This window comes from Pan paniscus, chromosome 14 (genome assembly GCF_029289425.2).
Source record: "Pan paniscus chromosome 14, NHGRI_mPanPan1-v2.0_pri, whole genome shotgun sequence".
Lineage (NCBI taxonomy): Eukaryota > Metazoa > Chordata > Mammalia > Primates > Hominidae > Pan > Pan paniscus.
In genome coordinates, this window is record NC_073263.2 from 2,937,014 (window position 1) to 3,009,102 (window position 72,089).

General features: G+C 40.6%; 1 long non-coding RNA gene across 4 annotated transcripts; it reads right to left on the reverse strand.

Annotated features, from left to right (window-relative positions):
* Positions 1-4,529: 4,529 nt before the first annotated feature.
* Positions 4,530-56,621, reverse strand: LOC130540814 (uncharacterized). Of its 4 annotated transcripts, none has more exons than XR_010109585.1 (5): positions 56,350-56,621; positions 53,984-54,113; positions 19,255-19,419; positions 14,007-17,101; positions 4,530-13,011 (listed from the first exon to the last, which is right to left on the reverse strand). It is a non-coding gene; the product is annotated as an uncharacterized LOC130540814 (long non-coding RNA). The 4 variants fall into 4 exon arrangements; XR_010109584.1 differs by lacking the exon at positions 4,530-13,011 and adding an exon at positions 13,228-13,495; XR_010109582.1 differs by lacking the exon at positions 4,530-13,011 and having other exon boundaries at positions 13,228-17,101; positions 56,350-56,563.
* Between the last annotated feature and the right edge of the window lie 15,468 nt (positions 56,622-72,089).

A 72,089-nucleotide genomic window follows, 5' to 3' on the forward strand; every position in this document is an offset into this window, starting at 1 on the left:
TCGCTCCCACAAAGCTGGAACACTATCTGTTCCTGAGGGATCAGGTCCCATTTGTGTTTCTGAGACACTGGCAAGTCAGGCGTGACTTGAGATGAAACCGATGATTTCAAGTGTAAAATGCCTAAATAATCAGCAGCTTCAGGTTGCATTTTGGAGCTTGTCCGCTTAAATGGGTTGATGAAAACGGCTCACAAGACTCACTCCTCGGAAATGGGGTTTTCTCCTTTGCTCTTAGCAGATTTTGTGCCACCCAATAATTAACCTTCCTGATGCCTTGATTTTCACATTCGTGAAAAAGGCGCCATTGAGACTGACATTTCCAGGAAGGCACAGACCTTGTCACCCCCTGCAGAGTTCTGAAGCTGTTCATAAGCAGGCCACGTGGAAGATTTCTCTCAAAAGCTGTTGAGCATGAGCTCTGGCTAGAGAAAAAAGAGGGCTGCGGCACAGTGGACAGTGTCTCAGACATCACGACAGTTTCCACAGAAGTTTAGGAAAGAATGCGGCTCCCTGGGCTGCAGAAGGCGCAATGCTCTGGAAAGAACCCTGGGTATAGCTGAAAGAGGAACCTGAGAAGGATAGGGCCAATCGGTTGAGGACAACCCGCCCGATTTGGGCAAAGGTAAGGTGCCTACGTAGGGTAATACCCTCCTCAATGCTCAGCGCAGACCTGTCCTCCAGGTCCACCTCTGTACTCATTCTCCTTGGAAAAGAGTCGGCATAGCATGAGAACTCAGCAGTGCTTTGGACACCGGGAAGTCCACACCGCTCTGCCCCTCCCTCCAGGGCTACGTACCCCTGTTCCTGGTACATGCTGGGATTATATTTCTGAAGTCTACCGACAAACAGGCTGAGAGCAGTTAACAGACTACAGCTCCCAGCATATTAGGTGGGGCGTGTACCACTCTGCCCCTTCTTCCAGAACTGTGCCTTGCCCCTGAGACTGGCGCATGCTGGGATTGTAGTCCTGTAGCCCTTTGACCAAAGGGTTGGGAGTGTTTATGAGAATACATCTCCCAGCAAGCCGAAGGAGACGCACACCGCTCCGCCTCTTTCTCCACTGACGGGCCGTGTCCCTGACCCCAGTGCATACTGGGATGGTAGTCCTGCAGTCCTGTGATGAAAGTGCTGGAAGTCTTTATGAAACTACATCTCCCAGCAAGCAGAAGGAGGTGTCCATAGCCTAGCTTTTTCCTCCAGTAATGTGCACTGTCCCTGAGCCGGGTGCATGCTGGGATTGTAGTCCTGCAGGCCAGTGATGAAAATTCTGGGAGTGTTTATGAGACTGAATCTCCCACCAAGCCCAGAGAGGCGCGCACAACACTGCCTCTTCCTCCAGTGACGCGCACTTTCCCTGAGCCCCGTCCATGCTAAGATAGTAGCGCTGCAGTCCTGTGACCAAAGGGCTGGGAGTGTTTATGAGACTGCATCTCCCAGCAAGACCAGCGAGGTGTGCAGAGCCTCGCCCCTTCCTCCACTGATTAGCGCACGCTCCCTGAGCCCGATGCATGCTGGGATTGTAGTGCTGCAGCCCAGTGACCAAAGGGCTGGGAGTGTTTATGAGAATACATCTCCCAAAAAGCATAGTGAGAACAGCACATGTCCACCTGTTCTTACAGTGACGCGCGCTGTCCCTGAGCAGGGTGCATGCTGGGATTGTAGTCCTGAAGCCCTGTGACCAAAGGGCTGGCAGAAATAATGAGACAACATCTCCCAGAAAGCCCAGCAAGGCGCTCACACCCCTTTCTCTTCCTCCAGTGACGCGGACTGACCCGGCGCCCCGTGCATGCCGGAATTGTAGTCCTACAGCGATGTGATGAAAGGGCTGGGAGAGTTTATGAGACTACCTGTCCCAGCAAGCCCAGCGCGGGGCGCACAGACCTGCTTCTTCCTCCAGTGACTAGTGCACTCTCCCTGAGTCAGAGGTATTCTGAAATTGAAGTGCTGCAGCCCTGTGACTAAAGGACTGAGGTTGTTGTGAGACTACATCTCTCAGCAAGCCCAGCGAGGCACGCACAACTCCAAGTCTTCCTCCAGTGAAACACACTGTCCCTGAACCCTCTGCATGCTGGGATTGTAGTCCTGCAGCCCTGTGACGAAAAGGCCAAGAGTGTTTATGAGACTACATTTCCCAGAAGACCCAGGGAGAGGCACAAAGCCCCGCATCTTTCCCCGTGACGCGCACAGTTTTTGATCCTGATGCATCCTGGGATTGTAGTCCTGCAGCCCTGTGACAGAAGGTCTGAGAATCTTTACGAAACAACATCTCTCAGCAAACGCAGCGAGGTGCGCACAACCTTCCCCTTGTTTTCCAGTGACGCGGGCTGTTCGTGAGCCCCATGCATGCTGGGATTGTAGTCTTATAGCACTGTGACCAAAGGGCAGGGAAAGGCCATGAGACTACATCTCCCAGGAAGCCCAGCAAGGCGCGCACTGCCCTGCCTCTTTCTCCTTACGCTAGCGCACTGTCACTGAGCTGGGTGCATGCTAGCATTGTAGTCCTGCAGCCCTATGACCAAATGGATGGGAGTGTTTATGAGAATACATCTCCCAGTACGCCCAGGAGTTGCACACAGATCTGCCTCTTCCTACCGTAACTAGCGCACTGTCCCTGAGCTGGGTGCATGTTGGGATTGCAGTCCTGGATCTCTGTGAGCAAAGGGCTGGGAGCGTTAATGAGACTACATCTCCCAAAAAAGCACAGCGAGAAGCTCAAAGCCCTCCCTCTTCCTCCAGTGATGCGCACTGTCCCTGAGCCCAGTGCATGCTAGGGCTGGAAGTGTAGTCCTTCAGCCCTGTGTTTAAAGGGCTGGGAGGGTTTATGAGAATACAACTCCTAGCAAGCCTGGCGAGTAGCACACAACGCCGCCTCTTCCTTCAGCGACGCACAATTTCCCTGAGCCCGCTGCTGGCTGGGATTGTAGTCTTCTGCCTCTTCCTCCAGTGACAGGCACTGTCTCTTAGCCAGGTGCATGCTGGGATTGTAGTCCTGCAGCCCTGTAACCAAAGGGTTGGGCATGCTTATGAGAATACATATCCCACCGAGCCCAGCGAGGCGTGCACAGTCCCGCCTCATCCTCCAGTTACGCGCACTATCCTTGATCTTGGTGCATACTGGGATTGTAGTCCTACTGCCCTGTAATGAAAAGTCTGGGTGTCTTTATGAAACTACATCTCCCAGGAAGCCAAAAGAGGCACGCAAAGCTTTGTCTCTTCGCTCAGGCACATGCACTGTCCCTGATCCCGGTGCATGATGGGCATGTAGTCCTGTAGCCCTGTGACTAAAGGGCAGGGAGTGTTTATGAGACTGCATCTCTCAGCAAGCAAAGCAAGGCCTGCACAGCCCCGCCTTTTCCTCCAGTGAGGCGCACTGTTCATTAAGGAGTGTTTATGAGATTACATTTTCCATCAAGCCCAGCGAGTCACGCACAGCTCTACCTCTTCCTCTGCCAGCGCGCACAGTCCCTGATTCCGGTGTATGCTGGAATTGTGGTGCTGCGGCCCTGTGTCCAAAGGGCTGGGAGTCTTTATAAGACTACATCTCCCAGAAAGCACAAGAGGTGCTCACAGCCGCGCACCACTCTCCCTGCCCCACTTTTCTTTCAGTGACCGCGCACTGTCCCATGAACCTGGTGCATGCTGGAATTCTCCTGTTGTGGAATTCAGGAGGATGAGAGAGACCTCGGGTTGAAACAGGAGAATTCTTATTGAGTGCACTCAGTGTCAGTCCTCTGAGCCTAAGCTAAGCCATCATATCTTCTGTGACCTGCACGTACACATCCAGATGGCCGGTTCTTGCTTTAACTAATGACATTCCACCACAAAAGAAGTGAAAATGGCCTGTTCCTGCCTTAACCGATGACACTGTCTTGTGAAATTCCTTCTCCTGGCTCATCCTGGCTCAAAAGCTCCCCTACTGAGTATCTTGTGAGCCCCACTCCTGCCCGCCAGAGAACAACCCCCTTTTTCCTTTACTTACCCAAATCCTAGAAAACGGCCCCATCCCTATCTACCTTTGCTGACTGTCTTTTCAGACTCAGCCCGCCTGCACCCAGGTGATTAAAAGCTTTTATTGTTCACACAAAGCCTGTTTGGTGGTCTCTTCACACGGACGCGCATGAAACTCAGGACCAGCTAACTCACGTCAAAAAGACTAGGCCCGGAACAAAGAAAGAACCTGACTTTTATACACACTTCACAAAAGGGGGTGGGCTAGCTTGAAGCAAGCTTACAGTGGCGTGAAGGTAGGAATACAGAGGCAGGACAAAAATAGGATTGCACATGACCGTTGCCAAGCAACCCACATGTCCATTTTCTAGGTTTCCCTGGACAAGGGCTTCTCCTATAACCCTCACTATGGTGCCCAAGCAGCTGCAGTTCAGCCTATTCAGGCTTCTCATGAGTTTCATTGTACTTCTTCGATAAAACAGAATACTTGAAGTCACTAGTTACAGAGAACAAGAATCTATAAACTCATTCCGTAAAAAAAGGAAATTTGTTTTTATTTTCCCTATGTTGGGGGAGTGTTGGGAGAGCCTCCAGAGCACATTAGATAATATTATCAAGACTATTCCTGGGTCTGGGCTGTGTCTGTTGATGGCTCTGGGACAAGTCAGCCCAATACAAGAAAATTTATTTCTCTTTCTTTTTAATTTTATTTTTCTTTAGTCCCACAGCCCTGTGACCAAAAGACTGGGAGTGTATGTCAGGCCTCTGAGCCCAAGCCAAGCCATTGCATCCCCTGTGACTTGCATGTATATGCCCAGATGGCCTGAAGTAAGTGAAGAATCACAAAAGAAGTGAATATGCCCTGCCCCACCTTAACTGATGACATTCCACCACAAAAGAAGTGTAAATGGCCGGTCCTTGCCTTAACTGATGACATTACTTTGTGAAAGTACTTTTCCTGGCTCATCCTGGCTCAAAAAGCACCCCCACTGAGCACCTTGTGACCCCCCACTCCTGCCCGCCAAAGAACAAACCCCCTTTGACTGTAATTTTCCTTTACATACCCAAATCCTATAAAACGGCCCCACCCTTATCTCCCTTCGCTGACTCTCTTTTCGGACTCAGCCCGCCTGCACTCAGGTGAAATAAACAGCCATGTTGCTCACACAAAGCCTGTTTGGTGGTCTCTTCACACGGACGCGCATGAAAGTGTACAGTTACACTTCTGTTCACTTGTCATGAGACTGTTTTCCTTTACCCCCATGAAAGTACTTACAATAGCTTCTTTCAAATCTTATCTACTGATTACAGCATCTTGCACATCTTGAGAATAGGTCCTATTGTCTGCTTTTTATCTTGTGAATCGATTACATTTTCATGCGTCTTCACGCATCTCATGAATTTTTAAATTGTGTGATAGGAACTACAGGGACTCTGGATTCTGTTGTATTTCTTTGAAAATTATTATTTTAAGAGGGAGTTAATTTGAATAGATTCAAACCCCAATCCTTATCTCTTCCACAGTGGCATAGATAAAATCTTCATTCAGTCTTCTAAACAGTGTGCCTCTCTATATAGCAAAATATAGTATTTTTTTAAGCTTTATTATTGTTATCTGTGAAATAGTTATTCAACGAACTAATCTACTTCATTATTACTGGAAGCCAGAACCTCAGTTGTGTTCACTTTCTGGATTTTATATAAGTGAAATTATATAATATGTATACTTTTACATCTACTTTCTTCTAGGCAACTTTATATTTATGATATTAATTCTTGCTATTGCAGATAGCTATAGTTTGTTTATTTAAAAAATATTTTTTACATTTTGGCAAAGTATACATAAAATTAACCATTTTAACTATTTTAAGTGTTCAGCTCAGAGAAATTAACTACACTCACATTGTTTTGCAACTATTATTCCCATTCATAAGGATCTTTTTTCAACTTCCAAACCAAAATTCAATACACATTAAATAACAGCTCCCTGTTACTCCCCCTCCAGCTCCTAGGAACCACTCTTCTACGTGGGTTTCCAGAATTTAACTACTTTAAGTATCTCATAAGTGGAATGATACAGTATTTGTCCTTTTATGACTGGCTCATGTCACTTTGCACAATGTCCTTAAGGTTCATGCATGACGTACCATGTGTCAGAATTTCCTTATTTTTCATAACTGAATAATATCCCACTGTATGTATAAATCACATTTTATCTATTTATTCATTAATGATAATTCGAACAACACAGGTAATTCAAAAACCTTTTGAGTGATGTGAGTAATGCTGCTATGAGCTTAGGTGTACGTGTATTATTTTGTGTCTTCGCTTTCACATCTTTTGTAATATACCAAGATGTGAAATTGCTGGATCATATGGTGATTTTGAGTGTAAATTATTTCGTTACTATGGTGTTGTTTTACAGCAGCTGCAGCATTTTACATTTCCACCAACAGTGTACAAGGGTTCTAACTGCTCCACTTCCTCACCAACACTTGTGATTTTCTGTTTTTTTTCTTTTGGTACTAGTTATGCTGATGTGTATTAAGTGATATGTCATTTGGGGTTAGATTTTCATTTTACTAATGAAAATGAAAAGGTTTTGTTGAGTACCTTTTCATGGGCTTATAAGCCACTTCACATAATTTTTAGAGAAATATCTATTTAGGTATTTTGCCCATATTTTAAACAAGTAGTTTGTTTTATTATTGCTGAACTGTTCTTTGTATATTCTGGATAGAGTCCTCTTTATCTATTTTTCTTTTGTTTCTTGCGTTTTTGGTGTCCTGTTAAAAAAATTCACTGCCAAATCCAGCCTTATGTCATGTTTTACCTACATTTTATACTAAGAATTTTGTAGTTTTAGCTCTTACATTTAGGTCTTTGATCCAGTTAGTTAATTTTTTCTTATAGTAGAAGTTAAGGGCCCAGCTTCACTCTTTTACATGTGGGCACCCAATTTCCCCAGCACTAATTGTTGTAAAGGCAGTTCATTTCCCATAAAAATCATTTGACCTTATATATGAGGGTTTATTTATATGGGCTTTCTATATTACTCCATTAGTCTCTTTGTAGCATGCTATTTTGGAATTTTGTAGTAAATCTTGAAATCATTAAGTGTGACTTCTCTAACTTTGGTATTTTTTTTCAAAATTATTTTTGCAATTTAAAGATCTTTGAGATTCCCCATAAACTTAAAAATTGATTTTTTAATATCTACACAAAAGTAATTGGCATTTTACTTCTTGGTTACTTCTTAACTACTTTATTCTTTTGATACTATTGTAAATTGAATTGTTTTCAGAGTTTTCTTCTCAGATTATTCATGTTACTACATAAAATGCAGTTTGTTTTTGTGTGTTGATTATGTATGCTACTACTCAGCTGAATTTATTAGTTGTAATATTTTTTGTGTGGAATCTTAAAGATTTTCCAAATATAAGAATATATTTTCTGTACACACTTTGATGCAGTTTATTTCATTGTCTTTTTTAATTTCTCTGAATGAAACTTCTAATACAGTGTTGAATAAAAGTGGCTGGCAAGAGCAGATATTCACTCTGTCTTCTGAGCTTAGAGGAAATACTTTTGATCTATTCCTCTGGAATATGTTGTTTGCTGTGGGTTTTTATATGTGAATTTTACAATGCTGGTTTCCTTTTATTCCTAATTTATTGTTTTTATTATAAAATATTTTGAATTTTGTAAATACGTTATCTGTATTAATGAGAGAATACTTTTTAAAAATTTTGACAATGTGGAATATGCATTGATTAATTTTCATATGCTTAAACTTTTGTTAAGAAAGGCTAGCTAAGTGAACCAGTGAGACTGGAAAAAGAATAAAGAAATCTATACTGGTTGTGATCAATTATTTGTAAACACCACTGCACTGAAACCACCCATATGCTGAAACTTCCTTTCATTCCAATAATAAACTCCCCTTGGTCATGGGTTGTAATCTTGCTAGTATGCTGCTGAATGTAGTTAGCTAGGATGTTGCTGACTAGTTTTGCATCCGTGTTCATAAGGGATATTAGTCTATGGGTTTTTGTAGTATCTTTGTCTGGCTTCAGTATGAGCTAATGGTGGCTTCATGGAATAAGTTTGGAACTGCTCTCTTCAGGCTTTTGGTAGACTTTGGAAAGGATTTTTGTTCTATAAATGCTTGATCTAAATCACTAGTGAAGCCAACAAAATAAGGGCTTTTCTTTATGAAGAGGCTTTTAATTACTGATTCCATTTCCTTAGTAGTTTTGTATCTATTCAGATTTTGTATTTCTTTGTAATCAAGTCTTGTATACCTAGGAATCTGCCCACTTTATCTACGTTTTCCAATTTATCATCCTATCATAGTTCACAGTACACTTTTTTAAATATTTTAATTCTTTGAATTAGTAGTAATGTCCCACTTTCATTTCTCATTTTGGTATGTGAATATGCTGTTAATTTTTTTTGTGTGTAGCTGAAAGTTTGCCAATTGTTAATTTTTTGAAGAAGTGAGAATGAACTTTTGGTTTTTTGGAATTCTGTGGTTTGTATAATCTCCATTGCATTTATCTCTGCTAAAAGCTTTAATATTTTCTTCTTTGTCTTTGCTTTGCATCTAATTTGGTGTTATTTTTCTAATTTACTAGGTGATAAAGTTATTATTTATTTGAAATCTTTGTTCTTTTTAAACGTATTTTAGCTGCAAACTTTACATCTTAGCACTCTTTTTGCTGTTTCCCTTAACTTTTGATGTGTTTTGTTTTCATTTTTCTTCCTCTGTAAGTATGTTCCAACTTCCTCTGTGATTTCTTCCTTTACTTATTTGTTGTTTAAGGGTATGTTGTTTAATTTATACAGTTTTGTAAACTTTCTAACGTTTCTTCTGTTATTGATTTAATTTGAGATCTACTATACAGGCCATCGTGGGGAATTCCCCATGTGCATTTGAGAAAAGTGTGTAGTCTCTTTTGTTGGATGGAGTATATTGTATATATCTGTTAGATCAATTTGGTTCATTGAGTTAGTCAAGAACTCTATTTCCTAATTTATCATCTATCTCATTTTTCTATTCATTACTCAGAGTGGAGTATTAACATCTTCAACTATTATTTTAGAACCGCCTTTTTGCCCCTTTAATTCTGTCAACTTATGCTTTCTATATCTAAATGTTTTATTATTAGGTATGGGTTTAAACTATTTCTATCTTCCTGCCAAATGGACAATCTATGACTATATAAGGTCTTATTGTCTCTTTTGAGTTTTTAAGTCTATTTTCTCTGCTATTAATATAGTCATTCCCAGTCTCTTTTTCATACTATTGGTATAAAATAATTATTTTCTTCCTTTTTTTTATAACACTCAAGTCCTGTGGAAGGCTAAGAGCAGCATTACTTAATTAGAAAACAGATCAATCTTAAATCAATAGTTTAATATTTGTAAAAGCATTTAAATGGAAATGAGCTACGCAGTCTACCAGGAACAAAGGATATCAGTTGGGTCTAAGAATAATCATGTCAAAAAGCTCTAGGAGGAAAAGCTGCTGGGAATTAGGACTGTGATAACGATCTTTGGGATCAAGAAGGAAATGGGGAATTGGGGATGCTCAGGGTCAGGTACATGCTTAGCAAAAGACCCAGAAAACCCTAAGCTCTCACCTCTGCATTTTAAACTCTGCACAAGTAGAAAGTAGAGGCACAAGGAGAGTTGTAACTTTATGCTGATTGGTAAAGGCATGCTCCAACACACATACATAGATCTCAGGTGAAAAAATCAGATATTTATGTTTAGTGAGAGTTAAAAAATCTGGAGTCTTACTTTCCAGTTAAGGTTTAGTGAAAGTATTTGGGGAGATTTGCATTGATCAATTCATCCTGAGGTCAAGAAAATCTTGATTTTGGCATTTGGAGCCTCCAGTAAAGGACTAGCCTCCTCCCAGAGGTGTTCTTTGGGCTTTTGGACTCAGTGACACACTACTGGTTACACTGATTTGAAAGTCAGCTAAGAGCTTGCTGCAGAACTCCCGCCAAACTCAGTTTCACCCTTAGAGGGCTAGAGCATCCCCAGCTGCTAGAAATTTTATGCCTCCTTCTATCCTCTGAAGCAAAGCTGCTGTCTCTGTGGGGCCCACAATTTTCTGAGCATTTCCTATATGACTGGTCCTGGTTCATAGATGAGTCAGGGAAGGTGAAACCTCACGATGTCCACTGGGCTGCTGTGGCTGTTTAATCTGTGCCAGCCATACAGAACCTGAAATGAGTGGTTGCTCCTCTCAAAGGTCAGAACTCAGGGTTTGTGGTAATTGCACATATTCTATCTGTTTGGTTATCTACAATGGAAAGTGTAGACTGTCTGAATGTCTTTTGGGCTGCAAACTGGAGACAATGTCAGATGCTGATCTAACTGGATCACTCATCTAGAAGTCCATGGTAAGGGTTTGTTTTCTAGAGAGTGACAACAATCAAGCTGCAGATTGAACCTAAATCTGTGTCTAACGCAGAGTCTAATACTGCAAGCCAGACTTGGGGTTGCTGGTGAAAGTTGACCTATTTGTCTCATGGTTGAAGAATTCCTAGACCATACCTAGCAGAATAACCAGAAGTGGACTTTTGGCCCACTTCTTGAGATATCAGTCACCACTCTTGACATCTTCAGCATAACAGTATGCCGACTCCATCCATACCATGTATCCCTTGAAGCTAATCTGTGCCATCTTTTAGGCTTTTGAGACCAATTGAGCTCTGACTTCGTGGCATTTTTCACCACACGTACTAAAAGGAGCCAACTCTATGATGTTCCCTCCTTTTCCACACATGTTGGTTAGATAATTTGTTGATTAGGTATGGTTTATTTTCTCTTCCTGATTGCCTCCAAGATAAGGATGAAATGTTTGGGGGATCTAGGAATCTACTTCACAAATTGGAATTTCGTGCTAATAATTCCTGGGTGAAATGTGGCTTTCTTTCCCATAACTGCAATTCTAGGCAAGCCTGGCTTTTGTATCCTCTGAGTTGCATCTAAGCCTAGTAGCTGTTATGGGACTCCAACTTAGTTCCAGCTAAGTTTTATGTAAATATTCTTGTCTCTATTTTACCTGGCTCTGCTAGATAAAGTGTCTAGAAAAAAGTAGAGGGCGACTAGAATAAAGATGAGATTATAGGTATCGGAATGAGACACACTGATTCTGTGGAAGTACTGGGAGAACAACCTGGAACCTGGGGTATGAACAACACAGACCTCGGAAGCTACGGGAAACGGTGGGACATTAACAACTTTTTTTCTTTCTGAACAACCCCTGGTGCAGCCCACAGAAAGGTCTGGAAATACTATTAGTTAGATCAGACGGTAAGGCAGAGGCTGTGGATACATCTCCTTTTGGTCCCCACATTACTCTTAAGAATCCTTTGAGACTATTCTATCTCTCCGTGATGTAGGCATGGATCTCTAGTGGGCAGTGTGCACTCTCGGTGCCCATGGTTCCAGGCCACAGTTTTTCAGATGATGGACAACAATTGCTTTTTCCTGAAGAGACTTAGTACCCTGTGGCTGAGCTTAAGCGGGATTCTTGACAGCATTGATTGCATTTTCTTCTTCCTCTATGAAGTGGGATTTCTCCTTCTGTTTTTCTACTGCCTAGAGGTGAATCTGTATTTGTCAATATTTAGGTAAATCAGAGACATAAATCAGGTAAGGAACCCTAGACACTGCTTCTAGGCTAGCTGGACTCTTGCCTATTTCCCTTCTCACTTTATGAGATGAATTATATTGGCACAGGTTGATACCCTTAGATAGTGTCTCTCAGGAGCAATTAGAGAAGCATACTTCTAGAGAAGCTGGTAGGACAGGGCAGGACGGCCAATGAGGATCAAAGTTTCTGTCCAAATTTTTGAGCCTAGCTGTGTGTGGCCGACGAATCCAGGAAAGATCCCAGATCCCTGGAAGGGATTGTAAAGAGAGGATCCATTAGATTAGAATGCTAGGGTGGGTGTCCATCCGTCGCCTTCTGAGTGGGATTTTCAGGGTTAAGACTGTGGTAGGGCTGCAGAGAAATTCTATCCTGGGAAAGCCTCTGATCGAGTGCAACATAGGTGGCTCCAGCACAAGGAGAAGTCCTCTATTTGAGGAACATTATACGTGTGTGGATGTGTCTGTGTTCTTCCTCAGCAGAGCCCCACTGACTGAATGATTGTTTGAGAATTATGAGTAAAGAGCCCTATATTATTTTGAATTTAGTAAATATTGGAAGAGAAACAAACAATATTATCTACTTTCAAATTGAATAACATCATGAGCAACTTCCAGGAAAATGTCACAGGAGGAAACCCCAGGGCCTTGCTCATCCCTGGAAACCTTGAAAATCCTGATGCAACCTGTAGGGTTAAACTTATCAACACTTAATTTTTTGCCATATAGATTTATCTTTATAAAAAATATTTTCATTGGACCTTTATTTTGATATATGCCATGAAGAATAAATCATTTATTTCCTTTGTGATAAGAACATCACATTTTTACACCTCATGTATAAATGATGCCATCACCCATGTAGTTTTTATTGCTATGGCCTGAATGTTTCTGTCCCCTTTCAAATTCATATGTGTATAATTTTAGGCATGAGGCCTTGGGGAAAGTGGTGAAGCCAAGAGTTCTTCATCTTCATGAATGGAATCAGTGCTCTTTCAAAGGAAGTTGAAGGGAATGCCCTTGTCCCGTGTGCGAGATTGTACCATTTATGGGGAATAGGGCTCTCACCATATACTAAATTTGCTGCTGCCTTGATCTTGCACTTTCCAGACTCCATAAATGTGAAAAATACGTTTCTCTTATTTATCCTTTACCCAGTCTAAGGTATTTTGTTATATCAGCCAAGATGCACTATGACACTTTCTTAGGCACTTTGATTTATTTCTGAATTTTTAATTTTAGTGATCCATGAGTTTTTTAACCAATCAAGATTTTACACAGGGCTTGCCAGTGTTTTTTTTTTTTTTTCCAGAGTTTTCTTGTCTATTCTTGTTTGCGTTTTCATCTATATAATATTTTATAGTAACATGTACTTGCAATATTTAATGGTACCTGTATAGGAACAAAATTGAATTTATAAATAACTTTAAGGACAATTGATGTTGATAATATTGAGTTTTTCTGCCTAAGAATATGATACAAATTGTCTATTTGCTTATGTCTACATTCATATATTTCATAAACTTTCTATGTTTTTTCCATATTCCGTAGACATTTTTGTAATATTTATTCCTAGTTTATCCTGCTAAAAAGTAATTTGAGACACAATGAAATTGCAAAGTGTTTATTTGAGTAAGAGCAGATGATAAATTATAAAATATCAGACGGAAAGATATTGAGTGCTTCATTGACAGTGTAAGAAGCAAGTATTTATTTGAAAAATGTAGAAACAAAGAAATCATTTGATTGGTGGTAGCACAACTTTTTTTTATTGTTTTTTGTTTGTCTGTTTACCTTGTTGGACAGTTTCTATTTATATAAGGTTGTTGGCTACTTCTGACTGGTTGAGCTTCATTTCTCTTTTTTAAATATGCAGCTACAAGAAATAATTTAAGTTTTGTTTGTATTTGCAAATCAAGCAAGGTTGAGATCACTTATGAGACCTAACTAATTTTGTCTGCTCAGAGATTATTGAGACATGATCTCCATTTTAATTTACTTTAACAAATTTTCTGTACTTTTACTTTCCATCCAAACTGTAACTTATAAATTATTATTGTTGTACATATGTAGGCCCATGTTGTGTATGCTTTGAAGACCTGTCCTGCATTCAAACTCATTTGTATTATGTTATTATTGAATTTGCCCCATTTATTGGAATTATAAACTGCAATCCCCCAACTACAAGAGGTACGAGCTCTGATGAGATAAGAGTAAAGATGAATCAGAAGTGAAAACAGTCCTCCAACCCACACATGCAGTAAAAACAAATTTCACATGAATACAATGAGTAATTATCTAAAATTTAAAGTACCCTGAAAACATTAATATTTATCTCATTATTATGTAATATGGAAATTACAAGACAAAAAAATCCAAAGACTTACTGTTTAAATATAATTGAAGCTTTTTATATGATGAAGTGGTCCATAATCTAAATGTAAAAAGCCAATAGGAAATATATGAAATAAAATAAAATTATATGTAAAAGTGACAATGCCTGTATTAGATTTAACAGTATCTTACAATAAAATAAGTTGAAACCTACAAAATAGAAGAAAGTTTAAAATTAGGCAGATATTATCAGCCCGGTGAAGAATAAATACATATGTCAATAAGCATTTAATGTATTTTGTCTTAGATTTTTATGAAATAATAAAAAGTAAGCAAACCAATAACATGGTAGTTTCACCCTGATTGATTCAAACTGAAAAAATATTAACATTTCTCCATGAGAAGTTGGATTCATGGATTGGCCTCATGCTGCATTCAAGGCACTTTAGCCAGGATCCAACACTCATTGCCAAGAGTCAGCAGGCTAGAAGTTTGCTTTTAAGATGTTCCTCGGCCTGTGACCAAGACACTTTTTCCTGACTACTTCTTCAACTCTGACATAGGTTTTGCTGATATAAATGCAAACCCGGCTCTATACCTACCAAGTATCTACTTGGCTAGAGCTGCAAATGGAGCATTTAGGCACTAGGCAAGAGCTCTTCCCAAGTTTCCAAGCAGACTTTCTAGAATTTCCCAAAAATACTGACATTGTCTTTCAGACCCCATCTCCCAAAGAGAATCAGAGAGGCGGTCTGGAAGCCATTTAGAATCTCCAGCCTCCAACCTAGTAACAACGGACTTGGATACAAAGACGCAACCTACTGACCTCAAGGACACCAGCCCAGATTCTGGGCATTGAATTCCTGCCTCCCCATGAAAGATCTCAACTGAGTCACATCAAAGCCCACACTCTTCTTCAACGTTCACCTTCCAGACACGCTCCAAAACAGCCCCTCAGAATTGTCTTGAGATGAAACAAAAGGTGATGAAGGTCCAGGTTTGGAATGCCTGCCTCATTCCTCACTCCTGAAAAGTCTACACCTGCTGGTTAGAACTCTCATACCTTAGGGAGCCCGGGCTCTGAGTGTATCCTCTAACAGGACCTCCTGGCCTTTTCCTCCTTGGAGGAGAGTGCCCAAGAATAATAGGGAACACAAGGCCTCCACTCTCACATGACTTGATTGAATGATGAACTGATGTCGGAGGAGGAAACATATGTAGGGAAGAGCCTGGGTCTTGTGAATCCCTGTTTCCCCAAGTGTGATGCCTGAGCAAATGGAGGGAGAATCCTCAAGTATTATTGGGTGGTAGACAGACACTGCCTAATAAAATTAAGTAAATGTAAGGTGACTTGAAGGGGAATTTATCATATGTCATATACAAAATTTTAGTTGGTCAACTTTATTTAAAAACAGTCACAATTTGTAAGGGCATTCAAATATAATTTTAATAGGGAGCTATGAAAATTATCTGCACTTGCTATGTAAGTGATTGAGGTAGGGGTAACTATCTGAAGGTCATGAGCTTGATATCTGCTACTTAATTTCATAAGACATTTACTTGCAAATGGTTGCCATTTTTGCTCTCACTATATGAAAATTTTTTCTTGCAAAGAGCATTCCTATGAAAGAAAAACTAGAAATTTTGCCAATTTCAGCTATTAAAACGATAAAACTGGTTTGTTTGTTATTCTTAACCAAATGCTCTTACAGATGACACATAGTACCCATGCTTTGATTGTTTTTTGTTTTTTTTTTTTTCACCTTAGGTCAATTGCCTTTCATTTTATTCATCAAACTGTATTTACTGTAGATGGACATTGCAGTTGTCATGTGCCCTATGGATTTGTACTTTGTTAGAAATATGAATTCTCAGGCCGAGTATCTTGGCTTACGCCTGTAATCCCAGCAATTTGGGAAGCCGAAGCAGGTGGATCACCTGAGGACAGGAGTTCAAGACTAGCCTGGTCAACATGGTGAAACCCCATCTCTCTACTATTTGCAGTTCACATTGTACCTTGCAATGAATATACATTTTATCCAAAAAGCCTAAAAAATAATGAAATTGGGGTGGGAATGGCTGGAAGTATAGGTGAAACAAAAATGACACATGACTAGTAGCTGTTAAAGCTGGGTGACTGGTCTGTTATCCTTTTTTTGTATTGTGTATACGTTTTTAATGTTCTGTAATAAAACACTTGTAGAAAATGACAAAGTTTATCTACACTTAGCTCTTAAGGTCTTGGTTACCTTTGGGAAGGAGAAAGTGTCAAGGGCATGAGCAAATCTGATTCTTACATACACAAGTGTATTTATTTAGTAATAATTCATCAAGCATTCCATAAATATTTTGTTCCTATATTGCTGTATGCATGTTATTCATCAATAAATATTTAAATAGTACATATTTGCATAACAATCCTAAATTAATATTTTAGAATAATAGTAATCTTTTGTTTTGTTTTAAAGTGGGGCGTGTTCACTCATGACATCATCAGGTGTATATTAATGTTCCAAGATATTTATTTACGTTTTAACTTTTGGAAGAGTCCCCTAGGTCTTTTAATTTTTACCTCAGTACAGTAAGTAGCATGGTTTTAACTTTTTGGAATGCAGCTTTGTTTTCAGAAAGGTCCTCCCCGAAGAATGATGCTCACCCAGGCCAGCGCACACAGCACAGTGACCCGTGCACAGGATGCACTGAGCACACACGGCACTGGGTGAACCAGGAACAGAAGGAGAAGCCAGCCTGGGTCTGCAAAATATACTTTGCAGGAAAAGCAGGTAAAATTGAAAGGTCACAATTCAGCAGCAAACGTTTTTACATTCATTTGAGAAATCATTTCCAGCAAAGACTGCTCGTTAAAGCCATGGTTTTCTGGCTTGCCTACACATTGTAATCACCTGCACAACTTTCAACCGTATTTTTTTCAGATCCAGCTCCAAGGATTCCTATTTAGTTGTGCGGTTACAACTTGGGTTTAAGGGATTTTGAAAGTTTTCCTCCCCGCAGGTGATTCTCTTGCGCCAGGGGTAAGAAGCGCTGGATAAGGGTGAGGGATGCTTTAGCTGTGAGAGATATCCATGTACTCTTCAGGATTTGCCCCATCACATATGTGGAGTTCGGGGTCTTAGAAAATATTCTTGCCCTGTTAAAAATTAAAGGATGGCTTCAATACAAACTTAGCTAGTTGGCTACGTTGCAGAAAAAGAAAATGCCTTTCCAGAGATCAGTTTTTTGAGTCAGAGTTTTGTTCTGTCAGTGAGGCTGGAGTGCAGTGGTGTGATCATGGCTCACTGCAGCCTTGACCTCCCAGGCTCAGGTGATCCTCCAGCTCCAGCCTTCTGAGTAGCTGGGACTGAAGGCATACACCAGGCAAGCCTAATTTTTCAATTTTTTTTTTTTTTTTTTTTGTGGAGATGGCTTTCTCTATGCTGCCTGGGCTAGTCTCAAACTCCTGGCCTCAAATGATCCTCCTACATCAGTCTCCCAAAGAGTTCAACCTACAGGCACAGGCAAGCATGCCTGGTGTATTTATTAAAATGTAGCTACTAGAATATTTAAAATTCACATGTGCCTCACATATTATTTCTTAGAGAATTGCCTCATTTTTGAAATCTCAGGCTGCCTGCTCTAAAACCTGGTTGTGCCAGGAAAGTAAAAAATCTGAAATTTTAAAATAATTGTCATTATATTGCTTCCATGTATGAATAACACATATATATTTTTCATAAATACAAATAATCTTACACACAAATGAAAATGCAAGTATTTTACAGGCAGGGCCAGTGTCCAGTGCATGAAGGAAGCCCTGCCAGAAAAGGATCCAGGAAAAACCTATAATTCTTGCTTTATTCAATCCAGTGTCAAATCACATATGTCACTCATGGCCTGAGGTGGCGTGGTGGGGAATTGAACTATATCCAATCATGGGTGCTGGAGTGCAAATTATCTAATCAGGTGCACAGCTGGAGAAGAATGGGCAGCTTTTTGGATCTAGGGATGCCTTTGCCTGTCTCTCTACTCAGAGCTCAGGACACTAGAGCCACCTCAACCCAATAGCCTGTTTTTTAGTTGTTTTAACACTCCAAAAGAGAATTAGTTTTCTCATGCATTTTCCAAATGTGTGGCAAGAAGAGCCTCAAATCTACCACCCTGTTACCACAGCCTAACTCTGGCTTGCAGTCAGAGTTTAAATTTCCAGTTCTTTCCTGACACTTACCAACACTAACTAACCTTGTGTAACTCACAACATTATCAACTGTTCTTTATTGTACATTTTAGACACAGTATTTTAATTCTGCATTTTTTCAAAAAGCAGTGGATGACACTTAAAAAAATATTTTTCATTTGTAAACATTTTACAGGACATGAAAGCAGATAATAATCCCCTGACAATCCACAGTAAAAAAAAAAGAAAAGAAAAGAAAAGAAAATATTTGTGCCCATTTCTTTAATCTTCCCTTGGCACAGACACCCCATCAGAATGTCTTTGGGTTGAGGTTTTATTTCAGAAACCTCACAGGGCAATACATCCTTAGCCATCCTGTGTTATTTTCTTTGTTTTGGGTTTCAAAACTGCTTGAGAATCCCCAAGATACCAACACTGGCCATGACTCTTGAAGTGTCTAGTAAATAGCATCCCTTGTGTCATCTCCTCTCAGGGAACAGCCCAAGGTATGGGAATGTAGCCTCTTTTTGGAGTGGTTGGATGCACTATACCTGGAAGGAATTTCCAGGTATACCTTTGTGTTAAAACCAAACCCCTTAGGACATTAAGTATTTCTTACCCCAACGCTTAGTTTCCATTCCTTAGAGACACATTGCAGGCCAGGCAACTGGATGCTGATATTGAGGAAAAAATGTCCTCAGATTGGTGAAGGGAGAGAAAATATTTCAAAGGACAAAGAAACCCAACCTAGTGAGGCAGTGCAAAAACCTGCAAAGTAAAATGCACCTCACAGACACAGTGGAGCAGAGCGTAGCAGCTCCTGGTAGGACGCTCATGACCCACTTCACTGAACCAGATGGGAGCAGGGAAAATATCCCAAGTAATAGAATGGCTTGACTTGACCCTTGGGTCAGATATGTCTGCGTTTCAATCAGCATTGTCACCTTCTAATTTTGTCACCTTGAAAATATGATTGTATTTATTTTAACTTCACTTTTTCATTAACTGTAAATTATGTTTTATCAGTAGAGCTTCAAAGGTATGAGAATATTTATAAAGCACATTAAGTTGGTGAATTTTGAATAAAATTAAGTAGTAATATATTTCATTTGTTAAAAATTGTTACTTACCTATTTCTTCAGCAGAATGAGTGTAGCATGTCTCCCAGGTCTGTTTTTTATTTGTTTGAGAGGTGATTTCAAGCAGAATCTCACAGCTTACTGTTGGAAATGCTATCAGTTGTAAAGATAGGGATAGTCTCTCTTCCACTACGGTGGTAGGAAATGAATACATATCTGCAAGCACATGAGGTAGATTAATTGTCAAATTACATAAATTTATCACATAAGTTATTCTTTTTTTCAAAACAGAGAACTTGTGAAAGTGAATAACTCTATTCCATGCGCTGCCATCTGGGTGTTTGAGGGTAATGTTAAGTTTTAGGAGCTGGGACTTTGCACCTCCTGAAGTGTTCACATATGATTAATTGTTTACTAAATGATTTGTTATGAACATAATTAAATTACATGTTTATTTTCTGAAAGGGATAGATACTTTGGCTTTTCTTGATGAATTATAAGATATAAGCCACTTATAATGTTTTTATTTTATTTTATTCTGTTATTTTTTATATGTAGTTTCACTCTTGTTGCCCAGGCTGGAGTGCAATGGCAAGACATCCGCTCACTGTAAACTCCACCTGCTGGGTTCAAGCGATTCTCCTGCCTCGGCCTCCTGAGTAGCTGGGATTACAGGCATACACCACCACACCTGGCTAATTTTGTATTTTTAGTAGAGACGGGGTTTCTTCATGTTGGTCAGGCTGTTCTCAAACTCCTGATCTCAGGTCATCTGCCCACCTAGGCCTCCCAAAATGCAGGGATTACAGGCATGAGTCACCATGCCTGGCTGTAATTTCCTCTCTTTTATACCTTAGATTTGAATAATTTTTGCTGGATTCTTCAAACATGAAGTATTTTTTGAATTGAAAACTAACTGAATGACTAACTGGTAAGTGGAAGGAGCCTTTGTCACTGCCAGAAGATATAGAGCCTTGGTAAGCTGGAAGCTCACAAGCAGATGCAGTTGAGGTTGAGATAGAAGAAATGTTGGGAGATTCTTTCTAGAATGGAATTGTTATTGTCCTCAGACTGTTTCTAGACTTGGTCTAAGAGGTTACCTAAGAAGTATTGGAACAAAGAAAAAGTACAAATGATTAGATCTTTGAGGATCTCAAAGGTTAGGTGGAAAATGGCCTTATTTCATAGGGAGGAGAAAACAAGTTTACAAAGAAGGTTGGAAAGGAAGCACAGGATGGAGGGTAGCAAAATCAGATCCCAGATAAGATAATGTTTCACCTTGAAGTCAGCCTGTTCTTAGGAGGGGTATGTATAAATAAGGGTTGTAGGTTTGCTGAAGCTGTGGGTGAGTCAAAGTTCAGGGGCTGGTTGGAAGAAGAGAAACAAGCAAAGTTTCTGTAAAGAGTATGTTATTTTGACCACTGAAGACTAAATTACTGAATGGTTGTTCATTTTTAAAAATGGGAATTTGCAATCTGTGTCCATTTTTGTGATAGGTTAAAAAAACAGCGGGGAGCATCCTCAAAGTCATCAGGGGAAGCACGTTTCTCTTCACTAAGCTGTTCTTTGAGAATGCAAAGAATGGGGGAATTTCTTTAAATATAGCTATTTCCAGGATTACCTTCACCTACAACTGTTCCTTGCCCTAGACATCTCTTCCATTTGGCTGTTTCTGAGTTACATTTTTATAATAAAGTAGTGAATATAATTACAGTTATTTGTTGAGGTTTTCTTTTTAGTAATTCTATCAAATTATTTAACTTGAAAAGGGGTTTATGCTAGTCTCAGATTTATAGGAGGTAGCTCAGAAGTGTAGATGGGCTGCAGGGATGTGTAACTCTCCTCTACAGTGAGAGAGGTGATGTGGGACTGAGCCCTGAATTTCTGGGCTCTATGCGAACTCTAAGTTGTGTCAGAATTAAATTTTGGGGCAACAAATGGGTGTTGGAGAATCAGTGGGTTTTCAGGGAACTTTCCACATTTAGGATCAAAAGCATTGTAAAAAGAAAGACAATGTGGGGGCCTCTGCTGGAGAGAGACTCCAGGTGTCTCGGGGAAGGTAGGCTCTGCTCTGCACACAGGCTGCTACACCATGCACTGCCCTGTGGTTCCACACATCCTCCCATGGTAAAAAGGACCGACGACTCTGAGGGAAGAAGTTCTGAGAACAGATGCCTTCTACCCTCCTGCCAACCTGAGGCCACCACAGGTTTTTCACCCACTGAACATATGCACCGCATGTTGATGTGGTCAAGCCCCTCCCAGCACAGGGCTTCAGCATCAAGATTGTTGCCCATGCTACCTATCCTCATAGACTTTCCCACCAAAAACCCACACATGTGCCTAAAAGACCCCTGGCATATGCTCTACCTCAGACACGGAATCTGCAGGGGCAACCTGGTTTTTTCACCATCCCAGATTTCTGTGCCACCTGATCATAATCTCGTCTTCCTGCATGGACATAGAAATAAGTCAGAGCAAAGTTTCACCTGGGTCAGTATCTGCAGCATGAACCAGTCCTTCCACCAACCCTGTACTGCCTCCCAATTGTGGGTTCTTAATAACACCTTCCCCTCTTTTACCTTTTAGTTCACCTCAAACCTTTTTTTTACGTGCACTCAGTGTGTCCAAGCCACCCCTCAGTTGCCTGAATCCAGCACCTACTAAAATCCAGATGTCCAGTAGTTCAAGACCATGGGCCTAGACCATGTTTTTGCAGAAGGAAATACAAATTAGAAATGAGAGGCTCTATTCTCCCATTTGAAAATTTAAAAAGATATTTTTTCTTTTCCCTTTTCTTAAACAATGTAATTTAGAAAACTTTTTTAATTAATTTTTTGAGACGGAATCTTACTCTTTTGCTTAGTCTGAAGTGAAATGGCATAATCATAGCTCACTATAACCTTAACTTCTTGGGTTTGAGCAGTCCTCCTACGTCAACCTCTTAATTACCTAGGACTATAGGCATGCACCTCCAGGCCTGGCTAACTTTATTTATTTATTTATTTTTTCAAGACAGTGTCTTGCTCTGTGGGCCAAGCTAGAGTGTAGTGGCATGATCTTAGCTCAATGCAACCTCCGCCTCCCAGGTTCAAGCAATTCTCTTGCTTCAACCTTTTGAGTAGCTGGCATTACAGGCGCACAGCACCATGCCTGGCTAATTTTTTATTGTTATTATTTTTAGGAGAGAAAGGTTTCACCATTTTGGCCAGGCTGGTCTCGAACCCCTGACCTCATTATCCACCTGCCTCCGACTCCCAAAGTGCTGGTATTACAAGCTTGAACCACCATGCCCAGCCATATTTATTTTATTTGTTTTTTTATGGTGACAGAATTTCACCATGTTGCATGTACTGGACTCAAACATTTGGCTTCAAGAGATCCTCCTGCCTTGGCCTCCCCAAATGTTGGGATTACAGGCATGAACCACCGTGCCTGGCCTGGAAAACTTTTATATGTATCTTTTTTTCTCTGCTTCTTTGAAATATAAGCAAATCATTTTAACAGCTAAATAAGCCTTTCGCCACTCTTCATGATACAGAATTGTCTTTGTCTAAGACCTGGAAACTATTGTTTTGTTTTTTAATTTGGCAAAGATTTATTGATTTTTTATTTTCAGTCTTTTGAAGTAGGCACAGCTCAGTACAGTGGCTCATGTTTTTAATCCCAGTGCTTTGGGAGGCTGAGATGAGAGAATTGCTTGGGCCCAGGAGTTTGAGACCAGCCTGGGCAGCATAATGAGTCTCCTTCTTTATAAAAAATTAAAATCAACTAGCAGGGAGGGCATGGTGGCACAGGAGGCTGAGGTGAGAGAATCATTTGAGCCCAAGAGTTTGAAGCTGCAATGAGCCATGATCACAGCACTCTACCACTGTAATCCAGCTTGGGTAACAGACGGAGACCCTGTCTCTAAATAAATAAGTAAATAAAAAAAGTGTTTTTTCATACATAAAAATAAGTAAATAAACAGATAAATAAAATAGACATGGATTTGCTGAGAATAAAGCTAATTACAAGATAACAGAAAAGTGAGCACCAAGGATGGGGTTCACCCTAGCAAATGATTCCAGCCTATTAGGACACTCACAGAATTTTCCCTGCAGCATGACCGACTTGAAAGTAGAATGTCATCATGTCAGGCTGTACCAGCGTTGGAAGACTAAACACTGTGGGGAAGAACCTCCCTTATGGAATATTATCAACAGGTGAGAGCCCAGCTCCTGCCCTGATGGGCTACAGAAATGAGTTCTTGAGATAACACATTGCAGAAACATGCATAGAGTAGTTTAACCTTTTTTGTGTGTAACCCTTTCACCATTTTCCTGTGAAATCCTCCCTAGTAATAGTGTTAGCTTTTAACTTTTGAGGGTCCGATAGGACTGAAGCTGCATGCTGCAGGAGATACCTGGGGCAGGAAACTAACAGAAACTGCAGCCACAGGCATAAATACTCATGGTCTAATGTAGAGTGAAAACAATACAAAAGTCTTTACTGTTATTCGCACAAGTGTGTAAAGAGAGACTTTCCACATAACCAACTTGCCACTGAGACTAATGAAGGCCAGATTCCACTGGAACAAGACTATGAGTTACTCATGGGAAGGCCGTAGGACAAAGCCCAGAGATTTTTCATCTTTGAGTCTGCGTCCTGGGTCTGTCCCGGTCTTCTCGGCTTTCTGTCTGTAGAGACCCCTATGTGGCTGCTCTCAGCACAGCCCAGTGCTGGCTGTGTTTGCTGGTTTAGTGCACCTGCTTTTTTTCCAAAAAGAGGGAGGAGTTGGCCACATCAAACTGAATGATGAAGCTCCTCATCAATCTGAATGCAGCTTTGTAAATGTGCCTAGAAACCACACAAAGAAAAGTCTGTGATCTGCCTTGCTTTGACCGTATGTGACACCTCCATTAGAAATTCTGCTTTTCTCTGCACTCCAGCCTGGGTAACAGAGTGAGACTTCATGATAAATAAAAAAGAAAGAGAGAGAGAAGGAAAGAAAGAGAGAGACAGAAAGAAAAAAAGAGAAAGAAAAAAAGAAAGAAAGAAAAAAGAAAGAAAGAAAGAAAGAGAAAGAAAGAAAAGAAAAGAGAAGAGAAGAAAGGAAAAAAGAAAAGAAAAAAGGAAAAAAGAAAAGAAAAGAAATTCTGCTCTTCAGATTAGGCACATAAGGAGAATCTGTACAAATCTCCATGAAAGAAGGAAACCAGAGAACAAGTTAAAGTCTTGGAATTCACATCTGAGTACACAGACTCGTTCTCCAACCCTCTTCTTTTTATTCTGCCAGCTATGGCCTAGGTATGAACATGACAGGTACACAAGAGTTCCAACACCTGACAATCTACTTCAGTCCAAGAAGAGTGCCCTCCCTCTTGCTCCCCATCCAACTCATGGTACTAAGAAGTGGTGTGGGACTGCCCAGATGAGTTGACAAGAGAGGCTGGCATGGAGGGGCCTGTCCTGGGCTGCCCTGTGTTATTTGTAGGTGCACCCGGCCAATAGCCAGGGACATCAGTGATGAGGGCTCAGTTGACATCTGTGTTATCAGATAAGACTTTTACATTGAGCCTTTGTAAGGCTGAAACTCAGAAATTTCAGGGCACAATGAAAGAGCATCTCACTCTCTTGAGCAACTCTCACCAAAAGAGGTGGATACAGAGCTGTCTCAAGAATGTGGATTCCTGGTTTCTTAACTGCTGTTGGGTTCTGACACCAAGAAAGTGTGTTAAACTCTTCAAGGTTCCATCTACTGGGCCCCATGTTTCTGTAAGACATACTGAAAGACTCCACTATGCTACTGATTGCTCAGTCTCCTCTTCCATGTCAACTCTTTGTTTGTACACAATTATGCAAACACAACTTCCCCTTAATTCCCTGGAAAGAACTAAATGCAACCTGGGTTCCAGGATAGAAGAGACAGCTGGAACATAACCTTGTTTTTCTTACCATCTCTGGGACGCAGTAAAAGTCACTGTATTCAAGGCTTCCCCAGCCTCCTAGCATGCACAGTGGTGATGATGCTAACATCTACTTAATAGGTAATGTATTAGGTGTATATAAGATAAGACATAAAAACAATGATGTAGTGTCACCTGTAGATAATGCACACACTTAGAGATGGAAGCATTAGGAGAATAGGTGGGAGGTAGCATGGGCCACAACTCAAACAAGCCTGGTGTCTGGCAGGGTGATCTTGGGAATATCACTTCTCCACTGGGCCTCATTTTCATTCTGCTCCAGTATGAAGTTGAAATTAAATGTAGATACTGTCCTCTGGCATTCATATATTTTAGCTGTGTGTCCCCACCCAAAACTCATTGTGTATTATAACCCCTAGGTGTTAAGGGAGAAACCTGAGGGGAGATGATTGGATTATGGGGATGGGTTCTCCTCATGCTGTTCTTATGATAGTGAGTTCTCACGAGATTTGATAGTTTCATAAGCATCTGGTACATCCCCTGCTCTCACTCACTTCACTTGTCAGCCACTGTAATTGGAAGGTTTCTGAGGTGACCCCCAATTATGTGGAACTGTGAGTCAATTAAACTTCTTTTCTTTATAAGTTACCCAGTCTCAGGTACTCCATCATTGCAGTATGAGAATGATCTAATACAGGAATTCAACTTTCTAGTGCTTTCTCTTTATATTTAGAATCATATCCATGTGCCTTATCACGTCTATGACAGAGGAAGTCTTCACAAAGTCTCCCAGTACTAGGTATTGAGTGACTCAGTTTTTTATTGAATAAAATGGAATACTTCCTGATGCCAGTAGTATGGCCCTTCGGTTTTGAGGAAAATATCATCTTGTAGATTGGCTAACAAGGAGATAGGAGTTCAAATGAAATTTGTTTTGTCATACTGGCTTTAAGGCAGTGATTAGAAAAGGCCTAAGAGGTGGGTTCTGTAGGGGATTGCTGGAAGGAAAGTAGGAATATGGAAAGTCATGAGACATACACAGTCATCTCTTCTTGCTTCCTCACAGGTCACATACAAATTCAGGGAGAGTTAGTATGAAGCACACAATGGAAATTTGGGCTCCAACATCTGCAAACTGATGCTTTATGGACTTCAGTTGGCCATATTGGTTCCAACAATTTCAGCCAATGTTTAAAAAACTTATAGCAGTTAAAATTTTAGTGTTTCAACAAGCCATTTCCTATCTTTCATTGTGAAGATCCATTTTTTTAAGTCTTTTTTTTTTTAACAGTATAGGGGGTACAAATTCAGCTTCTGTCCAATGAAATACAGAAGAGGATATCACTTTTGTTTTAGTTCTGGCTGCTATGCCAAAGAACCATAGATAGGGAGCATATAGACAACAGGACTTAATTTCTCATACCTCCAGAGGTTCAAATTTGAGATCAGGGTGTCAGCATGGTTGAGATCTGGTGATGACTCGCTTCTGAATTTCAGCCTGCACACTTCAGGTTTTACCCTCATTTTGCAGGAGGATGAGAGCCCTCTGCGGTTTCTTGTATAAAGCCAGTAATCTCTATTATGAGGGTCCCAACCTAAGGGGTTAATTACATTCTACCTCCTTATAGCATTACGCCGGGGTTTACAATTTTAACACAAATATAGAAGAAAAATTATAGTAACTCTCAAGTTTTTTTTTTCTTTTTTCTTTCTTTCTTTTTTTTTTTTTTTTGAGACACAGTTTCACTCTTGTATCCCAGGCTGGAGTGCAGTGGTGTGATCTCGGCTTATTGGAACCTTCACCTCCCAGGTTCAATTGATTCTCCTGCCTCAGTCTCCCAAGTAGCTGGGATTACAGGCATGCACCACCACATCTGGCTCATTTTGTATTTTTAGAAGAGACGGTGGTTTCACCATGTTATCCAGGTTGGTTTCAAACCCTTGACCTCAGGCGATCCACACATCTCAGCATCCCAAAGTGCTGGGATTACAGGTGTGAGCCACCGCACCCTGACAAGATTTTTTTAAAGCTCTAATTTTTCTCCTACTGGGTTTTTCTTGTATGCGCCCTCGATCTTTCTCTCTGTCTCTTTTTGTGTAAACCTTTTTGTCTAATTCTCTCTGTCTATTGTATTCCTCAAACACAGGAAGCAAGCTCCAATGCTATGAGATGCTCCATGTAGAGACCCACGTAACAAAGGGTGAGGGGGTGCTCAGACGAGTAGAGAGAAAGAAAGTCAGGCTCTCTGTCCACACTAAACCCTGCCAATTTTCACATGAGTCAGCTTAAAGGCTCATGCTTTCCCAGTCTAGCTTCAGTTAAGACCACAGCCCCCGGTCTCATAAAAGACCTGAAGGCAGAGGTAGCCAGCTGAACTGTGTCCAGATTCTGGTCCACACAAATTATGAGATATTATATGTTGTTGAAAAATGCTGAGTCTTAGGTCAATGTTGTCAGAAAGAAGCAGATATCTAAGCTCATCTCCCAGGCCCTAGGATTCTCCATCCCTCTGCTTATCTCTTCCTCAGGCTGTCTGCAGCCAAACTAGTCCCTTTTTACCTCTGGCAAACTCACACCTATGAGTCTTTTCACTAAGGGTGGCTTCTCCCTGACACATGCTTGTGCAGAAGCCTCCCTGCTGTCATCCTCATCATGGATTAAAAGTCACCTCAGTGAGGCCTGAGGTCCTCCCATGCAATAATTTTCCAGCTTTTCTTCTCAATAATCTACTTTATATTATAGTCCTTGCTCTTTTCTTTCACATATACTTGCTTTAGTGCTGTTGTCCAGTGGTCCTCAGACTGTTTGGTCCTGGGTTGGGGGGTGCAGGCATGATGTAATAATTTTCTGTACCACATGTTGGACCCACCAGGGTAGCTGGCAAATGGTGAGTGCAAGGGAAAAAAGACTGGCTAAGTGATTATATGGGGGATCTCTAATATCCCTTCCTCTTTTGACCACATGATAATGTGGAGATCACTGATAACAACATGAGGTGTGTGACTGTTACTTGTTCCAGCTGCTCCAGCAAAGCTCAGTGGGCACCAGAAACACAGCAGGCTGTAACCACCTCCTGGCCATCACTAACCCTACAGCCCCAAGCAGGAGCACTACGGAACAAATCTGATACCTTGATTTTTCTGTCCTCAAGACACTGGTTCTTCAAGGTCCTAGGGGATAAAGTAGCAGGATCTGAAGGCCCCAAGTACAATGAGTGACCTAGGAATCCCGTTTTGCCCTCTCTTTGCCTCCACCTTTTTGGTTGTGCTATTTACTCATGAGGTATCCTCCCCTTATCCAGTGAAATTATTTTCTACCGCTTTCAAATGAGGACCTTAAGAACCCAACAGTAGCTGAGATTTTCCGTGGACGTCAGCCTCAGACTCAAATGCTCTGGCATATTTAACTCTGTCTCATCTTCATCTACCCAAGATGCCTCTGAAGTGGCCATGCCTCCCTCTGATTTGAAGGATCTGCAGAGAGTGGGTGCATTTTTGCAGTCTCAGAGCAAGAATCCAGGCTGGCAGACACTTATGAGTATGTGAAATCATTGAGGTCACCCACTTCAGGCACCCCTATTTATGAGGAAGAAAACAGGCTTTCCTGTAGGCACTGTCTACATTAGGCTGAGGTGGAGCATAGCTCATTTTACTTCCAGTTGCCCTCAGAGCTGGATGCAGAACCCCAGTCCTGTTATCTTGAAACTGACATGGAGAGGTCCCCATGTGAAAAGAACCCTGAATCTGCTCATTTTCTGTGCTCCTGAATGTGTAGCTACAGACTCTAATTTCGAAAACAAACCTGATAGGTGGGACGGAGCCAAGGCCTAGGAAGCTGGAGCCCTCTCTAATGCTCTGGAGCCTGCCCACCTCCTGAGATCTGGACCAGTCTCTGCCTCTTCTGTGGCCTCACTTTCCCAATTGAAATGTAATGAAAAATTAAATGTAAAACTGCATAAGCATATGCTCTGTGAGAATTTGGTGTCAGAATTCTCAATACTGGATGATATTTTGGAATGGGGTGGGTTTGGGACCAATGGGTTCTCAGGCCTCCTGTCACACCCAGTGCAGTAGGTGTAGAGCTCTGGACAGCCAGGTGTTCTTTCCTGAGCCAGCTGATTACAACACAATGGACCAAGGGCTCTGATCTTAAATATGGTTTCACAGGATACCCCACTTTCAGCCACCACCTGCTCCACGCTTCCCATATTCTGGGGAGCTGATGACAAACCTCATTATAGTGAGGAAGACCAAGAAACTAGACTTGTGGGCCTGGGGAAAAGAAAAAAACACTTCTATTTCTCCCAAACTGTAGAATCTCTTGTCAAATATTTAATTTTGATTATATCTGAGCTTGATAATACGTTCATGTGTTAACAGCTGCTTAAATTTATTTTTTCTGTGATGTGTGGGATAATGTCTTTGCCATATTTTAAATCAAATTATAAAAGCTCTCTTTAGAGTGGATAAGTGAGCATCTTTGTAATATAAACTTCACATATTTGTTGCCAGTTTGTTCTTTTTGTTTTTGTTAAAATGTTTTGTTTTATTCTGATTTGGATGTCTTTTGCGGTTTTGCTATGTGGCTATTTATTACTGCAGTGTAACTTCTCCTCTAATTGACTGACAGGTTTGTACATTCGCAATAAAATATTTTCATAAAATCTTTGTAAAAACTGTGTAGTCAATTTTACATTACATAAACATAAAACAGTCAACACTATCATGATGAAAAAGAAAGATTGAGGGCTTAAAAAGTAAAATACAACACAGCTAAAGTAGTCTGTAAAGGGAAATTTACAGCACTAAATCCCCACAAGAGAAAGCAGAAAAATGTCTAAAATCGACAGCATAACATCACAATTAAAAAAACTAGGGAAGCAAGACCAAACAAATTCAAAAACTAGCAGAAGACAAGATTTAAGATCAGAGCAGAACTGAAGGAGATAGAGACACAAAAAGCCCGTCAAAAAAATCAATGAATCCAGGAGCTGGTTTTCTGAAAAGATCAAGAAAATAAATAAACTTCTAGCCAGACTAATAAGGAAGAAGAGAAGAATCAAATACATGCAATAGGAAATGATAAAGGGGATATAACCATTGATCCCACAGAAATAAAAAGTATCATTAGAGAATATTATAAATACCTCTTTGCAAATTAACTGTAAAATCTAGATGAAATGGATAAATTCCTGGACACATATACCCTCCCAAGTGCAAACCAGTAAGAAGTCGAATCCCTGAATAGGCCAATAACAAGCTCTAAAACTGAGGCAGTAATTAGTAGCCTACCAACAAAAAGAAGTCCAGGACCAGACGGATTTACAGCCGAATTCTACCAAAGGTATAAAGAGGAGCTGGTACCATTCCTTCTGAAACTATTTCAAACAATAGAAAAGAATTACTCCTCCCTAATTCATTTTATGTGGCCAGCATCATCCTGAAACCAAAACCTGGCAAAGGCACAACAAAAAAAGAAAATTTCAGGCCCGTATCCCTGATGAACATTTATGTGAAAATCCTCAATAAAATACTGGCAAACTGAATCCAGCAGCACATCAAAGAGCTTATCCACCACGATCTAGTCAGCTTAATCCCTGGGATACAAAGCTGGTTCAACGTATGCAAATCAATAAATAAAATCCATCACATAAACAGAACTAATGACAAAAACCACATGATTATCCCAATAGATGCAAAAAAGGCCTTCAATAAAATTCCACACCTCTTCATGGTAAAAACTCTCAATGAATTATGTATTGATGGAACCTATCTCAATATAATAAGAGTTATTTATGACAAATGCACAGCTAATATCATACTGAATGGGCAAAAACTGGAAGCATTCCCTTTGAAAACCTGCACAAGACAAGAACACCCTTTCTCCCCACTCCTATTCATTATAGTATTGGAAGTTCTGGCAATCAGCCAAAGAAAGAAAGAAAGAAAGCGTATTCAGATAGGAAGAGAGGAAGTCAAATTGTCTCTGTTTGCAGTTGACATGATTGTATATCTAGAAAACCCTACCATCTCAGCCCAAAATTTCCTTAAACTGATAAGCAACTTCAGCAAAGTCTCAGGATACAAAATCAATGTTCAAAAATCACAAGCATTCCTATACGCAATAATAGGCAAACAGAGAGCCAAATCATGTGTTAACTCTCATTCACAATTGCTACAAAGGGAATAATATACCTAGGAATCCAACTTAAAAATGATGTAAAGGACCTCTTCAAGGAGAACTACAAATCACTGCTCAAGGAAATGAAAGAGGACACAAACAAACAGAAAACAATCCATGCTCATGGATAGGAAGAATCAATATTGTGAAAATGGCCATACTGCCCAAAGTAATTTATAAGTTCATCGCTATCCCCATCAAGCTCCCATTGACTTTCTTCACAGAATTAGAAAAAAAACTACTTCAAATTTCATATGGAATCAGAAAAGATCTTGCATAGACAAGACAATACTAAGCAAAAAGAACAAAGGTGGAGGCATCATGCTAGCTGTCTTCAAACTATACTAAAAGGCCACAGTAACCAAGACAGGATGGTACTCGTACCAAAACAGGTACATTGACAAATGGAACAGAACAGAGGCCTCAGAAATAACACTGAACATCTAGAATCATCTGATCTTTGATGAACCTGACAAAAACAAGTAATGGGGAAAGAATTCCCTATTTAATAAATGGTGTTGGAAAACTAGCTGGCCATATGCAAAAAACTGAAACTGGACTTCTTCCTTAATCGTTATACAAAACATAACTGAAGATGGATTAAAGACTTAAACATAAGACTTAAAACCATAAAAACCCCAGAAGAAAACCAAGGCAGTACCATTCAGGACATAGATATGGGCAAAGACTTCATGACTAAAACACCAAAAACAATGGCAACAAAAGCCAAAATTGACAAATGAGATATAATTAAACTAAAGAGCTTCTGCACAACAAAAGAAACTATATCAGAGTGAACAGGCAACCTATAGAATGGGAGAAAATTTGTGCAATCTATCCATCTGACAATAGGCTGATATGTAGAATCTACAAAGAACTTAAACAAATTTACAAGAAAAAAAGAAACAACAACATCGAAAATGGGCAAAGGATTTGAACAGACACTTCTCAAAAGGAGACATTTATGCAGCCAATAAACATATGAAAAAAAGCACATCATCACTGGTTATTAGACACTTGCAAATCAAAAACGCAATGAGAAACCATCCCACACCAGTTAGAATGGTGATCATTAAAAAAATCAGGAAACAACAAAGGATGTGGAAAAATAGGAAGACTTATACACTGTTGGTGAGAGTGTAAATTAGTTCAACCATTGTGGAAGACAGTGTGGTGATTCCTCAAGGATCCACAATGAGAAATACCATTTGACCCAGCAATCCCATTACTGGGTATATACCCAAAGGATTATAAATTATTCTATTATAAAGATACATGCATACGTATGTTTATTATGGCACTGTTCACAAGAGCAGAAACTTTGAAACAAACCAAATGACCATCAATATAGACTGAATAAAGAAAACTTGGCATGTACACATCATGGAATACGATGCAGTCACAAAAAGGATGAGTTCATGTCCTTTGCAGAGACATGGATGAAGCTGGAAACCACCATTCTCAGCAAACAAACACAAGAGTAGAAAAGCTAACATCGCATGTTCTCACTCATAATAGGGAGTTAAACAAAGAGAACACAGGGACACAGGAAGGGGAACACCACACACTGGAGCCTGTCGGGAAGTGGGGGACTATGGGAGGGATAGCATTAGAAGAAATATTCTTGGCCTAGGCCACTATTTTGATTTTCCAAATTTTGTTTCAAAAACATGATATGTTTCAAAAATTGTTATTGGTATGTAATTATATAAATATATAGTTCAGAAAAAAGAATCAACATTAATTATGCTTTTTCCAAAATACTTTATGGTTTTGAGCTCTTCTAGCAGTGACATTTTTGCTGTAGGTAATTGCTGTATACCTGGTATATTCATCATAGCATCCTTTGTGCCGTTTACACTTATCCTTCAATTTCCCACTCTCCTTAAGTGTAAAAGTTCAAGGCCAGAGCTCCCATATCTTCCCAATATTACTTTTTGAAAAGAAGCTTCTATGTACTGTTTTCTCTGGGTCTTGATTGGATATATTGCTAAAAGAGCTGAAAAATAATAATTTTTTTAAAAATTCGGTGATGAGATTAAAGTAAATATATTTTATAAATCTAATGTACAAAATGAGGTCAGCTGAGAAGACAATGACAGTTGAAGCAGAACCTGAGGTCCTGTTTCTCTCAATTGACATATGAACTTAACTACAATTGGGCGAGCAAAGCCAGTTGAGTTTGTAGCACCCCACATGAGAAAAAAGCCAACCATAACCAATTTAGAAGAAAATTTGGTCACATTTGTGCACTATAGAACAGCGAAGTTAGATAAAAATCTGTCCATTCCATGATTCTCCTTCGGGAAAGAAAAAAGAGTGAAATGCGTACGCAAACTTCTGACTTACTGAGTTGTACCGGGGTTATCCAAAGACTGGAAATTGCTTCCTTTAACATTTAGTGTTGACAAGAATAGAGACAGAGTTTAAATGACAGCTTGGGTCAACCGAGAATAAAGATAAATGCTTCTTACAACAACAGAGACTGTAGTGCCTACAACAGTGACGAAGGGAAGAGACTAAAGGCTCCTAAGAGGAAACAGAGGTAAACCTTATTAACAAGAAAATACATACAGTAGTCCAAAGAAGACACATTTTGACAACAGATTGGAGAAGCTCCCAGTATGACTACTGTGGCTGAATGTTGTCAATTTTCCCATGTATAAAGCTCTTTCATAAAGGATAAAATAGGTAGTGGTTTCTTAATTGATCAAAACCTTAACAAAACTACAGTATGTAAAAGCAACCAGGAAATATAACCTAATCAAAGGAGAAAAATATATATTCAAGTGAACCTAAAGAAGTGGAGATCTAGGAATTATTTTTTTAACTTAAAATCATTTTATTTTTCTTTACTTTTTCATTTTATGCACAGGATCTTACTTTATCTCCTGAGACAGAGTACACTGGTGGAATCACAGCTCACTGTAACCTCAAATTTCGGAAGTCAAGCAGTCATGCCACCTATGTCTCCTGAGTAAATATGACCACAGTTGTGCACATTACCCCTCCTGTATAGTTTCTTTCAAAAAATTTGTACAAACAGTATGTTGCTGTGTTGCCTCAGCTGGTCTCAAACTCCTGGTCTCAGGCAATCTGACTGCTTCAGTCTGAAAGTGCTGGCACAAACCGTCATACCTGGAATTGTTTCTCTTTTAAGAAAAAAGAGCTTTAAATCATTAATAGTAAAATAAAACAAAGAAAGGTATTGAGTAACGATAAAGGGTTCAATTCAACAAGAAGACTTCACTATCCTAAATGTAGGTGCACCCAACTTTGGGGAACATAGAGTTATACAACAAGTACTGCTAGACCTACAATAAGACTCAAGTAGACACACAATAATAGTAGGGGAATGCAACTCCCCACTAAGTGTTCGACAGATTATCTAGGCAGAAACTTAACAAAGAAATTCTGGAGTTTGATTCGACACTTGATCAATTGAAACTAATAGACATTTATAGTATATGTGACACATCATCTAAAGAAAGTAAATTCTTCTCATCTGCTCACAGAATATGACAGGCCACAATGGAACAAAGACAAAAATCAATACCAAGAAAATATCACAAAATCACAGAATGATATTGAAATTAAACAACTTGCTCCTGAATGAATTTTGGATAAACAAAAAAATTAAGGCAGAAAATTAAAAAGATTTTGAAATAGAAGAGACACAATATAACAAAATGTCTGGGTTGTAGGAAGAGCTCTGTTAAGAGGAAAGTTGAGAGTGCTAAATACCTGCATCAAGAAGTTAGAATGATCTCAAACTAACAATTTAACTTCACACTTAGAGAAACTAGAAAAATAAAAACTAACTTACCCCAAAGCTAGCAGAATGGGAAAAATATTCATAACCTATGAACCTGACAAAATCTAATACTCAGAATCTATAAGAAACTTAAAGAATTCACAAGGAAAAAATTACCCCATGAAAAAGTGGGCAATAACAGACACTGTTCAAAAGAACACATACAAGTGGCCAAATAACATGAAAAAAGCTTATCATCACTAACCATCAAGGAAATGTAAATAAAAACCACAATAAGACACCATCGTACACCAGTTAGAATGGCTTTTGTTAAAAAGTAAAATGATAATAGATGTTGATGAGGTTTTAGAGGGAAAAAACCACTTATACACTGTTAATAGGAATGTAAATTAGTTCAGCCACTGTGGAGAGCAGCTTGGAGATTTTCCAAATAACTGAGAGTTAAACTGTGATTCAACCCAGCAATTTCACCGCTGGGTATATACCCAAAAGAGAATAAACTATTCTACCAAAATAGCACATGCACTTGTTGGTTCATCACTACACTATTCATAAGAGGAAGGACGTGAATCAACCTACGTGCCTACTAAAGGTAATTTTTTATTTTTTTGAGATGATGTCTCACTCTGTTGCCCAGGCTGGAGTGCAGTGGCACTATCTCAGCTCACTACCACCTCCACCTCCCAGGTTCAAGCAATTCTCCTGCCTCAGCCACCCGAGTAGCTGGGACTACAGGCGCATGTCAACAAGCCTGGCTAACTTTTGTATTTCCAGTAGAGACGGGGTTTCATTACGTTGTCCAGGATGGTCTCGATCTCCTGACCTCATGATCCACCCGCCTTGGCCTCCCACAGCACTGGGATTACAGGCATCAGCCACCGTGTCCAGCCTATTGATGGTAAATTGAATTTAAAAAGTGTCACATGTACAGCAATACTACTTAGCAAAAACAAACAAAAAAAACCTCCTTTGCGCAACGTTAACACAACTAAAGGCCATTATACAAAGCAAATTAATGCAGAAATGGAAAATGAAAATACTGCATATTCTCACTTATAAATGGAAATTAACACTGGGTACACATGGACAGAAAAACAAAAATAATAGACAACTCTTAGAGGGTGGAGAGAGGGAGGGACCAAGAACTGAAAAACTGTCTACTTAGTACTATGCTCACTACTTGAGTGATGGAATTACTCATACTTCAAACCTCAGGATTATACAAAATACCCATGTAAAAAACCTGTGTAGGTACCTCCTAAATCTAAAATAAATTTGAAATTCTAAAAAGAGGTCTTACTCTCTCACCCAGACAGGAATACAATACCATGATTATAGCTCAATGCAGCCTCAAGTTCCTGGGGAACTCAAGGAATAATCTTACATTAGCCTCCAACTTCCTGAGACTACAGGAACATTCCACAATGCCTGACTAATCTGTGAAAATATTTTTTACCAATAGCTTCTAACAATATTGCCCAGGGGAGTCTCAAACTCCTGGCTTTAAGTAATTGATAGGGTTTGGCTCTGTGTCCCCAATCAAATCTCATCTTAAATGGTAATAATCCCCATATGTCCTGGGAGGGACCCTGTGGGAGGTAATTGAATCATGTGGGTGGGATTTTCCCGTGCTGTTCTCATGATAACAAATAAGTCTCATGTGATCTGATGGTTTTATAAGTGGAGGTTCCCCTGAACAAAGTCTCTTGCTTGTTCCAATAATGGTGAGACCTCCCTAACCATGTGAAACTGTGAGGCCATTAAACCTTTTTTCATGATAAATTACATAGTCTTGTTTATGTCCTTATTATTAGCATGATAATGGATTAATACAGTAGTCCTCTTGCCTTAGCTTTCAAAGTAGCTGGAGTTACATGTACATGTCACTGTGCCTGGCTAAAACACCTAGCTTAAAGATGCTCAGTCAGCTAAAGAAGAATATAGAAAACTAAACAGAAAAGGAAAACAATGCATGAAGATAATGAGATTATCAAAGAAGTGATTAAAAGTGCAAAATAGAAACAACGTGTAGAGCTGAAAAGTAAAATACCTGAGTTTAGAGATTCACTAGAAGGTCCAACAACAGGTTTGATCTAGCAGGAAAAAATTCAGCAAGCCTCATAAGAAGTCACTTGAAATTATAGGGTGAGGAGGCTAAAAATAATTTAAAAAATTAAGAGAGCCTAAGGGAATTATAGGATACCATTAAGATGGCCAATATACTCATAATGGGAATTCTAAAATAAAAAGAAAAAAGAGAGCAGCAAAGTTATTTCAAGAAACAAACAGTGACACAGAACTCAGAATTTGAGGGAGAAAATGACCTAAAATATAATGGAACTTTACCAACTCTAACTAATAACAACACAGGGAGACCCATGACAAGACACATTATAATCAGAGATTCAAAAGTTAAAACACCGAGAATCTTGAAGTCAGCAAGAAAAAAGTGACTTAGCATGTACAAGTTTACCCCTGCAGGATGACAAGCAGATGTCTCAGCAAAAAAACTTACAGGTAAGAGGTTGTAGGATGACATACTCAAAGTGCTGAAAAAATGGCAAGTACCAGCCAAGAACACTATGTCTGCCAAAACTATCATTTCAAATGAATTAAAAAATAAAAATAAAGAATATTCAAGATCAACAAAAACTGTATAAATTTATACCCACTAGGCCTGTCTTAAAAAATGCTAAATAGTCATTCACATTAAAAAATGAAATAATGATGAGAGCAACACAAAATTATGTAAAATATGACGTTTTCTAATAAAGAAAATTATGTACACAATCATAATATTCTTTGTAATTATAATGAAGATGCACAGAATGCTTTAATTCTGCTATATATTTGAGATAACAAAGACTTAAAAATGACTATAAATCTGTGCCAATAGATTCACAACACAAAATGATATAATTTGTGACATCAATAAAACACATAGGGAGCCATAAAGAGGCAGGGTTTTATATGCAATAGTAGTTTTTCTTGGTAATATCTATAGTAACAACAAAGAAAATACCTACAGTTCTTAGGATTTTGAGACTAGTCTGGGCAACATGGCGAAACCCTGTCTCTATGCAAAATAACAACTGTTAGCCAGGAGTAGTGGTGCACATCTGTGGTCCCAGGTACTCAGAAGGCTGTGGTGGGAGGATTGTTTGAGTTGAGCCTGAGGGGCAGAGCTTGAGTAAGCAGAGATTGTGCCACTGCACTCCAGCCTGGGTGACAGAGCAAGACCCTGTCAAAAAAAAAAAAAAAGGAAGTACCTATAGTACACACACACAAAGACATACACACACAGAGAGTAGTGAGAAAGGAATTAAAACATGTCACTACAAAAATCAATAGTACACTAAGAAAGAGAACAAGAGAGAAAAATAGGAACGAAATAGCTACAAGACCGGCCAGGGGCGGTGGCTCACGCTTGTAATCCTAGCAATTTGGGAGGCTGAGGTGGGTGGATCAACGAGGTCAGGAGATCGAGCCCATCCTGGCTAAAACGGTGAAACCACGTCTCTACCAAAAAAAAAAAAAAAAAAAAAAAAATAGCCGGGCGTGGTGGCAGGCTCCTGCAATCCCAGCTGCTGGGGAATCTGAGACAGGAGAATGGCATGAACCCGGGAGGCAGAGCTTACATTGAGCCAAGATCTCACCACTGCACTCCAACCTGGGCGACAGAGAGAGACTCCATCTCAAAAAAAAAAAAAAAAAAAAAGCTACAGGACCTAAAACAAAAAAGAAACAAAATACAATACGAAATCATTCCCTTTTAGTAATTTTTTAATATAAATTAATTATGTCAATCAAAAACATACTTTCACTAAATAAATTCATGAAACAAGATTCAACTCTCTGCGTCCTACAAATAACCAAATTATGATCTGGAACACATATAACCTGTACATGAAAGAATAATAAAAAATATTAAATGCAAAATCAAATACTGTCATGGTAGACAAAATACATATTATATCAAAAACTTCCTCAAGAGACAAGAGGAAAAGGACAATAAAAACAACAACAATAAAAGCAACAACAATAAAGCAACATAAAACAATAAAAGCAACAACATTAAAACAACATACAACAATAAAACAACAACAGTAACGCATGTGCCTTACATCACAGTTCCCAAACATATGAAGCAACATTTTACAGAATTGAAACATGAAGTAGCCAGCACCTGATAACAGTAAATGACTTTTATATCTGACTTTTAGTAATGTAAATTAAAAAACAAACATAAGATGGATAAGTAAACAGAGGACTTCAACAACACGATAGAACAATTAGACCTAACAGTCACATTTATATCTCTCCACTCAACAGTAGACTCTGCAATACTTTCAATCACACATGCCACAATATTCCAGATAGACCACCTGTTAAGTTAAAAAACGAATCTTAGCAAATTTAAGCAGATGGAATTACAAAATTATTGCTAACTATGATACAATAAAACAAGAAGTTAAAAACACTAGCATGTCAAAGAATAAGTAAAAATTAAACAACAAATTCTCAAACACACTCTTGTTCAAGAGGTTATAGACAATATTTTTAACATGTCACTACTACCGAAAGTGGTTTACTGATTCAATGCTCTTTCTTTTCTTTTCTTTCTTTTTATCTTGAGATGGGTTTTTGCTCTTGTTGCCCAAGGTGGAGTGCAATGGTGTGATCTCAGTTCACTGCAACCTCCACCTCCTGGGTTCAAGCCATTCTCCTGCCTCAGCCTCCTGAGTAGCTGGGATTACAGGCAAGTGCCACCAAACCTGGCTAATTTTGTATTTTTAGAAGAGATGGGGTTTCTCCATGGCTGGTCTCGAACTCCTGACCTCAGGTGATCCACCTTCCTCAGCCTCCCAAAGTGCTGGGATTACAGGCATGAGCCACCACCCCTAGCTGATTCAATATACTTTCTATCAAAATACCAATGAAACTTTTTGCAGAAGTTTTAAAATATTCTATAATTTTTATGGAATTTCAAGTGATTGCAAACAGCCAAATAATATTGGGAAAAAAATATAAAGATAGAGGCATCATACTTTCTAATTTCAAAACATACTATAAAGGTATAGTAATCAAAACAGTTTGGTACTGACATAAAGACAAATGAATGATGAAACAGATGAGAGAGTTCGGACATAAGACCTCATGGGTTTAGTAAACGTATTTTTAAAAACTGTTCCAAGAATTCACAATAAGGAAAGAACAGTCTCTTCAACAAACAGTATTGGGAATAATAAAAATTTACAAGGAAAAAATAACAAAGTTAGACCTTACCTTGCACCAATAAAAACATAAACTCAAGGCCGGGTGTGGTGGCTCACACCTGTAATCCCAGCACTTTGGGAGGCTGAGGCAAGTGAATCACAAGGTAAGGAGATCAAGACCATCCTAGCCAACATGGGGAAACAACCTCTCTACTAAAAATACAAACAAAAATTAGTTGGTGGTGGTGGCACAGGCCTATAGTTCCAGCCACTCAGGAGGCTGAGGCAGGAGAGTCTCTGGAACCCGGGAGGCAAGAGTTTCAGTGAGCGGAGATCACACCACTGTGCTTCAGCCTGGCGACAGAGAAAGACTCCACCTCATATAAAGAAATAAACTCAAAATAACTAATTTTTGTTAGTTATTAAAATGAAATTTTAAACTTTATTTTTCAGATATTTTGCTATCAGCATACAGAAAGCTGCTACTCTGTTGATTTTCTGCAATGTTACAGAATTTGTTTAGTAGTTCTATTAGGTTTTGGTGTAGTGTTTAGAGTTTTTCACATATAAGATTATTTTGTCCACAATCAGAGACCATTTGACTTCATCCTTTCCTATTAGTATGAGTTTATTTCTACCTCTTGCATAATGTCCTTGGCTAGGACTTCCAGTACTATGTTGAATAAGAGGTCTGAAAGTGGGGATGATTAGTCTTGTTCCAGATCTCAGAGAGAAAGCTTTCAGCTTTTCCTTATTTAGTATAATGTTAGCATTGCTTTGTCATAAATGGCCTTTATTGTGTTGAGGAACATAACTTCTATTCCTAATTTGTTGAGAGTTTTCATCATAATGAATGTTGAATTTCATCCAACGTTTCTTCTGCATAAGCAAAAGGTACAAAAATTAAAATACTTAATGTGATGGTTAATACTGGCTGTCAAATTGATTGGATTGGAGGATAGAAAGCATTGATCCTGGGTGTGTCTGTGAGGGTGTTGACAAACGAGATTAACATTTGAGTCAGTGGGCTGGGAAAGGGAGGCCCACTCTTAATTGGGTGAGCACCATCTAATCAGCTGCCAGTGAATATAAAGCAGGCAGAGACTGGCCTAAGCTCCCAGTCTACATCTTTCTCCTGTGCTGGACGCTTCCAGCCCTCAAACACCAGACTCCAAGTTCTTCAGCTTTGGGACGTGGACCGCCTCTCCTTGCTCCTAAAACTTGCAGACAACCTATTGTGAGATCTTGTGATCTCTCTAGGGAGCCCGACTAATACACCTAGCAACAAACTTAACTTAAAAGGTACAAGATCTCTACTCTGAAAACGACAAAACATGGATAAAAAATATAAAATACAAATGAATAAATGAAAAAATCTTTTGTTTATACACTGGAAGAATACTGTTAATATAGCTACCCAAAGTGATCTACAGACGTAAAGTGATTTTTATCAAAATATCAATGACATTTTTTCACAGAAATAGAAAAAATATTTTAAATTTATGTGGATCCACAAAAAACTCTGAATAGACAAATAACTTTGAGCAAAGTAAGCAAAGCTAAAGGCATCACTTTATCAAACTTCAAAACTTGCTACAAAGCTATAGTAACCAAAACAGCACTGTACTGGCATAAAAACAAACACAGACTAATGTGCCCAATAAGCCCAGAAGTTAGTTTATGCACCTAAAGCCAACTGATTGTCAACAAAATTGCCAAGAACACACTTTAGGGAAAAGCTAATCTCTTCAATAAACGGTGCAGGGCCATTTAAATATTTAAATTCAGAAAAATTATACTAGACCCCAGTGCCTTGCCATATGTGATAATCAACTCAAACTAAAGACTTAAATGTAATGCTATCAATTATGAAGCTATTAGAGAAAAACTAAAAAATGCTTTATAACATTGGACGGGGAAAGGATTATTAAAATAACATGTCAAAACATAGGCAACAAAATCAAAAATAAGCAAACAACATTATGTCAAACTAAAATGCTTTTCCATATTAAAAAAAACTAAAAGATTGAAGAGACAGCTTAGGCAATAAAAGAAAATGCTTTCAGGCTATACATATGACAAAAGGCTAATATTCAGAATAAATAAGAAACTTTAAAATCTCAAAATGAAATACACTTATAATCTAATTTAAAAAATGCAAAAGATCTTAATAGATGTTTGTCAAAAAGTGATACAAAAATGGCTAACTGGAACATAAGAACATGTTCTACATTACTAATCACCAAGGAAATGAAAATCCAAACCACAACGAGGTACTGCCTCACTCCCATTTAGAATGGCTATAATAAAAAAAAAAAATAAAACAAGTACTAATGAGGATATAAAATGAGTGAATATATACATTGTTGGTGGAATTGTAAATTAGTATGGCCACTATAGAAAATACTATGGAGGTTTCTGAAAGAAATTAAAAATAGATGTATTACCTGACCCAGCGATTTTACTCCTGCATATATATACAAAAGAAAGGATATCACTGTGTCAAAAAGATATTTGCATTTCCATGTTAGTTACAGAACTAGTTATAATAGCTTATATATGGAATCAATTCAAATGTACAGCAACAGATAAATGGATAAGGAAAATGTACTATATATGCCCAGTGAAATACTATTCAGCCATAAGAAAGGATAAAATTCTGTCAGTTAAAAAAGCATGGATGAACCTTGAGCATACCATGTTAAGTAAAATAAGCCACATAGAGAAACACAAATACTTTATGATCTTATTATCTCACTCATTCGAGGAACCTGAAAAAAAGGGTTGATATAAGCAAAGAGTACAACAGGGGTTACCAGAGACTGAAGCAGGGAGATGGTAAAAGGCAGCTTCAAAAGTATTGTGTTACAATTAGATAGGAGAAATAAGTTTTTGTTTTTTGTTACACAGCAGAATAATAATAATTAATGAAAAGGTATCGCATATTACAACATAGCTAAAAGAGACCAGTTGTGGTGGCACATTCCTGCCATCCATACATTTTGGGAGAATGAGGTAGGAGAATCACTTGAAGACAGAAGTTCAAGATGAGCCTGGACAACATAGTGTGACCCCGTCTCTATGAAAAATTAAAACATTATCCAGGCATGGAGGCAGCTTCCTGTAGTCTCAGCTAATTGGGAAGCTGAGGTTAGAAGATTGTTTGAGGTTACAGTGAGCTAGGATTGCATCACTGCACTCCAATCTGTGTGTTAGAGCAAGATCCTGTCTCTAAAAAAAGTTAATACATAAAGATATAAAAAATAGCTAGAGAAGAAGCTTTTGAATGTTCTCACCACAAAAATAACAAATGTATGAGGCAATAATTACACTAAGTACTCTGATTTTTATTGCTATACAACATATATACATAATTGTTTCCCCAAAATTTGTACAATTACATGTGTCAATTTTAAAAAATTAAGACTATAATGTAAAATCTATAGCTGTAAAATTCCTAGCACAATACAGAAGGGTGAAGCTTCATGACAATTGGTCTCGGCAATAATTTGGGGGATGTAACATCAACGGATCAGACAACAAAAGCAAGGGAATACACATGGTACTAAATCAGTGTGTGAAAAATATCCCAAACAGGCAAAGCAGAACATGGAATAGATATATGCACAATTATGTACACTGTAGCATTACTCACAAACATACTACCTGGAAGCAAATGTACCTTTAAGGATGAGTAGATTCAACAAACAGGGCATGTATATTCACTGGGATAGCATTCAGCCTTAAAAATAAGGAAATCTTGAAAAGTACTACAATAAGGACAAATCTCGAAAACATTCTGTTAAGTAAAACAAGACAGTCAAAAAGGAAAACTGTATAATTACACCTATGTAAAATATTTAGTCAAACTCAAAGAAACCAAGTGTTGTAGTCTCAGCAGTGCACCAAGATGTAACAGTCTCTCATAGTCTGAGATAGCATCGAAAGTTCTTTGTTCTACTTCTAAGGAGATTAAGGAACGTGAACACAAAGGTGAGGTTAGAGTGAAAGTTTGATAAGCAAGAGAAGAAAGCTCTTTGCCAGCAGAGATAGTTTCTCAATGGGGTGACCTCTGTGAGGCTGGGGTCCAAGGTTTTTATGGACTGGGAAAGGAAGAGAAGGAAATGTGCCTAGTTCACAGGCTGTCTTGAAAAAAGTGTGGCTCAGCTTGGCCCAGGACTTTGGCCCGGGACCAATCAGGAGCTGAAGGGATGATTCATAGATGCTATTTAGATTGGCCCAAGACTTATCAGAAGCTAAAGTGAAAGCTTGGTGCAGGAGCTTGTCCCGGGAGCAATCAGGGGCTGAAGTAATTATTCAGAGGTCAGACTTACAGTTCAAGTAAAGGAGAGTGTCGACCGGAATGCACCAGGGCCCACTGCGCTTATGACCACAAAAGGAGAAGAAACATTTTCCTGGGAGCCCACTGACTGCACAAAGTACAAAGGCGTTTCTTTTTTTCTTTTTCTTTTCTTTAATTCTTTCATTTTTTTTTTTGAGATGTACTTTCTTATTATTTATTTATTTATTTATTTATTTATTTATTTATTTTGAGACGTAGTTTTGCTCTTGTTGCCCAGGCTGGAGTGCAATGGTGTGATCTCGGCCCACAGCAAACTCCGCCACCTGGGTTTAAGTGATTCTCCTGCCTCAGCCACACAAGTAGCTGGGATTACAGGCATGAGGCACCACGCCCGGCTAATTTTGGATTTTTAGTAGAGACGGGGTTTCTCCATGTTGGTCATGCTGGTCTCGAACTCCCGACCTCAGGTGATCCGCCCACTTCTGCCTCCCAAATTGCTGGAATTACGGGCATAAGCCACCGTGCCTGGCCAAACAAAGGCATTTCTATGCCAGGTCGGTCTTGTTCCCTTATCTCAGTGAGCTGGAGGTTTGTACAAGTTTTTATCCAAATGGGCCAGAGGTTTTTCTGTCTGTGCAGCCATGGGCAGGTCTCCAAGCACAACACCATGTGCTAGTTACCTTGTTAGTGTCTGCAGCTTGATTTTTTCCAGGATTCCTTTTATGTTATGCAGGGATGAGACACTGACCCAAGGGCCAGGGACTTTCCAGGGACCCTTCTCTTGCTATCTAACTAAAGCAAGCTAACTAACTTGTTTCACAATTAATTGAGTATTCACTTTTACTTTTGTAAGACAAAAATTATCTAAAACATATTGCAAAAAAAAATAGAGCTATACTTACCACTTCTAAACCATATACTTAAAATGTTAGAAATGAAAATGGCATGTTTTTAACTACAATTAGAAATTTAGGACTACCTAAAAGGCACGGTTACAAAATCTTCAAACATCCCCTTCAAATAACAAAGGGTTCTTCTCACATAATTATTTAGATTTAAACTATAAGTTGATTGTAAATTTAAGATTATTTCCCTGACTACTCACCAAGATAGAATAAAATAATCACTAGAAATGAAGAAAAGAGGGAAATTTATAGCACTAATGTCCACATCAAAAAGCTAGAAAGGGCCGGTCATGGTGGCTCATGCCTGTAATTCCAGCACTTTGGGAGGCTGGGGTAGGCAGATCACTTGAGACCAGGTGTTCAGGACCAGCCTGGCCAACAGCAAAACCATATCTCTACAAAAAAATACAAAAATTAGCTAGGTGTGGTGATTCACAACTGTAATCCCAGCTACTCAGGAGGCTGAGACAGCAGAAGTGACTTAAAACCGAGAAGTGGAGGTTGCAGTGAGCCGAGATTATGCCACTGTACTCCAGCCAGTGTGACAGAGTGAAACTGTCCCACAAGAAAAAAAAAAAAATTAGAAAGATCTAAAGTTAACAGCCTAACATCTTGATTAAAAGAACAAGAAAACCAAGTGAAAACAAACCTGAAAGCTAGCAGAAAACAAGAAATAGCCAAGATCAGAGTAGAGCTGAAGGAGATAGAGACACTGAAAACTCTTCCAAAAAAAAAAAAAAAAAAAAAAAAAAAACTCAACCAATCCAGGAGCTGTTTTTATGAAAAAAAAATTAATAAACTAGATGGAACACTAGCTAGGCAAATAAATAAGAAAAGAAAGAACAAAACACAAATAGAAATAATAAGGAAGATATCGTCACTGATCCCATGGAAATAAGAACAACGATCAGAGAATACTATAAACACCTCTATGCTCATAAACCAGAAAATCTAGAAGAAATGGACAATTTCCTTGCAAAATAAACTCTCCACAAGACTGAACCCTGAATAGATCAATAATGTGTTCTGAAATTGAGGCAGTAAGAACTAGCTTACCAAGCAAGCTGAATTTGACTTGAGGTAAAGAGGAGATAGTACATTTTCTCCTAAAACTATCCAAAAAAAATTGAAGACAAAGAAGTTCTCTCTAACTCATTCTGTCAGGCCACCATCATCCTGATACCAAAACCTAACATAGATACAACAACAACAACAACAACAACAACACATCATGCCAATGTCTTTGATGAACACTGTGCAAAAATCCTCAATAAAATACTGGCAAACCAAACCCAGCAGCACATTAAAAAGTGCATCCACCACAATGGAATTGGCTTTGTCCCCAGGATGCAAGATTGATTCAACATATGCAAATCAACAAATGTGACTCATCACATAAAGAAAACTAAATAAAAAAACCACATGATTACCTCAATAGATGCAGAAAAAGCACCCAATAAAATTCAACATTCCTTCACGTTTAAAATTCTCAATAAACTAGGAACTGAAGAAACATACCTCAAAATAATAAGAGCCATATACAACAAACCCACAGCCAATATCATACTGAATGTGCAAAGTCTGGAAACATTCCCACTGAAAACCGGCACAAGAAAAGTATGCTCTCTCTCACCACTCCCATTACAACTCCCGTTCGGAAACCTTGTCCAGGAAAATCAGGCCAGAGGAAGAAATAAAGAGTATTCAAATAGAAAGAGAGGAAGTCAAATTATCTTTGTTTACAGATGACCTGACCCTATATCTAGAAAGCCTCTTCGTCTCAGCCCCAAAGCTTCTTAAGGTGATAAGCAACAGTAGCAAAATCTCAGGATAAAAAATCAATGTGCAAAAGTAGCTAGCATTCCCATACACAAGCAACAGGCAAGCAGGGAGACAAATCATGAATGAACTTTCATTCACATTTGCTATAAAGAGAAAAAAATACCAAGGAATACAGCTCTGAAGGAAAGTGAAGGATATCTTCAAGGAGAACTACAAACAACTACTCAGAGGAATCAGAGTGGACACAAAAGAAATGGAGAAACATTCCATGCTCATGGAGAGGAAGAATCAGTACCACGAATATGAGCACATTGCCCTAAGTAATTTATAGATTCAATGCTGTTCCCATTGAACTACTGACATTCTTCAGATAATTAGAAAAAAAAAACTTTTTAAAATTCATATGGAACCAAAAAAGAGCCCAAATGGCCAAGCCAAACTTAAGAAAAAAAAAAAAAGCTGAAAGAGTCATTGCCTAACTTCAAACTGTACTAGAAGAGTACAGTAACAAAAACAGCATGGTACTGGTATAGAAACAGACACATAGACAAATGAAACAAAATAGAGAGCATAGAAATAAAGCCAAAAACCTACAACAACCTGATCTTTGACAAAGTCAACAAAAACAAGGAATTAGGGAAAAGTCTCCCTATTCAATAAATGGTGCTAGGATAACTGGCTAGTCATGTGCAGAGAATTAAAACAGGAACCCTTCCTAACACCATAGACAAAAATTGACTCAAGATGGATTAAAGACTTGAATGTAAAACCCAAAACTATAAAAACCTTAGAAGAAAAAATCTAGATAATACCATTCAGGATATAGGCATGAGGAAAGATTTGATGACAAAAAGACCAAAAGAAATAACAACAAAAGCAAAAATTGACTAATGGGGTCTAATTAAACTAAAGAGCTTCTGCGGAGCCAAAGAAGCTATCATCAGAGCAGAGAAGCTAGAGAATGGGAGAAAAATTTTGCAACCTATTCATCTGACAAATGTCTAATACCCAGAATCTATGAGGGATTTAAAATTTACAAGAGAAAAACAAACAAACCCATTAAAAAGTGGTCAAAGGACATGAACAGACATATCTCAAAAGAAGACATACATGTGCCCAACAAACAGGGAAAGCTCAACATCACTGATAACTGGATAAATACACATCAAAACAACAATGAGATACCATCTCACACAAATTATAATGTCTATTAATAAAAAGTAAAAAAGAAATAAAAACAGATGCTGGTGAGGTTGTGGAGAAAAGGGAACACTTTTACACTGTTGGTGGGAGTGTAAATTATTTCAAGCATTGTGGAAGAGAGTGTGGAGATTCCTCAAAGACCTAGAAGCAGAAATACCATTTGACCCAGCAATACTATTACCGGGCACACACCCAAAGGAATATAAATCTATTTTAAATATACATGTATACATATGTTCATTGCAGCAATATTTACAATAGCAAAGTCATGTAATCAATCTACATGCCCATCAATGATACACTGGATAAAGAAAATGTGGTACACATACACCATGGAACACTATGAAGCCATAAAATGTAATAAGATGATGTCGTTTGCAGGGACATGGTTGGAATTTGAAGCCATTACTCCCAGCAAACTAATGCAGGAACAGAAAACCAAACACCACCTATTATTATTCTAACTTATTAGCAGAAGCAGATCAATGAGAACACATGGACACATCAGGAAGAACAACACACACTGGACACCTGTTTCATGGCATGGGGGAGGTGGAAGGAGAGCAACAGGAAGAATAGCTGTGGATGCTGGGCTTAGTACCTGGGCGATGAGATGATCTGTGCAGTAAAGCACAATGGCACACTTTTATCTATGTAAGAGACCTGCATATCCTGCACATGGACCCCTAAACTTAAAATAAAAGTTGAAAAAAAAGCTTATCACATATGGACCACTGAACTTAAAATAAAACTTGAAAAAACACTGAGTATGAGGTGGATTCCCTATGTTAGACCCAAACTGAGGATCCTGAAGCTCCTGCTAGGGAATTGGGGCTGGGTGCACCCTGGGGAGCTGCTGCCAAGGCCGTCCACTGTCCCTACAGGCCGCCTCCCTTCCCGGCCTGTGATGGAAAGGAGAAGGGGTATGTGAACAGCTGTGGAAGTCAGACTCTCGGGAACTGAATCAGGCCCCAGCCCATGCCCCCCAGCCCAATCCAGCCAACGTGCCCGCTGTCTTCCCACCCAGCCAGCCTAGCCCTCAGGACTGTTAGATGGAACCAGGCTCCATCATCACCCAGGCATGGAAGGAAGATGCCCTGGTCCTTAGCAAGCAAGGCCTGGTTTCCAAAGTGCTCTCCGAAGAGGCCTCATTTTTGTCACATCTTAGAAGGTACCTTTCTGCTGCTCTTGCACCCAGCATGTTGGCAACTCAAGTTCCCCCACTGACTTCTCCACACATAAGGAGGGAGTCAACACCATTGCTAAGTCGGATCAGCTCCAGGGTCTCCAGTATCAGTTTTATCAGATCCCAGGGACCTGCCTGCTCCCAGAGGTGACAGAGAAAAATCAAGGAACGATCTGTATGGTCACTGACATGGATGAAACCCTTGTGCCTAGCTCCATTAAGCCAATCAGCAATGCTGACTGCCTAGTGACTGTAAAGATTGAGGGGACCATGAAGCCTTATATGGATGAGTTCCTGAGATGACTGGAGGAACTGTTTAAATGTGTTTTCTTCTTTGCTCTCTTCATTCCAGCCTGAACAAGTATGCAGATCCTGTTGAGAGGTGACAGCGTGCTGGCAGTCCTCACAACCCTTGCTCGCTCTCGGGGCCTCCTCTGCCTGGGCTCCCACTTTGGCAGCACTTTAGGAGCCCTTCAGCCTGTCGCTGCACTGTGGGAGCCCCTTTCTGGGCTGGCCAAGGTCGGAGCCGGCTCCCTCGGCTTGCGACGAGGTGTGGAGGGAGAGGTGCGTGTGGGAACCAGGGCGGCGTGCAGTGCTTGCAGGCCAGCCCGAGCCCGGCAGACCCTGCACTCGGAGCCGCCGGCTGGCCCCACCGGCCCCAGGCAGTGAGGGGCTTAACACCTCGGCCAGCAGCTGCTGTGCTCAATTTCTCGCTGGGCCTTAGCTGCCTTCCCACAGGGCAGGGCTTGGGTCCTGCAGCCTGCCATGCCTGAGCCTCCCCACCATCCGTGGGCTCCTGTGTGCCCAAGCCTCCTGGATGAGTGCCACCCCCTGCTCCACGGCACCCAGTCCCATCAACCACCCAAGGGCTGAGAAGTGCGGGTGCACAGCGCCAGACTGGCAGGCAGCTACACCTGCAGACCCTGTGGGGGATCCACTGGGTGAAGCCAGCTGGGCTCCTGAGTCTGGTGGGGACATGGAGAAACTTTGTGTCTAGCTCAGGGATTGTAAATACACCAATCGGCACTCTGTATCTAGCTCAAGGTTTGTAAACACACCAACAAGCACCCTGTGTCTAGCTCAGGGTTTGTGAATGCACCAATCAACACTCTGTATCTAGCTACACAGGTGGGGATGTGGAGAAACTCTGTGTCTAGCTCAGGGATTGTAAACACACCAATCAGCGCCCTGTGAAAAAAGACCATTCGGCTCTAACAATCAGCAAGATGTGCGTGGGGCCAGATAAGAGAATAAAAGTAGGCTGCCCCAGCCAGCAGTGGCGACCCACTCGGGTCCCCTTCCACACTGTGGAAGCTTTGTTCTTTTGCTCTTTTCAATAAATCTTGCTGCTGCTCACTCTTTGGGTCCACAATGCCTTTATGAGCTGTAACACCCACTGTGAAGGTCCACAACTTCACTCCTGAAGCCAGAGAGAACACGAACCCACCTGGAGGAATGAACAACTCCAGATGCGCCACCTTAAGAGCTGTAACACTCACCGCGAACGTATGCAGCTTCACTCTTGAGCCAGCGAGACCACGAGCCCACCAGAAGAAAGAAACTCTCAACACATCCGAATGTCAGAACGAATAAACTCCAGACATGCCACCTTTAAGAACTGTAACACTCACCGTGAGGGTCTGTGGCTTCATTCTTGAAGTCAGTGAGAACAAGAACCCACCAATTCCAGACACATTGTGATGGGTGTGATGGACCAGTGGGAGGTGTTCTGGAGTTGCCTAGCCCATGAGTCACGTTTGTTCCACCAAGGCTGCTATGTCAATGACCTCAGCCATCTGGGGAGGGACCTGAGGAAAACTCTCATCCTGGACAACTCGCCTGCTTCTTACGTCTTCCACACAGAGAATGCAGTGCCTGTGCAGTCCTGGTTTGATAACATTCCAGACAGCAGCTGCTGCACCTGATATCAATCTTTGAGGAGATGAGTGGAGCAGAGGGTGTCTACACTAGCCTTGGGCAGCAGTGGGCCCTTAGCCTTTCCTGCTTCCCAGCAATGGCCATCACAGTAGGGGATTTTCCCGCACTGTGCCTTTATGATCAGCCTGAAAGAATGAAGCCTGGAACACCTACCCACATGGGCCTGGAAACAGTGAGAAGTGATTGAAAAGAGCTTTAGGACAGCTTAGGTGCCCAGTGGGTGAATGCCAGACCAAGGATACCCAGAGCTACCTGCCATCAAGTTGTTGGGTTCCCGAGATGTGGGTGTGAGGGAAAGAAAGAGAGCATGTGTGTTTTGCGATGAACTGTGGGCCAAATATATAGTGTTTCAGTAGGGGAGAAGCTGAAGGACAAAGACTCTTCCCAAGTTAGCTTTGTCTCCTCTCCTGTCACCCTATGAGACCCTGAGTTCCATAGGGATGAAGACTGTTGAAGGCTCCATTGCAAACCTGGTCTTTCTTCAGTGCTGCAAGGCCTATGCCAAGGAGAAAGGAAAAGTATGCCTTTGGGTGTTCCAGACACACATCTTTCTGAAATATTTCTCCAGCCAGTTGTTGCAGATAAAAGACGATATTTCTGGGAAGATGGGGACTTACGTCCAGACCAGTACCCAAGCCATCAGGTCTTGTGGCCCAAAGGCTATGCTTACTTAAGTCCAGCCAAGTGCCTGGGATGGATCCTTTCTGCATCTCCCCAAGACTCACCACTTAGGCATAGCCTTAAACCTGTGGGGAAGGAAGTTGTCTCCCCACCCTGCTAGAGGACAAATAACTGATTTCTGTTCTTTCGACTCTGTTTTAAAATTCTCTTAAAAAAAATTAAAAGCCTATCTGAAACTGAAAAGAAAAAAACAAAAAAACAAGGAAAAAGATGTCATACTTACATAAGTGAAAAACATACAGATATACCTATAAGCAACAAACACAGCTAATTCACACATATATTAAACATCACATTGAGATAAAGTGTACCGAGCTAAAAATTATCTTTCGACTGATGATATCAAGCTTTAAAACAAAAATACAGTTAACTGATCTGAGAAAACATAACTCCCAAGAAAAGAAACACAATAACACGGAATTGAAAACAAGAAGAGAGATTTTCGAGCATAAAATCCTGAATACAACATAGATTTACAATGGAAAATAACCGTTTTTTAAAAAAATTTTTTTTGAGACAGAGTCTTGCCCTGTCGCCTAGGCTGGAGTGCAGTGGTGCAATCTCAGCTCAGTGCAAACTCTGCCCACTGAGTTCACGCCATTCTCCTGCCTCAGCCTCCTGAGTAGCTGGGAATACAGGTGCCTGCCACTATGCCCGGCTAGTTTTTTGTATATTTAGTAGAGACGGGGTTTCACCATGTTAGTCAGGGTTGTCTCGATCTCCTGACCTCGTGATCCACCCGCCTTGGCCTCCCAAAGTGCTGGGAATACAGGCATGAGCCACCACAACCGGCCAAAAAACAATTCTTTAGATATCTACAGCATTCAACTGTGTGCACTCATGAAAAGCAGACAATTTAAGTCATTAGAATTTAATAAATTGCAGTAAAATTATACCAAAAATACATTACAATCATTAATAACAGGCTCTAATGCGAAGAATTTAATAAATAATCATTAAAAAGACAGGATAATTTTATTATGTTCTCAATATGTTGCTGCACTTCTTACCACAAAATATAATAAAATTATATGCCTATAATATAGATTTCAGGAGCTAAAAAAGCCTTATATTTCCAAATAAAAGAACAACATAAATTTTGCAAAATATGATGAGCATTACTGCAGTATAAAGTAAATATCTGGAATTAAAATATACCATCATTTAGATACAGACTAAAAAAAAGAATATAAATGTTAATGATTCCTTTCTGCCTGCAGTGAGCTTAAAATTACAACCAAAAATTTTAATAAATATGTAGCACCTACAAGACATTTTATTAATAGCTTACATAATGTGGAAATTTGACCAATTTATTTCAGAATTTTTGAATCTAAAAATCACCAGCTTGACATTCATTTGCGAAAGTGAAACATAAAGGAGAGTAACATAAGCAAGACGACAGAATGGGAAGTTCTGCATGCACATCCCCCACAACATAATGCAACTGCCACAGGAAACATAAGTGCATTCATGAAAGCCTTAGAATCCAGTTGAGTTTGTGACACCCAGCTGGAGGCAAAGAGCAAGGAAGACATCTTTAGAGGGTAAGCACTTGACCAAATGGCAAGCTTGCCAATCATGGTCCTCGCTTCAAAACAGAATACTACCACATCTTACTGTAGACTTGGCTACGACTCATTTGACCTTGGTCCTGCCACTGCAAAAATCTGTGAAAAACACAAGAGAATTCATACTCACCTGAGACTTAGGTGACAGGCCTGCAGAACTTGGTTGTCTCTATAGTCGCTGAATCAGGCAAAACACACCTTCTTTCCTTCTCCAGCCATGGTCTGGAAGAAATCTTCACATTGATATGATGAAATGCTAACTAAAAATATGAAAAATACTAAAGTATAAATGTCACTAAAAATGGTAAATACATACTGAAATTCAGAATACTCTAAATTGTTATCATCTTAAACTAGACTATTAAAATACAAGATGTTTTACATAAGTCTCATGATAACCACTAGGAAAAAAAAACATAGTAAAGAAAAAGAGAAAGTAATTAAAGCATACACAAACAACAAAAATTACACATTGGATATGGTGGCTCCTGCTTATAATTCCAACACTTTTGGAGGCCAAGGTGGAAGAATCATAAGCTCCTTGGGTGTTGTGGTACATGTCCAAGTAGTCCAAGCTACTTGGGTGGCTAAGGTGGGAGGATTGCTTGAGCCCAGGAGATTGAGGCTACAGTGAGCTGTGATATGCCACTGAACTTCAGTCTGAGCAAGAAAGCATAACTTTGTCTCAACAAAAATGAACAATACCACAGGAAAGACAGAACCAGAAAAAAAAGAAGCAAACTTAAAATGGACAGAAAACTACAAATGTACAATAGTAACTGCTTACCTATCACTACCTTACAAATAAGAAGATTAAATTATCTACTAAACAGATACTTCTGTAGACTGAATGTCATCTCCAAAATTTAGGATAAAATAGCCAATGTGACAGAATTAAGAGGCGGAACCTTTAAAAATTAATTAAGCTATAAGCACTCTGCCCTCATGAATGGATTAATGTTCTTATTATGGGAATGGGCTAATTTTAACAAGAATGGATCTGTCATATATTTAAAAAAAAAAGCTCTCTCTCCCTCACATCTTTGGCCATGTTATTATCCAGCAACTAGACCTTCAACAGATACCAGTAACATGGTGTTTTACCTTCCCAGCTTCCAGAATCATGAGTCAAATAAAATTCTGTTCTTTACTAATTACCAGTCTGTGATATTCTGTTATAACAGCCAAAAGAGACTAAAGCAGACAGAGTGGATAAATGAAACTTTTAAACCTCGTAATATGCTGCTTACAGGAGACTCAATTATGAATAAAGAGCATAGGCTAAAAGTGAAAGGATAGAAAATGATATTCCATGCAAATAATAGCCATAGGAGTTCAATGGTAGTTATGCTTAAATTAGACAAAATAGACTTTCTAGCAATGTCTCTCACAAGCATGAAATGAGTTTACCATACAATAATAATAGAGGTTAATTTGTCAAGCAAATACAGCTATATATATTTATGCACCCAAAAGGGAGGCTTCTAAATATAAAAAGCAAATATGGGCAGAACTGTAGGGAGAAGTAGAAATAAATCCAATAATAGAAAACTTTAATGAAATGTATAATAAAGGACAAATAGTTAACAACATTGTAAATTTGCAAGGGAAAGCTGTTCTCCTGTGTTGCATTTGAGAATGCAGCAAAGAAAGTGGGAACTGATAATTTTACCGCAAGTCTGAGTTAGGCTGAAAAACAGGGTGGTCGATTAGAGGTTCCACTTGCCATATATAAAAAAACACAGGAGAAAACCAGTCCTCCTCTGGAGTGTTAAAATAATTAAAGAGCAGAAAATTAGTCTAAAGTGGCTCTAGTGCCCTGTGTTCATAGGTAAAAAAAAAAAACAACAAACTAAAACCTAACTCAAATACATTTCCTATAAACCAATATCTTAGCCTGAAACAAAATGCACGTTTAACCAATGGCAAACATGCAATTAACCTCTGAATATGTAACCAGGACATTTCCATCTGGATAGTTCAAATAAGGTGACTACATAACTGGAACCAATTATTGAATTTGGGTTGCTTTCTCATGCATCTTATGAAAGCCTTTCCTTTATGCCCCTCTGGTGGACCACAAATCATGGCTGGGTGCTTTCAATTTCACCAATCACTCTTTGTTCAGATAAACTGGTTAACGTTTTAACATAGACTCCCCTTAATTTTTAACAAGAGAGACTGTGGACCCCACGGGCCGCAGCTCCTCCCACGCAAACACCCAGTGGCAGTTTTTCCCTGATGACCCACCAGGCCTCCCTGAACAATCTGGGAAATACTCATAGCTGTGGGCGCAGAGCAGGGCGCTACCCAGGGACAGGACCGGATGGGCCGGGCGGGACGTGGGTGCCTCGGGGCTGGCCCAGCGGCCATCTTGCAGCCACAGGGGACTGAGGGCCAAGCTGCGGGAGACTCGGAGCTAACCGTGGGGAGGCCGATCCTGCCGGTTTCACAGCCTGCTCTCCCCTCTCGGGATGCTTAACCCCGCATACTCACCATTTCCCAGCTTCCAGGATGTCCTGGCATCTTAACTGTGCGTCCCCAAGGACCTACAGATCACAGGGCAACAGGGGCTGTGAAAGAGTAGCCCGGGGCTCCCAAAGTGGAGGAGGCGAAAGAGGAGACGGATCCCAAGTTCCTGTGCCAACGCCAGGAAGAGACAAAGATCCCGCCAAACGCCGGAAGCCACGCCCTCCTCTCCTGTCCTCTCCAACTGAGCGCCTGATTGGGCGGTTCCCACATCAGTGTCAATGACTGGATAAAACTCCAGGACTCACCCACCCCCGCCTGACTCCTGCCCCTACCCCCACTCCCCTTCAGCCTTAGTGCATTTTTGTTAGTTTGTTTTACTTTAAGTTCTGGAATACATGTGCAGAACGTGCAGGTTTGTTACATAGTTTTACATGTGCCATGGTGGTTTGCTGCTTCTATCAACCTGACGTCTAGGATTTAAGCCCCATATGCATTAGGTATTTGTCCTAATTTTCTCCCTCCCCTTGACCTCAACACCCTAACAGGCCCCAGTGTGTGATGTTTTGTTCCCGGTGTCCATGTGTTCTCATTGTTCAACTCCCACATATGAGTGAGAACATATGGTGTTTTGTTTCCTGTTCCCGTTTTAGTTTGCTGAGGAGAATGGTTTCCAGCGTCATTCACGTCCCTGCAAAGGACATGAACTCATTCTTTTTATGGCTGAATATTATTTCATGGTGTATATGTGCCACATTTTCTTTTTCCAGTCTATCAATGATGGGCATTAGGTTGGTTCCAAGTCTTTGTTTTTGTAAACAGTGCTGCAATAGATATATGAGTGCATGTGTCTTTACACTAGAATGATTTATATTCCTTTGGGTATATACCCAGTAATGAGATTGCTGGGTCAAATGGTATTTCTGGTTCTAGATACTTGGGGAATCACCACACTGTCTTCCATAATGGTTGAACTTATTTACACCCCCTCCAGCAGTGTAAAAGCGTTTCTATTTCTCCACAGCCTCACCAGCATCTGTTGTTCCTGACATTTTAATAACTGCCATTCCAAATGGTGTGAGATGGTATCCCATTGTGGTTTTGATTTGCATTTCTCTAATCATCAGTGATGATGAGCTTTTTTCTTTTTCCTTTTGTGTGTTTGTTGACCACATAAATGTCCTCTTCTTCTTCTTCATCTTCTTCTTCTTCTTCTTCTTCTTCCTCTTCTTCTTCTCCTTCTTCCTTTTCTTCTCATTTATTTTATTTATTATTATTTTTAAGACGGAGTCTTGCTCTGTCACCCAGGCTGGAGTGCAGTGGCAGGACCTCAGCTCACTGCAACATCTGCCACCCAGGTTAAAGTGATTCTCCTGCCTTATCCCCCCAAGAAGCTGGAATCGCAGCCACCCGCCAAAACACCATGCTAATTTTTTGTGTTTTTAGTAGAGACATGGTTTCACCATGTTGCCCGGCTAGTCTTGAACACCTGACCTCATGATCCACCTGCCTCCACGGCTGAAAGTGCTGGGATTACAGGCTTGATCAACCACGCTCAGCCAAATGTCTTCTTTTGAGAATAGTCTGTTCATATTCTTTACTCACTTTTTGATGTTTTTTTCTTGTGTGTGTGTGTGAATTTAAGTTCCTTGTAGATTCTGGATATTAGACTTCTGACACATGGATAGATTGCAAAAATTTTCTGTCATTCTGTACTTTGCCTGGTCACTCTGATGATAGATTCTTTTGCTGTGCAGAAGCTTGTTAGTTTAATTAGATCTCATTTGTCAATTTTAGCTTTTGTTGTGATTGCTTTTGGTATTTTATTTCTGAAGTCTTTGCTCATGCCTATGTCCTGAATGGTATTGCCTAGGTTTTCTTCTAGGGTTTTTATGGTTTGGCGTTTTATATTTAAGACTTTAATCCATCTTGAGAAAATGTTTGTATAAAGTGTAAGGAAGGGGTCCAGTTTCTGTTTTCTGAATGTGGCTAGCCAGTTCTTTCAGCACCATTTGTTAAGTAGGAAATCTTTCTCCATTGCTTGTTTTTGTCAGGTTTGTCGGAGATCAGATGGTTGTAGATGTGTGATGTTATTACTGAGGCCTCTGTTCTGTTCCATTGGTCTATATATCTGTTTTGGTATCAGTACTGTGCTGTTTTGGTTACTGCATCCTTGTAGTATAGTTTGAAGTCGGTTAGCAGGATGCCTCAAGCTTTGGTGTATTTGCTTAGGATTGTTTTGGGTTGACAGGCAAACAGGCTCATATAGTTGGGGTCACATGCCCAGAGTATCACAGCTAATTAAGACGTGAGCTGAGACTTGAAATGCACATGCTCCTTCCCTTACCTGGGTCTGTTGTATAATGCATCTTAGCAGCTATTTAAGAGTAGGAATTAGAACATTTGGACATCTTTTTAACAACTTTTTAACCTGCATTTTGATAATGCAGGAAAGACCTTCATCCCATCCCTGAGCCCCTCTCTCACCATGCTACATCCCACTGCTGACCACATTGTAGGGTGGCCATTAGGAATCAGGCAGGCAGCGGGGGCCGGGAATAAATAAGCAAGGATTACGCTGCCCAAATTTGCTCATCTTAGAAAGTCTCCTCAATCATTCTGTGTGAAGTGATTATTCCAGGGTAATTGTGGCCTGACTGCACTGCATGTCAGTCTGACTTGTCTTTTTGAAAATCACTGGATTACTGTCATGAACGGGGGTATTTCTCTTTCTATTTAAAAACGGCCAACTGTCCTCTGCAGGTGTCCTGATTTGCTAGTTGATACCGTGAAGGTAGCGGTGAGAATATATTTGGGCCACATCAGAATACCTATTCTCAGCTGGAGGATATATAGAAATTTCTTAATAATATCTAACCATTTTCTCAATAACCATTATATTTAACAGTGATAGCTTGGAGGGCAGGGAAGGACACAGATGACATAATCTTAAAATTTAATTTGTTTATGAGGTTTTTTTTTTGTTCTTGTTTAGTTTTGCGTAGTTTTTGGATACAAGGTCTTGCTCTGGTGCCCAGGCTGGAGGGCAGTGGCATAATCATAACTCATAATTTGGTTGTAACGGTTCTTTAAAATATATTTTTGCTGAGAGTGGTAGCTCACACCTGTAATCTAAACACTTTGGGTGGCCAAGGTGGGATGATCGCTTGATCCCAGGAATTCAAGACGTGTCTGGGCAACATAAGTAGGCTCAGTCTCTAGAAAAATATTTAAAAATTGTCTGGGCATAGCTTTGCATGCCTGTAGTCCCAGCTACTTGACAGGCTGAGGTGAAAGCATCACTGGAGCCTAAGAGTTTGAGGCTGCAGTGAACCAAGATTCAGCCCCTGCACTGACAGAGTGTGACGTGTGTGTGTGTGTGTATAAACAATTTGTATGTGAAAAAAATTCAAGCACAGGAGAAAAGTGAAAGCCCATGGTGGGGGATGTGGAGAAAGGTGACTATGGCTGCAGCAACTCAGTGAGACTTGGTTTTCCATCTTGAAGAATTGCCCATCCACATTGAAACCATAGCCTAACAAATGCCCGTTCTCACATTCCACCTGCTGGGATACCAGTATGTAGCCTTTTGAAAAAAATAAAATCTTTCACCTAAGAGAAGGACAAGAGAAAACGAGGGTTTCACATCTAAAGCCTTCATTTTCTTTATGAATCAACAGCCACTTGTCATTTGAATTGTCCAAAGGCGACTGACAGCACTAATACACTTAATGAATCAACCAGGAAAAATGGGCCTCTCAGGTGAGGAGGAGGCACAATGGTCACAAAACCCAATCCGTTCTCAGCTTTGCATGGTGCTCGCATCTCAAGAAGTGGTGTTAGCCATGTGAACCGTGTTCACTGGACAAGGCCAGAGGAAAGAATATTTAGTACAACACAACTATGGGGCTGCAAATCAAACTGGTAGTGGGAGCATGCATGAGGCTTCAGTGGCCTAGACACTGGTGGCTACCCTTCGGTGTCACTTAAACCTTTGAGGTGAAGGACTTTTTTTTCCCCAATTGGCTCAGAGAAACTAATCAGCATTAAAATTGAGATTTGTTTTTCTTTTCAAAATTTCTAAGACATAGGGGACTCTAACACTGCAAAAGACATTCAGATATTCGTGCAGCTGAGGACCTGCCTGCTCTGTAGAGGGATGGCAGAGCAGCAGCCACCAGCTTTAAGACCTTTAAGCTCCTCCTCTCATAGGGACAGGCCACCCCCACACAACCCCCCTAACTTCATAGGCTCTGGCTGTCAGGTGCACCTGGGGGACTGTCTTCCTCCCATCTCATTAGCTCTCCAAGACAGTCCAGCTCAATCTAAAACCTACCGTAAGCTGGTGGGATGTAGACTCTCCTCCATTCTCCCAGCTCAGTGTGACTTCTGGAGAGTGCTCCCCCATCGTCTTACCTCAAATGATGTGAAAAGAGCTGGTTCCCGGGTAGTTAGATGTTCAGTGATCTAACAGGCCCAGCATGCGCAGGGCCTGGTGCCGCAGCGTGGCACCTCTCCCCTACCTGGCCTTCACATCGGCCTTTTCTCTTCTGTCACCAATGTCAGGTGATGGTCACCAGTGCGACACTCCCATGAGCTTGGTAAGTAGCAGGGGTGTAAACCCCAAAAGATTTCCTGTGACTCTACCCTCTTACCTCCCACTCAAGTGACATTATAAGCATAATTTTATATTTGATCTAATTTATGCATAACTTTTTTATAACATTTCTGACAACAGCCCCCACAACCACATGAGTCTGGGTTACAGAACACAGGGCCGAGGCTCGGGTAGCAGGTTTCAATTACTTTATTCCAATGTGAAATGAAGATTGATGATTTAAAAACAAGACAAAGTTGTTTATCAGCTGTGGGGTGGCTACATTTGCTAGCTCTTGCTCACTTCCTTTGAAACAAGGTATCTGGACAGACCATATTCATAAGTAGGTCTTCGCAAAACCCCAGACAGAAGTTCCAGTCAGACACAGCTCCCTCAGGCTCACAGGGTGGCAACCGCCTCCATGTTAGGCTCTGACAGCAGGCAAGGAAACGAGCACAGGCAGCAGGGGACAAGGAGGGCCCGGGACTGTAGGGATCCCCAAATGCACCAGAGCTATTCTCTGTAGAAGGGCGCACGCAGGTCTCACTGTGTCAGTGCAGTGGCTGAATCATGGGTCACTGCAGCCTCAAACTCTTAGGCTCCAGTGATGCTTTCACCTAAGCCTCTTTTGTAGCTGTGTGGCAAAAAGCCTCCTACTTTTTACTTAAAACCTGGACTTTAAGCCAGGTTGGGCCGGGAATAGTGGCAGCAAAAGCCGCAGCCAAATGTATACACTCCAGATGTCTACACTCATGGGCACAGGCATATTCCACACTTGCTGGAGCATGAGAGGCCTGAGAGGCACCTGTTTCCCAGTTGCTAACTGATGTCCACACACCCCATTCACGTGTCTTCATTTAGGTCTCTGCATCGTATATTTGCTCAGCCAGTGCAAACACATCTTCTGGGGGGCATCATTAATTGCAGCACCTGCCCCACTTGTTCTGGGAGGGAGTCAAGAGGAATCTGGTCAGCTCCTAATCCCCCAGGACAAAGGTGATGCCCTCTTTTCAGGACTTACATCCAGCAGCGTCATCTCGGGATGGGTTTTTCAAACACAAGCAGCATGAGGTAGCAAGCATGGTGTGACAGGCTCAGGGCCATGGGCAGCCGGCTGCTGGAGAAGCAGCCCAGGGCAGGCACATCTGTGGGTGGCACCATGACAAGCCAAGACAGCCACAGCCCCTAATCCCAACAGCTCCAGCCCAGATGGCATTCAAATCTTCCCGGATAGTACTGGGGTACTCGATGCCCATCACTCGCCCTCTCATTAGCACGGCCTTGTTGGTTACTCAGGGACTAAGGAGAGGGGGTGGGGGATGTAGATCCAGGGTGGGCACCGCCTCACAGCCAGAGTCCACCTCACTGCAGGCCAGCAAGCAAGCCCAAGCAGCTCAGCTCTAGTCACCTCTGGCTGCACTTTTTATGTGTACTTTACACAAAGGCAGCAAAAGGAGGTCAACGTTAGCTGTTGTGACATGAAAGTCTATGCCCCATTAAGACCTTAAAATGCTATTGTCTTAAGCTCTCTTTATTCTAAGAAAATTTATACAAATAAACACATACAAGCTGAACTACTATAAAGGAAATACTAGGATTTTTTAAACCCATAAACAGACATGAAAACAGTCACTGTTTGATTGCAGAGAAAGTGAGATTCTAAAGCAGCTGACCACAAAACAGCTTCACCAAACCCCAGGCAGGCCAGGCAGTCTGAACACTATGAGGCCACGTGATGGTCACAGAGGATGACAGCTCCCATGAGTATTGCAAGGCACTGTGTTAGCTCCTCACTCACAGTCTCAGAACAACCTGTGAGGGGAGGCCCCGTCTCACTAGAGCACAGGAGGTTCCTGAGCTCTTCCCAAAAAATGGTCATCAAACGATGGAGCAGGGGGAAGCCCAGACAGAACAAGTGAGTCCCTAGGGTCTCCTTAACCTCCCTCAGCTCCTCCATATGGGTCCCTGAGGGAAAGTGAGCAGTCTCCTAACCCCTTTGTTAGGGTTCCAGTCCTGCAGGTCTGGACTCTCTCATTTTATGCTACCATAGGGGGTGACAATGCAACCCCAGGCTCCTTTTTTGCCATCCCTCAATGCCAGGCCAGACCCAGAGCCCTTTGCTAACACTGCCCAGGGGATGCTCAAGGCCCACCTTGGCACAGTCACCTGTAGTGTACTGAGATGAGCAAGGAGGTGCAAGTAGACACAAATCCCCATGGGCTTGGCCTCAGGCATGTTCCACAGGCTCAGGGCCTCGCTGATGAGCTCACAGCCCTCCTTCAGGAATCCTGCAGATCACACCCTCAGGGAGCAGTGCTCAGATGAGCAGGCAGGCCCCACATCCCCCACCCCATGACGCTCTGATCTACTTTGCAGGCTTCTGCATTGGTCAGTCCCCACTGCTTTCTGGTGAGATGTCCGAGTTGAAGTGAATGTTGAATGCCACACAGCTGATGGGGCTCACTGCCTTGCACATGTCGTAAAACACCTCCTGGCTCCAAGGGTCAGCTGTGGAGACTCAGCTTGATGGGAGGTAGGCCCACTCCACCGTCAGTGGTGCTGGGTTGCCCTGATCTGCACCTTCCAGATACTTGCTGAGATATCTGTATGCTTCTCTAAGGGACTGGGTCACGAGACACCCCTGGCAAGGACCAGCTGGCAGAACAGGCTGGACATTCTCCTTCAGCCTCCCCAGCAGCTCTGCCTCTGCTGTCATCTGTGCTGATGATCTCTGTGGTAAGATTATGGGAAACTTTTACAGCAAGTTTTCCTTTCTCAGTTCCCTATCTTAATAACAGCACTGATAACTTTTAAGCCCTAGCAAGCTGAAACTGCAAGACACATGATCTTCTGCCTTAGAAGGGCCATGTTTGGGCAGTGTGTGCCCAGATGAGAGCCCCATGGTTGTTAGTGGCAGCGGGGAGCTGGATGGGCCTGGCCCCATAGCCTAGCGAAAAGTGGGACCCTCTTCTTCCAGAGCATGGAAGTCTCAGAGGCTGGAAAAAGGTGCCTGAGTGGCCTGCCAAAAAGCATAAGGCTAGAAGGCCTGGAAGGAACCCCAACAGTCTTCAACGTGCCTGAGAGGGCTGGGCTCATTCCAGCTTTCTTTGCTTTCATCCTGTTAGCAAGAAAACCTGCTCACAGATGGCAGGCGGGCCTGAGGCTGCCATTCCCTCATCAGGGGCTATAGGCACCTTTAATGTGGCTCTTTCTTGAAGCAGCTGCTGAGGCAGGTACTCGAAGAGAAGTCCCCTCATTATCCACAGGTCCTTGTTCCAGCCCCGTGTCTGCAGAGGGACTAGGGAGGGAGAAATTCGCTCAGCCTGTGACCCACAACCTGCTCTGAGATATCTCTTTTTTTACTTCCTCATGGACAGCATCAAACTTCCAAATGAACAGACCAGCATGGAGCCTCCAGAAAAGTGCACAGAATTCTGTCTTGTACCCAGATGGAAGGGGGTTCCCAGTGAGGGCAGGGCCAGGCTGCATGCACCTCTTCAGGAATGTTCTCCTCATGGTCCAACTTCAAGGTGTGCATCCTCTGTGTGCATGCAGTCCATGGCAGGCTCTGCCTGGGGAACCGTCCATCTGCACACCTGCAATGTGGTGGTGACCCTCTTGAATGAGTGGTTGTGGGCCCCATGGCAGTCATCAGAGAGGGAGATGCTTAGCCCACCAAGCCCAGAGCCCTGCCACAGGCTTCTGTGAGGCCTCCATCTGCTCTGGGTTCTTGCCCTGAAATGCTGTCCTGAAGTCAAACAGAAGCAGGTGGGCCTCTCTTCCAGGGCTGCTCTCTATCCCACTGACAGCTCCCTAGAGGGCGACTCAGATAGCAGGGACAGATTCCTCAGGCAGAAGGACTGGAGTTTAGGCTGACTGGTTCATTCCATACCCCCACATGACATGACACAAGGCAGGGGCTGTGTGACAAAGGCATTGCCTTTCCTTCTGGGATGAGGAATGGCTTAGGAAACAGGGTATGGTGGGGCTGGGGTTGAGCGATGGGCTTCACTGAGTAAGTGTCCTGGTTATCTGTCCACAGACCCAGAACAAGTGGCATCCCAGGAGCCTGGGAGGGGCTGGCAGAGACTTACTGGTTACAGCAAAAGCCCATGTGGATGCAGTAATGCTGCCTGCTGGTCCTTGGCTGTAATTACAAACAGGTACTTGAGGTCCCCATGCATCTTGCAGCTCTCAGAGAGTGTGTTCCAGCTGCTTATGGTAGGCACTTTTAGTCACTGAACGTGCTTCAGGAATGGCCAAGCTTGATTAAGCCAGGCGTCTTGCTGTGAGACCCTCCATCTAACTGAGGACCCTCTTCCTTGTTCCCCCTGGCAGTTTCACCTTCCAGTTCTGGTTCTAGAGACACAATGGCCCCTCTTGGGCCCATGGGAGAATGTGCTCAGGTGACACACTGTCGACAGTGCCCATCTCCAAGCCATTCTTCCATTTCCCACTGTTTGAGGGGCCGAGGCCAGTGATCAGCACAGGGCCAACCAGGGCCAGCTGTCTGCACCTAAACGTCATGCTGGTCTGGATGTCTCAGGGCCAGAACTCTCCAGGTGAGATGGCCTGGTCCTCAGCACCTGGCCTCCGTGCTCCTTTTTCCTCTGTTCAATCCTGGCCCCAATGCCTCCCGCAACTCTCAGGTCACCATTGGAGAAGATGCTCAGGAAGAAGAAGCAGCTGCAGTCAACCCTGCTGAAGGTGGCATATGGGTCCAGGCTCTTGAGCTGGTCTTCGACATGGTACATGTAAATGCAGGCTTTGAGCAGTGTGAGTAGCTCTTTCCGGAAGGAGGGGAAAAGGGTGTTTCCAGGGTCCTACACCCTAGAACGATCCATCTAGCACAGAAAATAGTTTGCAAGGTGCTATCATGTGTGATTTTAATTTTCAACTTTAGGCTTTCATTTTCAATTTCCACAATAAACACATAAGGTGGGGTTCTGATTTCAACACACACACATTCTCTCTCTCTCCCTCTCTCTTAGAATCTTCCAGTGCATTCACACTGAAAGCCAAAGTCCTCCCAGTATCTTGTGAGAACCTAAATGATCTGAATAGTTTGTCATTGCTTTTGGGGATCTGGGAAAATCTCTGCACATTTCTGGAGACCGCTGTTATGCCATTTTAAAAAAATCTGTTGTGCTTCAATTCAGAAGTGTGTGAGGGGAGTTGTGGAGGAATTGGCATTTGGGTAAGAAATTCCAGGAACACCAGAGAAAGATGACCCCTGTTTTCTGCTTTATAATGTCAAGTTTTACGACGGCTAAAACCTAATTCTACAAGAAAATTAGACTGAAAAACTTTATAGGCAAAAATTATCTTATTAAATAGGAAAATCTAAGTATTTTATTTTAAAATTTCCTTTTTCTTAGTAGGACCTAATCATAGAAATGTAAACTCTATATGCCAACAGCCTCTACTGTAGGATGGTTTATTGTATGTACTCATTTTACTGATTTCTTACAAACACTTTTTCCGTAAGGGAAATTAGAATATTGTTCAACATATATTGAATTCACAATTATTACTTTATTTCTCACTTAGTATTTTATGATTCTGTCTTCTTTAATATGAAGATTACTATGACTGTGTTTTCACTTTCTGAATTATCATGTGTCACATTTGTCTGTAATTTCCTTTCAGAAGTTGTAAAATAGCATGCTCAAATGTATATATTATGTATAAATTGTATAATTTATAATTTATTAAAATATTTGGCTTGTATGTTTAATTGACTCTAGGCACAATGTTACTGTTAGCATCTTCTTCCAGTTTTCCCCTTTTATTTGACTAATAGTACAATTTATTTCCAATTTTTATTTTATATGTCAATGTTTTATACTGTATTTACAATATTTATATTGTTACCATATTTAGAAATGTAAGACTTTTCAATTAAAAGCTAGATTACAGCCTTACCGTTTTGTGTAAGAAAAGCAGCAATGCATCAGTAGCATAATTTAAAACTTTCTCTAGTATTACTTAAATGCTTATTCCTTAAAACTTTCTCATCACAGCTCTTTGTAATAATTATAATGTGTTTTCTCTGAAATGTTGTTGCCCTAACTGTATCCAAATAATTCAAAATTTATACTTTTCATGGATTCACAGGAAGAGTTGAAAATTGTAGTTACCTAGGATTCTTTTTCATTTGGACACTATGTTTATTCAGGATTTTATGGATTAAAGTTTCTCTTAATTATGTTTTATAATTTTATGTTTCTGTATTTTTTAGAGTAGGCTGTCTCACAGCAGTTAATTGTGTTTTTACTTTCTACCTATTTATTATGATTTTGAATTTCATTATTCAAATAAGAATTTGGGGGTTAATGTTTCGTTTAACTTTGTTTTGCAATTTTACATTTCTGTGTTTCATGTTTTAGGGTAGGGCAACTTATATTAGTTTATAGTTTTAAGTTTTAATTTATATAATATAATATTGTATAACAATATTCAACTCTGTATGCCTTAAGACAGTGTGGGGCAAAAGTCAAATATGAACCATCCCTATGTCTTTTGTTAATATAATGATTTAACTCTTTGTTTGCCTGTATAAATATTGCCCCTATTTTGTTTATGACTTGTATATTTTCTTCTTATTTGATGGCCAATAATTTATTCTGTCTAAGTGAGCAATCATGGAAATTGTCTTAATTTCAACATCTATTGTTTATATTATCTTAGTGTGAAAGAAAGATTTATGCGATTTGAAGATAATTTTTCAAAAACTTTGTAACTCTGTCTCTTCGGGTGTCTTTTTTTTTTTTTTTTTTTTTTGACAGACTCTCACCCTGTCGCCAAAGTGCAGTGGCACAATCTTGGATCACTGCAACCGCCACCTCCCAGGTTAAAGCAATTCTCCAGCTGCTGCCTCTTGAGTAGCTGGCATTAAAGTTGTGCACCACCGCGCCTGGATAATTTTTGTATTTTTCATGAAGCTGGGGTTTCACCATGTTGGCCAGGCTGGTCTTGAACTCATGGCCTCAAGTAACCTGAATGCCTCAGCCTCCCAGAGTGCTGGGATTACAGGCATGAGTGATCACTCCTGGCCCTTGGGTGTCATTTTTAATTTCGATTGTGGTAAAAATACATAACATAAAATTTAGAATCTTTAATATTTTTTCTTATACTGTTCAGTCATGTTAAGTGTATTTACATTGTTATGCAACATATTTGTAAAATTTTTTCTTTTGCAAAACTAAAACTCAGTACACATGAAATGACAACTACCCATTTTCCTTACCACCTGGCTCCTGATAAAAATCATTCTATTTTCTGGTTCTAAGTTTCAATACTTTGGATATTACATATAAGTAGAATCATAGAGTATCTGTTTTATTGTGACTAATTTTACTTAGCATTATGTTCTCAAGATTCCTCTTTATTGTGGATGGTACAAGATTTTCTGCCTTTAAAAGCTAAGTAATATTCCATTACTTTTATATTGCAAATTGTATTTATTTATTCATTCTATGAGGAAAGTTTGTGTTGCTTTCACCTATTGGCCTTTGTGAATAATGCTGCAATGAATATGGGTATGCAAATAGCTATTTGCTCATGTGTGTGAGGTTTACATGTGTGCTACCTTCTGTTTTATTGGAAAAATTGTCTGTCTTTATGCCAGAAACAAACTGTTTTCATTGCTGTTGCTTTGTAAAGTGCTTTGAAATCAGAAAAGGTGAGGTCACTAACATTGTTTTTTTTTAAACATTTTTGGGCTCTTTATGGTCGCTTGAGATTCCATATAATTTGTTGGTTCCTTTTTCTATTTCAAAAAAAAAGTTCTTAATTTAAAAGGGATTGCATTGAATCTGTAACTCGCTTTAGACATCATGAGCATTATTCACAATATTAAGTCTTACAACCCTTAAACATGAGCATGCTCAAAAGTGAGTTGTTTAATTTCCATATATATGTTGCTATTTTTGTTTTCTTCTCTTATTCATTTCTAGTTTTATTCCATTTTGATCAGAAATAATAGCCATTGAAGGGCTAAACCACTCTGGGAAGTGACCTCCATTATAGAACATTACAAAGATATGTGAGGGCACCACTTCTGCCCTGAAGGGGTACTGGGATGAGTTCTCTTAGATGACACCTTGCAGACAAATGCAGGAAACAATATAACCCCTTTTTCATGTAAACTCTTCCCTATTTTTGTAGAGTATTAGTGATAGTGGTGGCTTTCAAGTCTTGGAGAAAGTCTGGCAGTACCGTGAACCTGCCTGCTACAGATGATACCAGTGTGGAATAATTAAAACCATACAAACTGTAGTAACATGAATAAATACAGCCTAGTGTAAAGTAAAAACAACACAAAGGTCTTCTCTGATATTTCTACAAGAATGTAAAAAGGAAATTTACAGTTAACCAAGTTGCCACTGGGACCAGTTAAGGCTACATTTTTGGGGGGTAGATCTGTGGGTCACTCATGGAAATGCCCTAGGAGAAAGCGCAGAGAAATTCCATATTTGGGTCTGGATCCTGGGCCCATCCTGGTTTTGTCAGGTCCCTCTCTGTAGAGACCCCCATGTGCCTGCTCTCACCATAACTCATTGTATGCCATGCTTGGGGGTGTGGTGAACCTGCCAGTTGTCCAAGGAGATGGGGGAGTTGACCCCATCAAATATCTGCTCACTGATTTTAATGCAGCTCTACAAAGAGTGTTCCCAGCAGCGAAAAAATTTAATTGTCTTCTTTGTTTTTACCACCAGGTGACACCTCCATTAGAAATTCTGTTTCCCAGATCAGGAACATAGGAGTATCTGCATAGACCACCAGCCAATGAGGAAACCTGAGGACAGCTTAAGGCCTTGGGATTCACATCTGGGTAGACGTACTTGGTCCACAACTTACAACTTTTTATTCCACCAACCGTGACCTGGGTATGAAAATGACAGACCCACCAGGGTTCCTGTGTCTTAAAACCTGCCCCTGTGAGGAAAAGCCCCCTCCTTTCCTACTCCCCTTGCAACACATGGCAATGGTAGGCAGGGTCGGGTTGCCGAGATTAGATGACACGGGTGGCCTGGCATGGACGGACCTGCCCTGAGCTACACTGTGTTACCTGTGGGTGCCTCTTGTCGAATGGCCAGTGGTATGAAGGATGTGGGCTGAGCCAGTATGTATACTGTCAGAAAAGGCTCTCACTTTGAGCCTTTCTCAGGCAACAGCTTAGGAATATAGCATACAATGAGAACACAGTGCCCTCTCAAGCATCTCCCATGAAGTTAGCTAGATACAGGGCTGTCTCTAGAATGTGGGTTTCTGGTTCCCAAAGTTCTAAATTCTGTTAGGTTTTGTCACAAGGGAAGTCTGTTAACTTCTTCAAGGTTTTATCCCCTGAGCCCTTTTCCTCCATAAATCTATGCAAAGTCCCTGCTGGGCTGCTGATTGCTCACCCTCCTCTCCCATCTCAACTCTTTACCTGTAAACAGTTATGCAAACACAATTATGTCCCTTACTCCCCAAAAAGATCTAAATGCAGCCAAGGCCCCAGGTTTGAGAGAACAGAGTTGGATTAAAATCTTCTTTTCCTTTTCATTTCTGTGACCATATAAAAATCACTGTGTGCTTCAGGTCTCCCCAGCCCTGAAGTATGCATAATGGAATTATGCTAACATCAACTTCCAAAAACAGTCTTTGGTGATTTAAGAGATAGAATGAATCAAAATCAGTTTGATGCAGTGGCTCTTGCCTGTAATCTTAGCAGATTGGTAGACCAAGACGACGGGTGGAACACTTAAGGCCAGGGGTTTGAAACCAGCCATGGCCAGCATGGCAAAAACTCTTCTCTACTAAGAATCCAAAAATTAGCCAGATGTGTTGATGCATGCCTGTAATCCCAGCCACTCAGGAGGCTGAGGTGTAAGAATCACTTGAGCCCAGGAAGCAGAGATTACATTGAGCCATGATCCTGCCACTGCACTCCAGCCTGGGTGACAGAGCGAGACTGTCTCAAAAAACATATATATATTATGTATATAAATATTTTTATTTATATATTATATATAACTATATATATCAATTATATATAACTATATATAAGATATAAACTTATACATTTATATCTTTATATATAAAAGATACATAGTTTATGTATCTTTATACATAAAAGATATATATTATATATATATGGCCTTAATTTTCCATTCCACAGCAGAAGAGGTTGAAATTAAAAGAAAATCAGATACTGTCTTCTGGCATTAAATATTCCAGTGCTGTGCATTATATCTAGAGTCATATGTATATGCCTCATCTCAGCCTATGTGGTGGGCGCCCCCAACAAATTCTCACAACAACACTAAGTTGTGAGTGACTCTGTTATTTAAAAATGCAGCTCACCTCTCAGTGCCTCAGAAGCAGGTACTATAACACCGGGTTTCTAACAAAGAGATGGGATTTCAGCTCAAGTCTGTTTCCCTGTGCTTACTTAAAGGTAGTAATATTCTCAGAAAGGTTTAGGAGGTGGGTTCTGGATTAGTACGGAATTGCTGAAAGGAAAAATGTATGGAAAGTCATTGGGCATGAACAGCTATTTTTTCTTGCTACACACAGATCTCATGTGCAAATTTGGGGACAGTTAGTACAAAACATGTGATGGAAATTTGGGCTCTTACATCAGTGAGCTTATTTCACACAGACTTCAGTTGATCATATTGGTTCCGACCAATTTTAGCCAGTTTTTAGAAGTCTCGTAAGTGGAATACATTTCATTCTTTCAACAAGATGTATCTTTTCTTACCTGTCATTCTGCAAACTGAAGAACTTCTGCTAGTAATTGGTTGAACTCTTTGGGGACCTGGTTCTAGTTTCTGTCAAAGGGAATACAACAAATGTGATAGGTTATCACTTCTGACTTAGTTCAGACTTCTATACCAAAAAACATAGACTAGGCAACTTATAAATAAAAGACATTAGTTCTGGAGGCCAGAAATTTGAGATTGGGCTTCCAGCATGGTTGGGGTCTGGTAAGGACTCTCTTCTGAGTTTCAAACTCCAGACTTCAGGTTGTTTTCTCATTTAGCAGAGAGAGGGAGAGACAGCCTTCTGCGGTTTCTTTTACAAAGCCAGTAATTGCTATCATGAGGTCCTCATTCTTTGGACTTAATTACCTCTGACCTGCTAAGGCCATTACACTGGGGATTAAGGTTCTGGAATGTGA